This window comes from Triticum aestivum, chromosome 7A, assembly GCF_018294505.1.
Source record: "Triticum aestivum cultivar Chinese Spring chromosome 7A, IWGSC CS RefSeq v2.1, whole genome shotgun sequence".
Taxonomy (NCBI): Eukaryota; Viridiplantae; Streptophyta; class Magnoliopsida; order Poales; family Poaceae; genus Triticum; species Triticum aestivum.
In genome coordinates this window covers 27,466,126-27,538,214 of record NC_057812.1, presented here as the reverse complement: position 1 = coordinate 27,538,214, position 72,089 = coordinate 27,466,126, and the positions used below count along the sequence as shown (strand labels likewise).

The 72,089-nt window shown below is 47.2% G+C and overlaps 2 protein-coding genes and 1 long non-coding RNA gene across 3 annotated transcripts; all 3 read left to right on the top strand.

Annotated features, from left to right (window-relative positions):
• The first annotated feature begins 18,731 nt into the window (after positions 1-18,731).
• LOC123152882 (aspartic proteinase nepenthesin-1-like) lies at positions 18,732-20,102 on the top strand. The gene has a single exon (XM_044572275.1). It carries the CDS (start codon positions 18,732-18,734, stop codon positions 20,100-20,102), a length of 1,371 nt encoding a protein of 456 aa, XP_044428210.1.
• A 6,742-nt stretch (positions 20,103-26,844) lies between these two features.
• Positions 26,845-27,617, top strand: LOC123149247 (uncharacterized). Its single transcript, XM_044568866.1, has 2 exons — positions 26,845-27,492; positions 27,580-27,617. Exons 1-2 carry the CDS (start codon positions 26,936-26,938, stop codon positions 27,590-27,592), a joined length of 570 nt encoding a protein of 189 aa, XP_044424801.1. The 5' UTR covers positions 26,845-26,935; the 3' UTR covers positions 27,593-27,617.
• Positions 27,618-43,061: 15,444 nt separating this feature from the next.
• On the top strand, positions 43,062-44,752 carry LOC123152310 (uncharacterized). Its single transcript, XR_006476106.1, has 4 exons — positions 43,062-43,368; positions 43,514-43,583; positions 43,899-43,963; positions 44,094-44,752. It is a non-coding gene; the product is annotated as an uncharacterized lncRNA (long non-coding RNA).
• Positions 44,753-72,089: the final 27,337 nt, after the last annotated feature.

Below are 72,089 nucleotides of genomic sequence, written 5' to 3'. Positions count from 1 at the left end.
ACCTAGGCCAAAGTTTTTATAAGTGCAGGAAGCTTTTTTGAATTCATGGATATTTGTTTTAAATCATGAACATTTCCCAAGTACACGAAGCGTTTTTAAAAAATAACAAATATTTTTTGACTCCACAAACATTATTTAGTTTGTGTATTTTCAAATTTGCGATTACTCTATAAATCTGCAAATATTTTTTAGATTTGTGCACATTTTTTTTGAATTTGCGAACATTTTCTAAATTCATGCACACTTTTTTTATTCTTTAAACATTTGTATAAAAACTTTTCAAACATTCTTTGAGTTCACGAACATTTTTCAAATTTGTAAACTTTTTTCAAATTAGTGAACATTTTTCAAGTTCATAAACATTTTTTGAATTTTCCTACATTTTTACATTTATTAACATTTTTAATTAAAAGAAAACCGACTAGAAGAAAACCTCCTTTCTTGTTCCCATGTACACACCTCAGTCCCATTTTGTTTTGAGACATTTTTTTTTCTAGAACAGAGCCGACCGAGCAGTGCAACGGTGGATGCGAGCAGGATGAACTGATGCCCCGACCCACAGGGGCTAGACGTGAGTGAAGCCTGTGTACGTACACAACGGGAATGCTATATCTTGCTTAGAGCCAGAATAGCATCCATGTGTGCGCGCATATAGTGCCGGCCTGTTAGCTCAGGTTGTTTGCTCGCTGGGTTCCACGTATTGGTTTGAACCGTTTTTTCTTTGTTTCTTCACTGGTGTTTTGGTTTTGTATTTTTTAATTATTTCTCTTTGTTTCTTTCTTGATATTTACTGGTTTGTTCTTGTTTTTCTTTGTTTCTTTCTGAGTTTTTTGCTTTTCTTTATTTTGATGTCAAATATTTTACATACACATTCAACATTTTTTCCATGCATTAGGAACCTTTTTGGTATACACGTTAACATTTTCCAAATACTTGACTAATTTTTGGTATACATGGATCATTTTTTATATAGACGTTTAACATTTTCCAAATGATTAAAAGTTTTTAAAACTTATTTTTTTGGTGTCTGCTTTTTAATACATCAGGAAACATTATATATACGCATGTTTAACATACACTTTTTACGTCTACTTTTTCCATACACATTGGAGATGTTTTGTTTATTTTATGAAAAAAATGTTTATATATGTTTAACATTTTCCGAACACATGATTAACATTTCTTAAAACATATACTTTTTATGTCTACATTTTCCATACACATTGAACATTTTTGGTATACAGTGGGAACATTTTCTATATACACGTTTATCATATCCAAATGTAAGATTAATACTCTTTTTAAACATATATGCTTTTGATGTCTACTTTTCCCATAAACATTCTACAATTTTTTTATACATAGGAAACATTTTTATATACATGTTTAACTTCTTTGAAATATATGATTAGCATTTATTTATATATATGTTTTGATGTCTGTTTTTTCATAAACATTATACCATTTTCGTATGCATTAGAAATATTTTTCTATAGACATTTAACGTTCCTCTAATTCCTGATTAACATTTTTCAAAAAATTTATATACAGTGATTTTTATAATAGATATAATCAGAATATTCTGAAATACAAGCAAACGGGAAAAAGGAAATAAAACAAAATAAGAATGCAAAAAACTAATAAAGAAAAAGAAAGAAACACTAAAGGCCTGAGACCGCGCTATGCCAGTTCAAGGTTGAAGAGATTGTATAACAGTCATGTAGACATGAGGATTACACCTACATTATTCATAATTAACAAGCTTGGATCCGCAGTGCGGTCGATCGTGAACCTTTCCCTTCCACTTGCATTGCTAACACACATGGACACGCCACAACCAGGGTGGGCTTTTATTTACTTATTAGGAGCATCAAGAACAAGTGAGGAGCAGGGCTAGTATCTAAGCGTGGAGTTGGTGACGGAGGACAACGGCACCACCTTCCATCGTCTCACCCATGGCGCCAACCTCGACGGCTGCCGGGGCCTTGACCCCTCCGGCGCTTACAGGGGCCGGCGCCGGCGCCGGGACACCGACCCCGTGTACAAGGGGCTGGCCGACCCTCAGAGCGTCGAACGAGATGTACCTCGCCTTGGCGGACTCGCCCGCCGTGACCAAGCACAGCACCACGGCCAGCGCCAGCAGGCGGCCGGCGGAGAGGCGAACGGTGGCCGTCGCCATGTCACTCTGAGTCTGATCTCTCTTCCGGTGCGTACGGCCGGCCGGGTGGGGATCGTGTGCGCTGTTTACTGTGAGGAGATGCGTGCCCTTCTGATTCGGGCATCCCTTTCCTCTCCCTCTATTTGTAGGAGGCGAAGAAACCATTGAAGATGTGATGCTGCAGCTTTGGCCGCCGGTCATTGAAGGATGGCACATGGTTGTGATTGGCGATCATAGTGCATGGGATTGATTGGCCGGCTGCGGGATGGCTGTTGGTTGCTCGTCGTCGTAGGCTCGGCACGCCGGGCTCCTAGCTAGCTAGGTTCGGCGGCCAGCGGTCTGAAAAATCACAAAACTGGCCCTTTGGCCAAAGTTCAGCACAAAATGGCCCTATTTTGAAAATATTTTATAAAATGGCCCTACACGCATGACGCCCGCACCCGGGGCGCCATGCTAAATAACATAATGTCTCGGTCAACGGCGCCATACTGGTCAGCGGTAGGGCATGGCACCATGGCGCCCCAGGCCAGGGCATCGTGCTGATGGTCATGACGCCCCTGCTCAGGGGGCCATGCCCCTTGCGTCCACAAAACAGAGTTTCCCCTGTTTTCCCCTCCACAAACCCTCACTTTCCCCCTTCTCCACCCCGGCTGCCCCACTCAAGCCCCTACCTAATGCCCACAAAATTTCGTGGATCGGAGCTCCAAATCGATGATTTATCCTTCCCTTCGACCCCTCAAGGTATTCTCCATCATTCCTCCCCCTTTTGTTGGTTGAAATCACCATATTGTGGGGATTTGGGGAAACCCTAGGTCATCCATTTTTGCTATTTTTGTTGATGCATTTTGGTGTTTATGATTCTAGATGGCGAATATCATCAATGTGCATCATGTGGACTTTGTCTCCTTTGAGAAGGGAGACGCGGAGTATGGTGACCCAAAGAAGAAGCCGGTAGTGATGGTGTATCCCACAAGTCCTAGCCTTGAGGAGGTTTTGGTTGAGCTTCAAAGAAGGTTGAATTGGATGGAAGAAAGCGATGGAGTAGACTTAATCGGAAGGTATAATGTTGGGTATGGGCAACATATTCGTTGGAAGATAATGCCTCTTGACTCCGAGTTTCATTGGGAAGCATATAAAGAGAGTGTGTTGGCCTCACAAGATAAATCATTTGAGTTATTTGCCACAAAGGTTGTTCGTGCTCGGTTGCACATTGATTTGAATCGGTGTGCATCTTCATGTGATGTTAGAAGCCCGGTTCGAGATTCAACACATGTCACTCCGGATGTGCATGACACAACAATGAGCCAACCTCCAATGACCCAATGTTTGAGCCCCGGCGGGAATGACCAAGTTGATAATGAAGACTTGCACATGGATGGTGGTGAGTTTGAGGGTGATGAATCGGAGGCTTATCTTCATGACGATTATGTTGGTGATGTTGAGGCAAATTGCATGGAAGAGGACATGGACCATGAGATTCCATACAATAGGTCCTATGCGTGGGACTCGGAGGATGAAGGCCCGGATGAAGAAATAGATGAGGATGGTTTGACGGCTAAAGAAGCCAATGCTTTCAAGAAGGTAATAGGCCGTAGTCACAAAACATCATTGTTTCGTGATCTAAGCCTAGCCGATAAGGCGATTGTTGATGGTGGCACAAGTAAAATTCTCGCACCAAGGTTAACTTCAAAGCGAGATACCAAAGCACGTGTGTATGGTGTTAGTGAAGGAACAATCTTTGAAAGCTTGACAGAACTTCAAATATGGGCCAAGGACTACGCGGTTAAGTTTCATCGACCATTCATTGTGGAGAAGTCAAACTCGAAAGTGCGTTATGTGGTCAAATGTGAGGAACACAAGAATCATTGCCCTTGGGTTATCCATGCAAGATGTGTCAAAGGAGGTCCACAATGGAAGATTACAAGTTCCGTGTTTCACCATCGATGTAGTGGCAAGGATATTGATGATGCTAATGTAAAGGATGATCACCGTCAATTGACCTCCAAATTCATTGCATATCGATTTTCAGCCTCCATAAAGATACTCCCGACATATCCCATTCGGGCTTTGATGGAGATGGTGAAGGAGGTTTTATGGTACGAGGTGAAGTATGGGAAGGCATGGAAGGCCAAGCAAGCTGCCTTTGAGATATTGTATGGTGGTTGGGAAGAATCATACAACCGCCTCGCGATGGTGTTGAAAGCGATGGCGGCAGAAAATCCTGGCATGTACTATATGGTGGAGCCAGATGGCGTGAGAACAAGGATATACAACGATGCAAACGTTTGTATATTTGGACGTGCATTCTGGACTTTTGAGCCATGCATTAGGGCCTTCAAGCATGGTAGGTCGGTTATGTCCGTGGATGGCACATTTCGGACCGGCCAGTTCAAGGGCACATTGTTGATCGCCGTGGCTAATGATGGTGGTGACAAATTGGTTTCATTGGCGTTTGCTTTGGTGTCGGCGGAGAACAATGACAACTGGGAGTGGTTTCTTAGTCTAGTGAGGACCAAGGTAATTGGACCTGAAAGAGAGGTTTGCATCATCTCGAACCGCCACCCAGAGATACTCAATGCAGTGGAGATTGACATTCCAGGACATCCTCGCGTGCACCATAGATGGTGCATGAGGCATTTTGTTTCTAACTTTTACCGAGCATGTGGAGACAAGGAATTGTTTGACCTTCTTCATGATTGTTGTCTCGCATTCACCACTAGACATTTTGAGAAATTGTGGGACAAAGTGTATGCCAAAGCAAACAATGGTGGCAAAGATTTCCTAAATAGGAATCTTGCCGATAAAGGAAAGTGGGCACGGGCTTTTGACAACAATGGAGTGAGGTACAGTGACATGACAAACAATATGGCTGAATGTCTCAACATGGTGCTAAAGGGTGTACGTGCATTGCCGGTGACAGCAATAGTAGAGTATACATTCCAGAAGTTGAATGTCTATTTTCAAAAGTATAGTGAAGAAACATCCAACTTGATGTCCGGGAAAAACAAGGCAAAAAAGGTGTACAAGTATCCACCAAAGGTCGACGATTGGATGGAATACCAAGCAAGGAAGGCGGATTCACACAAAATCCAGTGCTTTGATAACATAGAATTGATTTACCAAGTTGATGAGCACGATGGAATGTCGCGTGACGGCGTGCCATATGGAGGTGGCTCTTTCAAGGTTTATCTTAAGATGGGCGCGTGTTCATGCGAGCGGCCTACATTGTATCATCTCCCGTGCTCTCACTTGATGGCTGCATCTCGCGCTAGAAATGTGAGTGTCAGCATGACCAACAATGTAAGATTGGAGGAGTATTCGATCGATGCAGTCAAAAATACATGGGCTGCGAGGTTTTATCCCTATCTAGACCAATCTAAATGGCCGGAATACCATGGACCCCCACTATACCCTGATTTGGAAATGAAGGTGGCGACACGTGGAAGACGGAAGACAAAGCGTTTCTTGGGTGACATGGATGATTGGGGTGGTGGATTCCGTAAGGAATGGGGGAGCCAACATTTCGCAGAGCCCCGTGATATCAGCCGTTGCGGTGAATGTAACAATGAGGGACACAATAATAGAGGTTGTAGCTCAAGGGGCAAAATAAAGAGATCAAAACGAGATGGTGATGGTGGTGTCAGCCACAGTGATGGTGGAGCTCAAGGACATGGCCGTGGTGATGATGGAGCTCGAGGACGTGGCCGTGGTGACGGTGGAGCTTGAGGACGTGGCCATGGTGACGGTGGTGCTCGAGGATGTGGCCGTGGTGATGATAGAGCTCGAGGACGTGGCCGTGGTGACGGTGGTGCTCGAGGACGTGGCCGTGGTGATGATGGAGCTCGAGGACGTGGCCGTGGTGACGGTGGTGGTCGAGGCTTCGCTTATTGGCTTGGGGTGTGAAACTAATGATGTGTCGAACTTATGTATGTCGTGAATCTTTTGGGTGGTCGAACTATGTCGTGAACCTTTTGGGTGGTTGAACTATGTAAGTCATGAAAGTAATGTATGTGTGGAATGAATGTATGTGGTTGAACTTATGTATGTCAGGAAGTAATGTTAGTAAGTATGGCGAAAAAACAGAGAAGTCGTGAAAGTAATGTAAGTCATGGCGCCCTAGCTTAAGGCACCATGTTAGTAAGTATGGCGCCCTGGGTCAGGACGTCATACATGGCGCCCAGAAAAATTGCATGGCGCCCCCAACATCATAAGCGTGCATGGGTAAGTGGGTTGGGGCGCCATGCTGGCGAGGACCATGGCGCCTTGGGCTGGGGCGCCATGCTGTCAACAGGCATGGCGCCCTGGCCCAGGGCGCCGTGCTGTCAACTGTTGTGCTGCTGATTCTATTCAGTTGTTGCTGCTGGAGTTTTGCTGATGCTTCAAGTACATTAAGTAGAAGAGAATCATCACAAATGCATCAAGTTCATACATAGTTCACCACAAATGCATCAAGGTCATACATAGTTCACCACAAAGGCGTCAAGGTCATACATAGTTTCCTACATAGTTGAAGACAAATGCATCATTTCCTTCCTTTCCCCCTCTTAGCCGGTGCAGCATCCTTCCCCTTCACTAAGCGCCTTCTCCTCTGCAGCGGCACCTCCACCTCCTCTTCCTCCTCCTCTGATGCGGCCTCGATCACCGGGTCCTTACGTGCCTTCCTTGCGTATTTGCCCGGAGTATACTTTCCACGCCTTTGACTAGGCTGAGGCGCATCGGGCATCTGCGAGGTGTTAATCTCATCATGCGTCTGTTCATCCCCCTCCTCCTCCTCCATGTCATGAACCGATTCTTCGCCTTGCTGCTGGGTGCCACTTGATGATGATCTCGACCTCGAAGCTGTAGGGACGGCGACATCGATGGAGCGACATCCTAGTAGAGCACCAAGGCCACGTGCCCAAGACTTGCTCCGCTATGAAATTGACATATCATGAAGTAAGGAGATATACCTCAAAAATGTGTATGAAAAACAAATTATCAAATGTCATACCTCAACGAAAGCTTTAAGCTTACTGTACGACTCTTCACCTGGAGGGTACTTGAGTGCCTCACCGGCGTCGTTGACATGCTTCGAGAGCTCGTTTTGCTGTTGGACACAATAGGACAAATCATTTTGGCACAATGTAGGTAACCATATAGATATAACGGTAACTTACCACAAAGCGGATAGTTGGCACCAATTCATACCGTCTACCATCTCTAATAAGCATGTTGTACTCCATATTGGCCATCCGATCAAAACCTGGATTGGGTTCATGTAATATGTCCCCTGGCTGAAATGCGGGTGCGTTAAGTTGAGTACGGGAAACGGAACGAAACCACACAAGATAATTGTTGAATGCTTCTGTATCGAAAGGCCGTGTGGGAGGCTTAGAAGTTGGTTGACGCAATGAAAGCTCAATCTTATTGAGCTTGTGCTTGAACTCCTGGATATACATGTCATGCTCTCGATCCCATTTTTTTATACTCTTCTGCTTCATCTTGTCAAGATTGCATAGCATTTGACAATTGCATTTTTGTTAGTATTTTGAAAATAATAGAGAAAGCATTAATCGCCGCTAAGCACTTACCTATGCAAATGTAGCGAAGTGTCCTTGTACTTCAGCGAGGTCTCTTGAAATAAGCCAAACTGTGTCATAACTCGTTGTGGCTGATAAAACACAACAGCATAATAACAAATCAATGGGCAACGCATCCGCCATAAGTGTGCTTCCTGTAGACACTTTGGGTTAAGTTGAAAGTAATAAAACAAGCTCCCCTACCAATATTGCCCTCCGTTCCGTATGGTTCCCAGGTAACCTATAAACAAAGATTAAGAAAAAACTACATTGTTAGTATGAATTTTGGAAAACCGAACAAACCGAAGAGGCAAAGCAAGAGGCTACTAAGATACTTGCTCCGGGGTCATGATGTCAAGCTCGTTGCAGTAGTGCAAATACATGGTCTTTGAACTGCCAACAAAACCTTTAATCTTGTCCCACTTATACGCCCATGTAGGCATACGGTCCGGGTCATGATGATCATCCCACCGGTCGTAACCCTTTGGTGTCGGCCGCCTCACTGACAAGTGCTCCCAACTCCATATCGATAATAGAAGCATCGGACCACCGATGTTGGCTTTCTTTGACTCTACGATGTTTCTTGGAGTCGCGCCCCTACGGCACGCCTCGTCCAGCTACACACAAACAAGAAATATGTCATTACAAACTAGAGAAAATTTCTACATGGTGAACACAATATTATAAGCAAAACTACTTACCTGACAATACAAATAAGCCAACGTTGTTGTACCCCAACTGAGTCCATGCTCCCACCCAGCAAACAGCTTAAGCCACATAAAGGAAGTGTTCACCCCAGTGCCGTCAAAGAAAAGAGTCCGGCTGACTACATACCACAAGTATGCCCTGGTATACTGTTGCACTGTTTCATCGTCCGCATCAGCCGGGCGTTCCCCAAAGTGTTCAGCAATCCAATGATAACTTGCACCGGCGGACTTCCCTTGTACCCCTGGCTCTCTCCTTATGAGTCCAACCATAATCTCACGACATCCATCTGAATCTGTGCCAAAACAAATAGGCTCTCCTTTGATGGGAACTGCAGTGATCAGAGAAACAACCTGCAAAGTGACAGTCATCTCCCCAGCATAGAAGTGAAAAGTATGTGTCTCAGGGCGCCATCGGTCAACGAGTGCCGTGATCGCACAAGGGTTCATCTTCGGCATCGAACGAGACATGAGTGAGGTGAAAGGGAGAAGCCCGGTCTTCCGGATATACTCCATGTATCGCTCGTCATACTTCATCTTGTCATGAACCGAACCAGACCTCAGGTGAAGCTGATCAAAAACCCTTCCTTCATCTGCCATGAACCGTTCACGATGCAATTGATCATATGATGGATGGATAAGAGAAGCCATCCTGCAAATTACAAATGTATATGGCAAGCCCCTTTGTCATTTGCAAATATCCGCAGTAGTGCAAAAACATACATACATGTGCAAAATTTCTACACTAATTCTTCTTCCATACACCATATATGTGCATATAATTTTCTACAACATAATACACCATATATTTGCACTAATTCTTCCATACACCATATATATGTGCGTACATATCCTAACCAAATTCATATCACTTTCATAATAATCCTATATCATACATATTGTAAGCCATATATATCCTAAATCACACTAATCCCTACATTATCACACCAAAATCCACTATACATTTCAACAAAAAGATGAACTAGGGTTTCACCCAAATCAATCAAATGGAGAGATTTCAACCAATAGAAAGAAGGGAAAGGGAGGAGAATACCTTCAGGATTCGAAGGGCAACCGGATCCACTGATCTTCGGCTCAGATCCGCAGCTCTAGAGTGGGGAGAGGGAGGGGCGATTTGAGGGGCGCCATGGAGTGGGGAAAGAACAGAGAGATGAAAGACAGAACGAATAGAGAGGAGAGGGGCTTGGGCGGCGATGTAGTGAAGGGGTATGGCGCCCTGGGCCGGGGCGTCGTGGTACAGCCCATGGCGCCCTGGGCCAAGGCATCATGGGCCCAAGGCCAAGCCGACGTGGCCGTCAGCGCTGACCAGTATGGCGCCCTTGACCGAGGCATTATGCTGTCTAGCATGGCGCCCCGGGTGCGGGCGTCATGCGTGTAGGGCCATTTTGTGAAATATTTTCAAAAGAGGTCTATTTTGTGCTGAACTTCGGTCAAAGGGCCAGTTTTGTGATTTTTCACGCCAGCGGTCACTCCGGCCGCTCTCTAGCCTCAGTTCTTTAGGCGGTCGTTATGTGCACCTCCAAATTAATTAGCTGAATATATCCATGCATACGCTTGCTATGGAAACATAAAATCGGGATAGATGCTCCGTTCAGTGCAGCTTTTTTTTCGAGAAAACTTTCAATCTATTCATTCTCAATCACAACAATACAAAAACGTCAGAGATAATAAAAATTACAACCAGATCTATGGATCATCTAGCAATGACTACAAATATGGCTGGAAAAAAGCTCGAAGCTCGCGAGCTAAACGAGTAGCTCGTGACTCGGCTCGAATCGACTCGAACTCGAACAATAATGAGTCGAGTCGAGCTTTAGTTTAAGATGGTTTACAGACCAAGTTAAATGAGCCGATCTCACGAATACTCGTGTAATTCGTTAGACTCGGTAAAAAAATCGGTGTTTTTTTAGGGTAGTAAAAAACAGCAACTAACCACCTTGCGTCCCAGCACAAGGCCCAGCCTCTCATGAGACTCTCAGGTACATGTCCATATATGTATATGTTAAGTTCCCAATTAATTTTTTATCATATTTATAAGGTTTTGTCTTATATCTTTAATGATCTTAACAAGCTAGATGAGTCAGCTCGCAAGTTATATGAGTCAAGCTAATCTTGAATTTGAGCTCATTATAGTAACAAGTCGAGTCGAGCTAGCTCGTTAATAAAACGAGTTTTAGCGAGTCGAGTCGACTCGACTCGACTCGAATTCCACCCCTAACTACAAGAACTGGAGCAAGCCGAAGGCTCGTCACCATCATCGCCCCTCCTTCACCGGAGCCGGGCAAACCTTGTTATAGTAGACAGTCGGGAAGTCGTCACGCTAAGGTCCCATAGGACCAGCGCACCAGAGCAGCAACCATCGCCGATGAAAAAAGTCGTAGATTGGAAGGACCAAACTTGCAAGCACCCAAACGAAGAACGAAGACCGGATTCAAATAGATCCACTGAAGAACAACACTGACCGAATCCCATGAGATCTAATGAAGACAAACCTCAACACACCCTCCAACGAAGCTAGACGTACCATCGAGACGGGGATAGAATGTGGGAGACATTATTCCTACTAAGAGACATCACGACCGCCACACAGCCCCAACCAAGACGTTGAAACTAACAAAAATGAGAACGAGAACGGGGTTGGGGGGGGGGGGGGGGGTCCTCTCCACCGTCATGGCCCATAGGCCATCGGAGATGAGATGGACCGGCGACAACGCCGACGGGAGGAGGAAAGGCTTTTCTTGTGATGGAGAAAAGAGAAGTTTTTTCACTCAGTGCAGCTTCACTTGGCATCACTTCGTCATTGGTAGTGCATCATTCCTACAGTCCTGCTCCTCTTCAATAACAAGACAGATGCCACGAATTGACGAGTAGGACTCACTCTGTAATTTTTGAGATAGAAAGAATACATATAATAGTTGTGTGCATCAATGGATTTTAGGGGCTGGGAATTGACCCCCTTTTCAAAAAAACTAACAAATGGTACTTAGGATAGTCACGACAAGTACAACCTCCAGATTCAGATCTGGGCGTATTCACTACCAACAGCAGAGAGCGAGCGTGAGCTACCGACCGCTACACGCCACCCAGACGACCAAGAGGCATAGCCACAACTGCAGCTATGATGCCCACCAGAGAGCCAACCATGCGGACCACCATCCGAGATCATCGACCCGGCATCCATGTCCCAAGACATCGCCAACCGTCCACATCACAATGCACTAACCCAGATAGGAAGAGCGGAACACACCCCTTGCACTCCTAGCCCAACATCAGCCACCGGATTCGAGTCAACGCCTCCACCATACGAGGCGCTCACGCCTGGGTCCCCAGCCCGTCTCGTTGGATGCGAAAGGGAGGGCGCGTGAGTGGGAGGAGGGGGCGGCGGGGGGGGGGGGGGGGGCGCTTGTCGAGCAGGCTCCAACCCAAGTCCTCTAGTCTTATCCTAGGTGAGCTCGAATGCCACCACATCCATGGTTATCAGTACCGATCAACCGAGGATACACCAACACCAAGGGAGGCCGACTCGGACCAACACCACCAATGAGGAGCAGGCAAGCATAAATATGTATGAAAAAAATGTAGACTTCAAAACATATATTTGAGAAAATTGCCCATCCTATACTTCCAAAATATTAAAACAGTAAAAAAAAGGTTTCCAATTTATATGAAAAATGTACAATCTGATGAAATAAAGTAGACATCAAAACATATATCTAAAAAAATGTTAAACATATATTTGAAAAATGTCAAACGTGTATAAGAAAAATGGTTCTTAAGCGCACCAAAATTTTACAATATATTTTAAGTATATCTGATTGAAAAAGTTAATTTTGTCTTCCAAAAATGTTAAATGAGACTAAAACAATATTTCTACTGTATAATAAAATGTATGTTAGAGTTGTGTCGAATATTGTGTACAAGGTAGGTTACAGTTAGACTTGTAGTTGTATTGTGTTTACATAGAATGTGGAGTCGTGTCCTAGTAGGACACTTGTATCCTAGGCCTTTAATATACAGCGGGGGTAGTCACACGATGTAACCTATACCAACATAATAGCACCGGAACGCAGGGGAAGCCGGCGGCATGTGCCGGTGTCCAGGGCGACCCGGTGCGGTATTGTGACGGTGTCACGGGGAGGAGCGCCCGTAGTCAAGCCCCGAGGATGTAGCCATATCGATGAACCTCGTTAACAAATCTCGGTGTCGTGCTCGTGTGATTGCTTGGTCCTCGGAAGATCGGCGGTGGCCTCGAATTTATTTTGACAAATGGTATCATAGCAAGGTTTGAGATCGAGGCTAATTGTATTGATCTAGAGGCAAAATTATCGTGGAAGAATCAGCAGTCGGCGAGATCAGAAAAATCGGCGTGCGGCACAATCGCGTGGGCGCCGAGCTGACGTACTGTCTCGAAGTCGGCAAGGTTCGGACGTGGCTTGTGGCAACGCAGATGCGGTCCAGCGGGCACACAGACAGCAACCCAAGAAGGACGCGTGCAGGCTGAGGACAGCAGCCCAAGTTTCTAGCGATATATGGTGCAATAGGAAACAGCAAGTCACGAGATTTGTTTGGAGACCAAAAGGGGACCGAGTCTTTTGTGGAGACGTACTCTCCTGTCGTGCTTGAGGCGGAGACTTGAGGCGCTAATGAGCAGCCTGGTTGGGTCACCATAGGACGACGGGACAGAGGCACAAACAGATCGATTTGAGCAGAGGGGAAAAGACCATCACGTTGTGCATCCATTGAAAAGCAGAGACTTGGCAAGGCAACGCTAGCATCATATATTGAGCCAGGAGCATATCACGATTTTTGCTATTAGTATGCAGGGGTGTACCTCATCAGGTTTTGTTTGTGTACTTGGGGCATTCCGGTGGAGCTCGGTTAATTTTTTGCAAGGTCAACCATACGAAGAACCATGGCGTCAACGGGTACCAGGTTTGAGGTGGAGAAATTCACGGAACCGAAAATCTTGAGTTATGGCAGAGAAAGGTGAAACATTTGTTGGCACAACAGGGATGCTTGAAGGCGTTGCGGAAAGTCATGTCAGCTGAGTTGGAATTATCATGTGATGGTTGAGAATTCGCAGAAGACGATTTGGGAGCCTCGAGCGTGTCATGCAGCCGGACAAGTTCGGCTGGGTCGGACTAGATAGTCTGACGGATCGACGCAAGTCGGTTGGTACAGAAAACGGTGGTGGGATCGGTGACAACGACATAGGAGCGTGATGCTGATGGTGACCGACTTCTGGGTGTGGAAACACGTGTCGCAGGCCCGGAGGGCTTGTGTGGCTCCGACAAGACTATGGCGCGGAATTGATTTAAGGTGGTGTATACACAGAGCTTGAAGTCGATGAGGCGCATGGGTGGACTGCTCATCTACCATGGAGTCATGTTGAAGGTGGAGCTGGATTGAGGGGCTACGGCCACCTGGCTACGGCATAAGTCGACGGAGTCGAAGCCTATTCAGCAGGCGGAAAAAGCGTGGGACACGTAGTTCGGACAGGAGCCCAGTGGCCTGATGGAAGCATGAAACTCGTCATCGGTCGGTGATGATCGGTGGTACTCTGCAATGGGGGTTGAGTGGTGTGTGTTCGCGACCCTTGAGACTCAGCCGGGACAGTGGAGGCTCGACGCGGTAATAGCGGCAAGGCGTGCGGTACGCATGGTGCATGGAGACGGGCCAGGGCTCTGGTGGTCATACATGTGGTGAGATAACTGCGAATTTGACTCGGGATGACTACAAACAATGGTAAAATTCCTTCAAGTTTCAGACAGGCGGTCAAAAAAAAAGCGGTGATGTTGAGTTCAGATAAATCTTATGTGTTACACCCAATATATGAGTTGTTCATTTTCACACAGGTCGGTAATCAGTGTGTGATTGCGTTGGACGGATACTCTGGAAGTTGGGAGCGCAAACTAGAGTAACGTGGAACTTAATTTTGCTCGAGTGTTGACTGTGGTCAAGAAAAGGAGGGACTACAAGTTGCAGGTGGAGTCATATGGAGTCTTTGGAGTAGCAGCGATACTCATGGGATAAACTCAAGTCCAATGTACATGAAAATTTGACGCATTGACGAATTCAGGGTGGTGGAGAATATTCGCCAAGGTGGAGTTTGTTAGAGTTGTGTCGAATATTATGTACAAGGTAGGTTACAGTTGGACTTGTAGTTGTATTGTGTTTACATAGGATGTGAAGTCGTGTCCTAGTAGAACACTTGTATCCTAGGCTTTTAATATATAGCGGGGATAGACACACGATGTAATATATACCAACATAATAGCACCGGAACGCAGGGGAAGCCGGTGGCATGTGCCAGTGTTCAGGGCGACTGGGTGCGGTATTGTGACGGTGTCACGGGGAGGAGCGCCCGTAGTCAAGCCCCGGAGATGTAGCCATATCAGTGAACCTCGTTAACAAATCTCGGTATCGTGCTTGTGTGATTGCTTGGTCCTCGGAAGATCGACGGCGGCCTCGAATTTATTTTAACAATGTACAATTTATATGAAAAAAGTAGACGCCAAAACATATATATATATATATATATATATATATATATATATATATATATTTCAAACTGTATTAATCATGTATTTCAAAACTATTAATGTGTATAACATAATGTTTCCCTCTATATACAAAAAATATACAATATGAAAGAAAAGGTAAAAATACCAAAGAAAACAAGAAAGAAACAAAGAAAACGGAAGAGAAAAAACAAAATAAAACTAAAAGAGAAAGAAACAAAGAAACCAATTTAAAATAGTGCAACATAGGAAAAATGAAAACCCCGAAGAAAACCATAAAATGAAGCAAATAAACTGAAGAGTAAAAGAAAGAAAATAAAAATCAAAGAAACCATTGCAAAACAGTGAACCAATGAGAAAACATATAAAAATGAATAAAAAAAGATAAGAAATCCATAGGAAAAAAGAGAGAGGAAAAGCCCGAAAAAAGGAAGCAAAACAATGAATTGTGAAATAAATGATACTACAGTACGGGGCCAAGACAGTGCTGTAGCGTCCAGAAAGTTCCTCGGGCGAGAGAATCATATATCTCGCTGTAAGAGATTCTAAAAAAAAATCGCTGTAAGCTAGTCCTAAAAAAAACTAGATATTGATCTCGTGGTCCGTGTGGATTTTTTTTTCTATTTTTAAGGAGCGGGTTGGGGGAGTGTTGTTTGTTTTTCTTTTTCTTTTCATTTTTTCACCTTCGTTTCGTTTCTTCTTGATTCCTTTTCAGTTTTCTATTGTGTGTCTTGTTTCACTTTTGTCGGTTCTTTTTTTTGTTCATCTTGTATTTCAAAAGTGTCATAGTGTATTTTTCAAAAATGTTTGTAATATACTTAATGTATTTAATCAAATTTATTTTTTGTTAAAAATATAGATCTTGTATTTCAAATTGTTTATTGTAACCCTGCAAAAACATGGTTCATTGTATTCTAAAAATAATTTTATCTTGTTTTTAAATAATTGTTCATCCTGTATTAAAATATGGTCATATTGTATTTCAAAAATATCCACCTTGTATTAAAAATATGCATCACATATTAGAGATTATTCAGTGCATACTAAAAATATATATCATCATGTATTAAAAGTTACTCATCGTATACCGGAAAAATATTGTTTTTATATAGAAAAATATACACCATGTATTCAAAAACCATTCTCCATCTACATGTATTACAAAAATATTCATCGTGTAATATAAATAATTATCATGTATTAACGTGTTGTTTGTCGTGTATTTATATAATGTTCATGCATTTTCAAAGACAACATTGGAGTAAAACCGCAAACAGAAGGTTCAACGATCATCTCTAGAGAAGGAGTGAGAGAAAGGGCAATAGACTAATGTAACACAACATACGGGTGAGGGCCTTTTATAGCATGAGGATGGCTGAAGGAAAGGGTGGAGATAAAGAACATGAAAGAAGGGGGGGGGGGGGGGGGGGGGGGATGTGACGGGAGAGGCAAAGAGGGGGAAATGTGGTCAGAGAGAACGGGTGAGGAAAAAGTGACGGGAGAGAAATGGTGGAAAAGAGAGAAAATAAAATAAAAGAAAGAAAAGAAGAAGAACAAAAAAAATACATAATGAAACAAAAAAAAATTATTTGGCACTCGACAAACATTATACTATAGGGGAAAATGAAAATATAAAACGTCTGTCGAGTGCGGCCTAAGAGCATCTCTAACAGCCTTTTTCTTTGCACTCAATTGCTATTTTAGCAATCTTGGCCAAAATAATATCGTCGAACAACCTTTGTATAAGTGGTCCCCATCAAATTTTTACAAAGCTTGCTACCTAGCATCCCATTTTGCCTATTTGCAAATCCAAAGACCAGTTGCTAACTTTTTAGCAAGCCTATGTAAAAGTGCCCCTTTCATATTTTTGTCTCAATGACAATGGGCCAGTGTGTGATGTTATGTGTCTGCGTGCTGCGTGCGTGCGTGTGTGCCGCATGTGTGCGTGTATATGTGTACACGAATTGTGCTAGTATACGTATAGATGTACGTATGCTAGTGTGTGATGTGTCTATGACGAACTGTACCCACATGTCATTGTGTGCTTTGTGCAAATATAGCAATCCAATATACAAAGGCTATCAAAGCAAAGAACATGTTGGCTTTTTTAAACCCTTTCTCTCTTTTTTCTATCACCAGTTTTTAGCAATCCAATATACAAAGGTTGTTAGAGATGCTCGAAAGATGAACAGAGTCGTGGGAACGATTCCGACAATAGAAAGGGGTAGGGTAAAGGAGCATGATCTACCGAGATGCATATGGGTGACACCGTGTTTTAGCGAGTTCGGGCCTCTCATGGTGGAGATAACAACCCTACGTCTCGTGCTCCGAAGAGTCTTTCTTTTATCTGAGTATGTATCCGGAGATTACAATGTGGGTGTGTGAGAGAGAAGAATGGATCTCCATGCCTGAGCTAAGTCCTGAAACTAATGGCGTGAGACCATGGGAGAAGAATGAGGGCTTGCCCTAAGTCTAGTGGTGGGGGTGGCTTATATAGAGTACGCCACCCCTCACCTCTTATGCTACAAGGTGGAGCATCAATGCTATAATATCAGCCCACTACGAAACCGCCACGTTGACTATTGGTCTTCATACGCCCGAGTGAGTCGATGGTCTCCCGAGTGGATGGTATGTTGATTGTCCAAGTGATGTTGGCATAGACGTCATCCGAGTAATGTTGAGTTGTTGACATACATATCATCTGAGTAGCTTCATGTATGACATGGAATTGATCTGGAACCATCTGTCGCATGAGCCCCATGCTTTATGACACTTTGACCCTTCGTGGGCCTACCTGCTATGTGTATCCCAACAAACAACGCTAACAAGGGCACTATTTGCTGAGGCTGCCTGTAATGGGAGTATCATAGGTAGTATCATGCATGCCAACTAAGCAAGTTTGATGAGGTGGCATAGAATTAAATGAAGAAAGAGAGGCTTGAGTATCATATCATGATACCGTATCATATTAAATGATGTGTTACTTTGTGTCATGCATGATAATAAATGTAGTCCTCTATGATACCAACTTATGATACTATGCATTAGGGATGTAGTATTATAGACTAGTATTATATGCATGATATTAGTATATGATACTCCCCATTACAACAAGCCTGACTGTCATCAGGTGATACTCCGCAAACGATGCAGTGTCGTCACTCCTCCGTCAAGTGCGGCGTGCCGGGACACATGTTCTCGCCTTTTCAAGAGTCAGGCTCATTGGTTAACGTGGTACCAGATTTTAGGTTTTTAGACGATATGGTAGTCTGGTTCCATTCATCTAGCTAGTGCATGCAGTCATGGAAGCTACCAAGAAACTCTACAAGATAATAAGCAACTGAATACGACCATCTCAAATTCGGGTGCAGCGTTTAGATATAGTAGGTCTCTAATACTGACCACGTTCTTAATTGTCACACCAAACCTGCAGCTAAATTGTCATATTCTTTCCTATACGACCAATGATGGGAATTAGCAGCGTGTTTAGGTACGCACCTTCACATGGTTTTGTCCATGGTCTCAAACCTCTGGCTGCTAGGGTTTGGATCCTAGCGCTTAATTTTGGGTTTCTGCGGTTTGGGCTGCTGGATTAAGTTGATCTGACTTGGTCTTATATGAAGCGATTCCAGACGCGGCCGTAGGTGGTATTGATGGCCTTGACCTTGAGATGGCGATCGACGCCGGCGACCGGTATACATAGTATATATAGAGACATGCAGTCGGGCTGGAGGTACACAAATATATCTTCACATCACAGCAGAAAAATATGGCGCCAAGAAGGAGCAGCGCAGTGGCCGTCACGCTGGTAGCTTGGCTACTTGTGCTCCAGGTACTAGTCCTGTCGCCGGTGCCTGCTGCGGCGGCGCCGGCGAGGATCTCTCCGGGGGCCTTCAAGCAGGTGTACACCTTCTTGTTCAAAAAGGCGGCCAAGTCGGGCACGACTGCGCTGATCAAGAAGCGACGCGGCAGCCGCAACGGCGACCAGCTGGGTAGCGCGGCCGCCGACAACGCCGGCTACGTCGTCCTCTACAACGTCTCCATCGGGGCGACGGCGACGGCGACGCAGCAGAACAACGTCTCCGGCGTTGTGGACGTCCTCAATGACTTCGTCTGGACCACGCAGTGCCCGGCAGCGCCGCTCAGCGTCCCATGCGGCAGCCAGACGTGCCGGAGCGTGACCAACACCACCGATGCCTGCGATGGCGGCAACACCAGCGTCAATGCCAGCTGCGGGTACGTCTACATGTACGGGCAGGGGATCAACACCACCGGCTTCCTCGCCAACGAGACGGTCGGCGTGGGGAGCATCGCCGGCCGCGCGTTGTTGGGGTGCAGCGCCGCTAACAGCACGGTGCCCCTCGACGGCGAGTCCGCCGGCATCGGGTTCAACAGGGGGCCACTCTCCCTCGTGTCGCAGCTCGGCATCTCCCGCTTCTCCTACTTCCTGGCAACCGACGAACCTGGGAGTTCCGACTCCGAGAGCGTCGTGCTCCTCGGCGACGCCGCCGTGCCGCAGACCAAAACCAGCCGCTCCATGCCGATGCTCCGGAGCACCGTGTTCCCTAACTTCTACTACGTCAAGCTCACCTCCATACAGATCGACGGCGTGGCCCTGAGCGGCATTCCCGCGGGGGCGTTCGACCTCGCAGCCGACGGCAGCTCCGGCGGGGTGGTGATCAGCACGCTCTCCCCCGTCACGCTCCTCCAGGCGGCAGCCTACGATGCGGTGAGGCAGGCCTTGGTGAGGAAGGTCAAGTCGGAGCCCGTGAACGGCTCCGCGCTCGCCGGCGGCGCCTTTGACCTATGCTACAACGCGCAGTCCGTGGCGGCGCTGACGTTCCCGAAGATTAAGCTGGTGTTCGGCGGCGGGGATGCGCCGGCCATTGAGCTCACGACGGTGCACTACTTCTACAAGGACAACGTCACCGGGCTGCAGTGCCTCACCATGCTGCCGACGCCGGCAGGTGTACCATTCGGCTCTGTCCTGGGAAGCATGGTGCAGGCGGGCACCAACATGATCTACGACGTCGGCGGTGAGACGCTGACGCTAGAGGAGGGCACGGCGGCGCCGGCGCCCTCCCAGTTATCGCTCATGGCGATAGCCTCTGTGCTCTTTGCTTGGGTACTCCTCTTCTAAACGGTCATCTCATATTTACTGTTCCAGATTCTTGCATTGTTTTACCAATGTGGTGTATTTTTTATTTTTTATAGATTGTACAATTAATGTTGTTTTATGGCTAAATAAATATGTCATGTAATTGTGTTTATAAGATGCTTGTGTCCTGATTAAAATGAAAATTAAACATTATCGAGTGAAGTCTGAAATAAATCCTAAGGTTGTAGAGGCCGACGCAAATGAACCCTCACCTTCAAATCCCTGAAGTCTGTACCCTGACTTCTTTGATCCCGGCCTACTCGAACCCTAGATACGTTTGGCACACCGGGAAAAGCACAATCCTACCCGGGAACGTGCTTCTTTCACTGTTGGCGCTGATGAACGCATCATAGACATTCTTCCTCGTTCCCATCTATATCCTGCTATTCCGTTTCCTCAGATCCATCAATGGCAATAGCACAGAGCACAACATGCCTGTAGCATAGAGCATAGCAAAGACGAGAGTGTCACCTTGTGTGAGCTTAGGGCATCTTCAGCCGTTGGCCCCCTAGGGGGCGTCAAAAAGCGTCGCCTGGGGGTGAGCCGGCACAAAAAATGGCCCTGGGGCGAGTCGGTTCCCAGCCGTCGGCCCCCAGGCCGCCCCCAGGCGCGTATTAAAAAAAAAAGAAGGACCGTTCGGCGAAGTTATGATAAAAACTAGTTAAATTTCGGCCAAACATGGCAAAATTCGGCGAAATTCGCGCATTTTCATTACATTAACCTAATCTAAAAAAAAGAAAGGGGCTGAAGTCGTCGCCACCATCGTCGTCGTCGGCCTTCTCCTCCTTGACGCGGGCGCCCCTGCTGGACCCCTGCCCGGCGTCGCCATGGCGGACTGGCGGCGGCGCGTCGTCGTCGTCGTCGCTGTCGCATAAGACGACGACCCCGCCTTCATCGCGGCCGCGTCGGCGCTCCTCGAAGCGGCGTAGGGCGGCGCACTGGCGCTCCTTCTCCTTCTCCCGGTGCGCCTTCTCCATCGCAATGGAGTCCTGACGCGCCCATTCTAGGGCCGCGTCGTCGTCCTCGAACTCCGCCTTCACCGGTGCCAGCCCCGGCTCCGTCTTCACCGGCGCCAGCCCCGGCTCTGTTTTTGGCTTGACGAAGCGCGGAGGAGCCGACGAGGGGGAGGCGCACCGGCCGCCCTCGTTGATGACGATGCCGGCGCTGCGAGTGCGCCGGCCGAGCGGCGTCTCCGCCGCGGGCTCGGCCTTGACGCCGAGCAGGGCCGGAGTGCCGGAGGAGTGCGACGAGGATCGGGAGGAGGAAGAGGAGGAGGAGGACCCGAACCTCCTTGGCGCCCACGGCCCGGCGCGTCGGTGCTGCGCCGGGGCGGCCACCCTCGCCGGGGGGTACGCCAACGGCGGGTCATTGTCGCCCTCGAGGTACGTGAGCACGCCCTCGAGTGTGCGGCCGGGGACGCCCCACCACAGATGGCGCCCCTCGTTGTTCTGCCGGCCGCCGACCACCGGCGCGCCGTTGGTGGACGACAAGCGCTGCTGCTGGCGGCGCTCGAAATACGCCGCCCATGCCGCGTGGTTGTCGGCGGCGTACTGGGGGAGGGAGAGTTGCGCGTCGGTGAGGGAGGCGCGCACGACCTCGACTTCCTCGGCGAAGTACTTCGGCTTCGCCGCGGCGTCGGGCAACGGGGGAATGGGCACTCCCCCGGCGCTGAGTCTCCACCCCGTCGGCCCGGCGCGCATGTCTGGCGGCGTCGGGATGTTCGCCTGGAACAGGAGCCAGGACTCCTGTTCGCGGAGCGAACGGCGGCCGAAGCCGTTGGCCGCCGCCTCGTCTCCGGGGAAGCGTTCTGCCATGGCGACGGCGGAGCTGGGCGGGCTCGGGAGAGGTAGAGGGAGGGGCTGGGCGGCGGCGCTCGGGAGAGGTAGGGAGAGGGAGGGGCTGGACGGCGGCAAGGGGCGGGGCTGGTGTGGGCACAGGCGAGTGGAGGCCACCGACTTTTATAGCCGCGCCGCGCCCTTGTGTACGCGTGCAAGGGAGGGGAGGCGTCGGCGCGCCGTCCCGTGATGCACCGCCCGTGAGGAATCAATGGCAAGGCTGACCGGCGGCAGCCTTGCCATTGATTCCCCGCGGGAACCGAGGCCGTTGGGGGAAGACGAGGCGCCGAGTCGCTGACGCGGCTAGCCCGCGGCTTTTTCGCGCCAAAACAGCTCGCCCCGGCGCCCCCGGGCGCCCCCCAGTGCGCCAGGTTCGGCCTGGGTCCGCCGGCGCTGTTTTCGGCCCAAGTCGGCGAAAATCGGGCTCCTGGAGGCGCGACTGGGCCGTTTTTTCGGCGCCGGCACGAAAAAATCGCCTGGGAAGGCCTCAGCACCAGCCACAGTAGTACGCTGCACTGGCGAGCGGCACCAACAGTACCACGACCTTGGTGAGATGGGCCGACTTCGTCAACCAGGGCACCAACAGTACCTCGCCGTCCTCGCCTGCTTCAAGCAGGCTAGACTCACCGCGCGCCTCACGAAGTTCAAGGAAGAACAAGACTTCTTCGGCCGCCGCCGGCGTTACCCTCGTCACCACCGTCGTCCGCGGGCTGGACGGGCCGGGCGAGGAGCTTGAGAGACGCCTGGATGGCGTGCCCAAGCAGCTGCTCCGCTCTCCCCGCCACCCTTCTCCCCCCTTTCGATCTTTCTCGTCAGCGTTACCCTTGTCACCACTGTCGTCCGCGGGCTGGACGGGCCGGGCGAGGAGCTCGAGAGACGCCTGGATGGCGTGCCCAAGCAGCTGCTCCGCTCTCTGAGGCTGCCATAGCAAGGTTCTTCCGACAGCTATTGATGGACTGACGCTGCCGCACGGGCACCACAAGTCAGAGGGGGCGGCGCAGCTCCAGACAAACGAGGCGTCAATGGCCGAGGACGAGCTAAGCCTTCTACACTACACCACGTTCGTTTGTTTGTTTGGTGTACTTGCACACACCAATTAGCCGGCGGCTAGAATCGATCCACCGGCCATGCACTTGTGAGGAAGAGATTGGGGAAGAAGATGCGTATGAAATATGGGCCTACATAGTAAGTGACAGTAGAAATGATCCCGGCTGGGATCGCGCCTTTAGTACTACGCCAAACATGATTTCACTGATATAGGGTTAGGATTGACTGGGATCTGTAAATATAGGGTATCAACTTTAGGGATTTAAAGATGAAAGTTTGTTTATGTCGGCCTCTACAATCTCAAGATTTATTTGAGACTTCCATTTAGATATGACACCCTGTCTCTTCCGCTTCTACAAAATGACAACAAAACCCATAAAAATGGCCAAGAAAAATAAATAAAACAGAGACCGAAAAAATAAGCCTAACAAAAACGTCCTGACAACTGAAATCGCGACCCGGGATGCGCTCGACAAAAACGAAGCAGGGTCAAGTTTGTCTTGGAATGGACATGCAAATGGCTCACATTCCTCCCCGATTGCAGTAGCTGTAGGTCTATAAAAGTGCGCATGAAACTGTTGTGTGTGTTTTTTAAAGCCCTCTAGAAAAAAAAAGACAATTCCCTCGAGAATGGATTGTCTTAGTATAATGTTCTTATTCACGGAGACAACAAAAGAAAAGAAAAAAGTGCAATGCATACATGTATGTCATAGCAGACAAAAAAAAAGGGGCTTGCTTCGGTAGACCCCCCCCCAACAAAACGTAGAAGGGCAGAATTGGCATACGAAAGAAACGTATGCCCACCTCGTATTGTACAGCTCTGTCGGGCATACGTATACCGCGCGCATGAAAAAAAAAGTACCCATGATCTGGGCCCGCCCCCATCTTCTCGCCCGCCCATCTAGTCGCCCGCCCGCTAATCACGGTATTTCCAGAGTTGGCGATCGCCGCCGTCCGAACCCCGTGCGAGGCCACCCTCGCCGTCCCAACGTCGCCCGTCGCCGCCCTCGGCGTCTGGACGTCGCCCGCCGCCGCCCCCGTCGCCGCATCTCACCGTCCCAACTTCACCCGTCGCCGCATCTCACCGTCCCAACGTCGCCCGTCCCAACGTCGCCCGTCCCAACTTCGCCCGACGACGCGGACGTGAAGGGCCCGACGTCTGACGCTGCCCTCGCCGCCCGAACCCCGTCCGACACCGCCCTCGCCGTCGCAACGTCGTCCGTCGCCACATCTAACCGTCGTCGTTGTACGCCGGGGACGTGAAGGGCCCGACGTCTGACGCCGCCTCCGCAGCACTGTCGTCGAACGTCGTCGACGTCTACACCGCAGGCCAAGGTTTGTCATGCCCGTCATCTAAACCTAGCGGGATAGATACAGGTTTCGCGTGAGGAATACATGCATGCAAACCCATTTTTTTCTTTTTCTTTTTTTGCAAATAAGTTGCGTTGGGCACTAAATTCGTTTACAGTACATGAACGAGTAATTACACAGTTGATGCAGACTGGTCATTCATTTGTGCTGCCCGTAACTGCGCATGCGTGGTGTTGTGTGTTTTCTACTGGATAATAGATGTAGTAATGAGCTGGAATGAAAGTAGTAATAGCAGTACTAAAAAAATGTTTTTCTGGAGGGTAGGCTTGAGCCTGTTTAAGCCTGTCTAGTAGACTCGCCGCTGGATAGAAGTGAGGGCTAGTTCATGCATGTACGGATTTAGGGTTTAGGGTTCATCAAAACCTCCCGCCGCAGCGCCTCCTCTACGGACTAGGGCATGATTTACAGAAGTAGCGTTGCTTTGGGCATGATGCATTGTACTAAACCTAACACACGATGTTTTGCAGTTCTGTGAGTTAGGCGTGTTGACATGGACGAAGAATCTGCATTCGGGAGGGACGAGAATGGTACTGATAAGGTGACTAAGACCAATAACGATAACTTAAACGAAGATGATGACAACAGCGACAACGATTCCGTCTCGTCATATGATATCTTACCTCTGGAGGATTTTGATAATAATGAACATGGCGCAAATAGCGAAAACGTAAGTGCCGTATATTTTTTTATTTTCGAAATTGCAAAGTATGGCATGGCTAACTGTATATCTTTGTGTACAAATTTCCAGGAAGATGTGGATGTTGACAATGTGCAACATAGTTGGCAGGAATCATTTGCAGATAACTTGAGCCAGGTTAGTTGATAGATGTTGTACATGGATCAATAGTATGATTTAAATGATAATAATTTGACATATATATTTTGAAATGAATGTTGTAGGAGGAGTCAGATGGTCCGAGCGTTGATCACGATGAGGGAGAGATCGATATTGAGGAGGCTCAAAGGCAGCAGAAGATGCTTGAGACACATTGGAAGGTCATGGCTATGACCTTTCGGTCGCAAGGGGATGCATACATATTCTACAACAATCACGCCAGAGAACACGGGTTTAGCATAAGGAAACAGAAGGTGAAACGAGGTGCTTCGGGAATGATCCGGTACCGGCGGTTTCTTTGCTCCAGGGCTGGGAGAAGGCAGAGCAAGTTCATAACCATGGAGGGCCGCAAGCGCAGGCTTAGACCGGAGACTCGTTATGACTGCGGTGCACATATGGTGGTGAAGCTGGACAGAGAACGTGGCGTTTGGTTCGTCGCATCATTCGTGGATGATCACAACCACGCGATGGCTCGGCCCGACGAGGTTTGTTTTTTATGGTCACACAGACGGATTGGAGATGGGCAGAGGGCCGAGATATTGGCCATGGAAGCAGCCGGGATAAGAAAGCATATTATAATGGACAACTTCATCAGCAGATACGGTTCGTACGATAAGTGCGGGCTTATCCGGAGGGACATTTACAATCTTTGTTGCAGAGAAAAAATGAGGCTCATTGCAAAGGGTGATGCAGAGACGGCAGTTGGCATTATGAGGAGTAGGAAGGAGAAGGACCCTGAGTTTTTTTTTGAGTATGTGCGTGACAAGGAAGGGCGACTGAAGAGTATGTTCTGGTGCGATGCACAGTCGCGGAGGGACTATCAGGACTACGGAGATGTGGTCGTGTTTGATAGCACGTATAAGATGAACAGATACGGTATGCCGTTCGTCCCCTTTGTAGGAGTTAACAACCACCGTTGCACCACAGTGTTTGGTTGTGCCATCATTGCTGACGAGACGGAAGGGACATACGTGTGGCTGCTGCAGACATTTATGAAGGCAAACTGTCAGGTGAAGCCAAAGTCAATAATCACAGACGGTGACGCTGCAATGATCCGGGCTATTCGGACCGTCCTTTTAGATGTTTTCCATCATCTTTGTTCGTGGCATATCGAGAAAAATATGCAGAGGCACCTGCATTACAAGTCACTGGATGAGTTCAGATCGCTCCTGTACTATGCCACCTCTCAAGCGAACTTTGAGCAGAGATGGAAAGCTTTCTATGATAAGTGGAAGACGGATAGAACTGAAGAGTGGCTTGACAGGATGTACAGGAAGAGGAGACTGTGGGCAGCTTCATATCTTTCCGATGGTTTTTTTCTTGGTATGCGAAGTAACCAGAGGAGTGAAAGCCTCAACTCCTGCCTTCACCTTCACCTGGACTACGGTATGACAATTGTTGATTTGGCGGTGCATTATGAGAACTGTATAGTTCGCCTGCGTGAGAACGAGGCGTACGATGACTGCGAGGCATTCCAGAAGGAACCACCGTCTGTTACTGAATATAAAGTCCTTGAGGAGCATGCCGCCAAAGTATTCACACCTGCTAATTTCTACATCTTGCAAGATGATTTGCATAAGATGGGTCAGCTGGAGATATTTGAGACGCTCGTGGGAATTGGGCGTGAGACATTCATTGTGACATGGAAGGATAACCACAAGTTTAGGTATAATGTTGTTTATGAACCAGGTAACTCAGAAGAAACTATTACATGCAGTTGTCTTAGGATGGTTCGGAAAGGGCTGCCATGCAAACACATTCTGTTTGTTCTCCATCATCTGAATTTAACTGAAATACCAAAGTGTTGTGTCCTTCATCGGTTGTCCAAACATGCAAGAGATGGGTTGCCTGTGCAGAGGAAGAGTGATATGTTTGGATGGGGTTGGTCAGGGCCATTGGAGAGAGAACGGTATAGTGCAATATCCATTAAAACCGCACAAGCTGCTCATGTTGCAGCAAATGATCCCTTCTTGTTCGATGAGTTGATGAAGTGTCTAGACAACATAATAGCACAGAAAAAGATTTCAGAGGAGGAACTTATAGGAAGTAGAAGGTATGCTATGCTGAAGAAGGAGGCAAGTCAAGTGCAACAAGTTGAGCCTGGTATTGGTGATCCTCAGAAAGTTTCGACGAAGGGTGCACCTAAGAAGGGGCGGTCAAAGGGGGGCCCCGGCGTTACAAAGAATGGTAGGCCAAAAGATTTTACAGAGAAGAAAAGTGGTCCTTTGTGCAGTTTGTGTAGTCAAGCAGGTCATAATAAGGCTACATGTCATTTGAACGAGAAGTAAGATGTTATCTTCTTATTGTTGTTATGTTCCTACTTTGATTTTAGCAACTATATTTGCTCACCAATTCTTTATGTTTTGTTCAGGAACTGGGCGTAGGTACAGATGCAGGTTGGTTTGTACGGAGAATAAAAGTGGTCGCACGAACCTTTGTCGTTTTTTATTCGTACGTGTCCGCAAGAAAACTTGATAAGTTATTTGTTTGTGTTTTGATAAAAGATATATGTAATAAATTTGGAGATGACATTGCATATGTTATACTACCTGGGCATGATGATGATTTTGTTTGCTGTTTGCTACGTGGGCATATATGTTGTACTGTTGATGATTTTGTTTGATGTTGTTTCTGGCCGCTACTTTCTGCCAAAATAATTGATAAAGTGAAGTTTTTTTAAAAAAAATGCCCGACCACCGCTGCTGGGCCCATAGTAGCTTACGGAAGCTACCCAAATCAAGCCTAAAGGCGACTCGGGCGGCCGATCGAGCCCACTAGCGGGCCCAGCAGCGGGGTCCAACGGGGCGCACGGGGATAATAAGAGAGGAGTTCGAAAGGGGGGGGCGGCGGCAGCTATTTAAGCCGCTCCTGGCGCCCCCCCGCTTCCGAGGTGGGACTAAAACTTGGGCGCTGCCCCGCGCGGGCGAGGGGAGGGGGCGTGGGCCGGGGGAGGGGCGAGGGGAGGGGGGCTTGGGCCGGGGGAGGAGCCCCGCGCGGGCGAGGGGAGAGGCCGTGGGCCGGGGGAGGAGCCCCGTGCGGGCGAGGGAGGGCCAGCACGTTTTTTATATATTTTTTCTTTTTCTTTTTCTTTACTTATTTCAATTTGCTGAACTTTTTATAAAATACGTGAACTATATTTGAAAAAACTATTTTTATTTTTCTTGAACTATTTTGTATTTCCTGAACTAGTTATAAAATTTCATTAACTTATTCAAATTCGTGAACTTTCAATGAAAGAAAAAGAAAAAGAAAAAGAAAAAACGAACCAGAAAAAATATTAAAAAAACGTGCTGGCCCTCCCTCGCCCGCGCGGGGCTCCTCCCCCGGCCCACGGCCTCTCCCCTCGCCCGCGCGGGGCTCCTCCCCCGGCCCAAGCCCCCCTCCCCTCGCCCCTCCCTCGGCCCACGCCCCCTCCCCTCGCCCGCGCGGGGCAGCGCCCAAGTTTTAGTCCCACCTCGGAAGCGGGGGGGGCGCCAGGAGCGGCTTAAATAGCTGCCGCCGCCCCCCCTTTCGAACTCCTCTCTTATTATCCCTGTGCGCCCCGTTGGACCCCGCTGCTGGGCCCGCTAGTGGGCTCGATCGGCCGCCCGAGTCGCCTTTAGGCTTGATTTGGGTAGCTTCCGTAAGCTACTATGGGCCTAGCAGCGGTGGTCGGGCATTTTTTTAAAAAAAACTTCACTTTATTTTGGCAGAAAATAGCGGCTGCAAACAACAGCCCGCACTGACCACATCATATTTATTTAGTTGCGATAAATGGCAAACAGTGCATAATACAAAGTGCGTACATAACATGTTCAAAAATCATCACCCACGATGCTGCAAGTAAGAGTGATATTGTAGCAGACCACATCACATTTATTTAGTTGCGAAACATGCTAAACCATGCCGCAGATAAGAGTAATATTGTAGCAAATACCAAGCACTGCAAATATATAGATGTCTTAATATGTAAATTGTATCAAGATACCGACAACGGCACATTTATTTAGTGGAGATAATAGCCAACACCCCATCCTCCTACTCATTTGGTCTCCATGATCTTGAGGATCTTCTCTTTCACTACTTCCTTCGTGTTGCACTCTGAAAAAAGTATTTCAGCTAGAATGCGTCCCCTTGAAGAATTAACCTCATCTTGATCGAATTCAAATGCCCAACCATCTCCGTCCCAGTGTTGAACGCATTTCACCACGAAAAGACCACAAGAGACTCTGCAAGAAACCACAAGTCAGTTATTGATGGATCATACAAGTACATACTAATTCAACATTTGCAACATACCCGTCTTTTTGTGACGGCATATTGTACTCCCTTATTGGCCAGGAAGATACATCATGATGATCCGTTTCAATAAGAGCATTCACCTCCTTTGTATCAATAGCTATCTCTGCCCTCTGAAATAAAATTGACAAATCCGTATGAAGTACTTTTCGAAGAAATATATATTGTTTTATGTAACGTTGTAAGCTTACCAGCTTAGCAATCTTTGCAAGAACTCTTTTGCTGCATTTACCAGTAGAGTTTAATACTTGAAACTCTTTTTTCTTGTTGTGCATAAGAACTGTTATTCAATGATTTTCTTCCACAAGAAAAGGAAAGTATGCCTACAACAAAGTTTATTCATTCGTGGCTACCGTCTCAAGAGATGGGTCGGGTGAATTACCGTTGTCATAAATAACGAAGGGGTCGCCTTCATCTCCTGTACCAGGTGTGTTGTGATGCACACCTTTATCACGCGCCAATTTCTTCCCGTTCCCGGTGGTGAAGGATGCATCCACCCTGTTGTCCATGTCTTCTTTTGCGGGAGTTGATTTTACATCTGTCCAATATTTTGATTTATATTTTGATGGACCATACTTCCCCATCCACGCTTCACTATGCTCCACAAACTCAATGTCATCACGAAACCCCCTGAAGGCAAGACCTTCCTTCTCTAGCTTCTGCACTACAATCTGCAATGACACATCGAAATTATTTATTACATGCATAAATTATCAATAATCCCATGCAAACTGAAATACACATCAGTATTTACCTCAGCACATTTTTCAGGGAGCAGTCTAATTTCTTTTTGCATATCTTTGATGCATTTCATCACTTGATCTAATGTAGTATCCCTGCTGGAAGAAGCCTCGTCTCTATTATCTTTCATTCTTTGGGCACGATCTGTTCCATCTTCTTGCTCTAATTCTTCCTCTGCCTTTCTTCCTTGCTGAGCAATTAATGTCTGTCTGTACTTCTCACTTATCACGTCATCAATCTGTTACATATTAAATCAATATAAATTTCTCAACACATAAATAGCAACATAATTGCATGCAGTTGGAACCATTAAAACTTACCGTCCCATTACCACGGCCGTATGCCGTGTCGTACGCGTCACGCTTCATAGCCTCATCTTCTGACCAATTGACCATCAACGGATACTCATGAGCTAGTGGATCAAATGCCTCTTCATCCAGTGGCTGCACTTTCTCCCAAAACATGTACTGCACAAACATGAAGTATATCAGCAAATTCTTTTCACAAACTTTAGTTTCAAATAAACAAATATAACATAAGGTTTACCTGTATGAGGGCAAGGTTTCCGATCGGCCAAGTAAATTTTTCAAGATCTGACAAGGTCTTTGTGATGCCTTCCACGCAAACGCGTAAAGTAAATGCGTTCCAATTATATGATTTGATGGCCTCCACATCGTGCACTAACTTGTAGTAAGCATTAGGAACTTCTCTGGTGGACTGCGGTGCAAGAACCGTGCCCAGAAGAACTAGAACAATTCTACGGAGGAAATCATCATCGTACGTGCCACTGGCAACGATGTTGTCAATCAGATCGTCTATCATCATTTGCCCCATTTTCGAATCTACAAAACGACTAGGCACCTTCACCTTCGCCTTTAACCCCCCTTTACCTAGGGCTTTAATGGCATCTTTGCCCTTGTTCTGTAGCCCAAAAATGTCATACACATCTTCGGTGCGCAATGAAATCGCACCGTTTTTTGATGGCATGATGAACCTTTTTCTGTCCATTGCATACGATTTAATAATAAACTTGAGCAAACATTTTCGCATCAGCACACTAGGAATCATCAACATTTTTTCAAGACTAGTGCTCGCAAACCGCGTTTTCTGCCTAGAGTTTAGTTTGCTGACCAAGAGACACCACTTCTCAACCGAACAAAAAATCTCTCCGTACTCCTCCATCGCTAGGAATAGGAGCAAAAATAATGTTAGCTACTATGTATGCGTACATGATAAAGATGATGAATGGATAGTACCTCGTGCCATGAGATCGGTGCCGGCCCTTGGGGACGATGGCGCGCTGGCGTTGCTAACTACAAACAAAATTCATACATATATAAGCTATCATGCATGCATAATTATTACTCTAAAAATATTAGGCCTACTCTAAAAATATTTTCTAATTACTCTAGGAAGTTGGCGTCGGCGTTAGAACGCGTCTACGGCGGCGACGGGGGGCAGGTTTCGGGAGTTACCTCGAAGGTGGCGTCGAGGTCGTAGGGGGCGTCGGGCGTCGGCGTGAAGGTGGCGTCAGGGGCGTCGGCGTGAGGTCGCGTCGGCGGCAAATGGCATCGGTGGCGTAGGGGGCGTCGGCGTCGAGGGCGTCGGCTAGAAGGTGGCGTCGGGGGCGTAGGGGGCGTCGGCATCGGGGGCGTAGGGGGCGTCGGTGTGAAGGCGCGTCGGTGGCAGATGGCGTCGGGGCCGTCGGCGTTAGGCAGCTAGGGTTAGGCGGCGACTAGTGGCGATCGTGGAGGCGGCGTGGACTCGCGATCGTGGACGCGGCGTGGCTTTGACCCCCGATCGAGGCGAGGTCCACTAGGGCTTTGACCTCCTCGGATCGGCTGGAGTCGGCTATAGCCGGGACACCTTCGAGGGCCCGCGTCTCCTGTGTCTCTACTGCCGTCCGCAATGATTAGGCCGGGCCCCAGACGACACGGCGATTCGCGTCGGCGTGCTGCACTTCAAATTTAGTCCCACCTCGGCCGTCGAAGGATGTCCCGACCAGTTTACATAGCCGTCTCCGATAGTCCATGCATGGTCATATATTATATTATGATATGGCTCTACATAACTGCCAGGTAGTACACTGTCTCGCAGTGAACTGCCGCGCAGTTAGGTAAAGTCACATCACAATATTAAATATGATTTATTTTATTTTTTTTAAATACAAACAGAAAACAATTTTTTTTAAAATATGGTTCCCAAATAATTTATTTTTTGTACTCCGTCAAACCTCGCGACACTTTTTCCACAAGTTACCATCACCATCCACAGCACCCACGCCAACTCGTGTATTTTTCCGACGCTCCACGCATTTTCTAGGGTTTTCCAGGTCCAAAATCGCAAAAACACTGCCCGGACGTGACGCAACGTCCGTTTTGTGTCCGCTTTTGTTCCAACCTTGCGTGGGGGCCTACGTTGGCCGTGCCCACACGTACGCACACTTTGGTGCAGTTGCATGCATGCGATCACGTAGCCCCAGTGCAACCAGCTACTTGTCGGTCTGCCGGGGAGGAGGTTCCCAACTCCGGTTTTTTTCTACTCCGTCAAACCTCGCGACACTTTTTGCACAAGTTGCCATCACCATCCACAGCACCCACGCCAACTCGCGTATTTTTCCGACGCTCCACGCATTTTCTAGGGTTTTCCAGGTCCAAAATCGCAAAAACACTGCCCGGACGTGACGCAACGTCCGTTTTGTGTCCGCTTTCGTTCCAACCTTGCGTGGGGGCCTACGTTGGCCGTGCCCACACGTACGCACACTTTGGTGCAGTTGCATGCATGCGATCACGTAGCCCCAGTGCAACCAGCTACTTGTCGGTCTGCCGGGGAGGGGGTTCCCAACTCCGGTTTTTTTCTACTCCATCAAACCTCGCGACACTTTTTTCACAAGTTGCCATCACCATCCACAGCACCCACGCCAACTCGCGTATTTTTCCGACGCTCCACGCATTTTCTAGGGTTTTCCAGGTCCAAAATCGCAAAAACACTGCCCGGACGTGACGCAACGTCCGTTTTGTGTCCGTTTTCGTTCCAACCTTGCGTGGGGGCCTACGTTGGCCGTGCCCACACGTACGCACACTTTGGTGTAGTTGCATGCATGCGATCACGTAGCCCCAGTGCAACCAGCTACTTGTCGGGGAGGGGGTTCCCAACTACGGTTTTTTTTATACTCCGTCAAACCTCGCGACACTTTTACCACAAGTTGCCATCACCATCCACAGCATCCACGCCAACTCGTGTATTTTTCCAACGCTCCACGCATTTTCTAGGGTTTTCCAGGTCCAAAATCGCAAAAACACTGCCCGGACGTGACGCAACGTCCGTTTTGTGTCCGTTTTCGTTCCAACCTTGCGTGGGGCCTACGTTGGCCGTGCCCACACGTACGCACACTTTGGTGCAGTTGCATGCATGCGATCACGTAGCCCCAATGCAACCAGCTACTTGTCGCTCTGCCGGGGAGGGGGTTCCCACCTCCGGTTTTTTTCTACTCCGTCAAACCTCGCGACACTTTTTCCACAAGTTGCCATCACCATCCACAGCACCCACGCCAACTCGCGTATTTTTCCGACGCTCCACGCATTTTTTAGGGTTTTCCAGGTCCAAAATCGCAAAAACACTGCCCGGACGTGACGCAACGTCCGTTTTGTGTCCGTTTTCGTTCCAACCTTACGTGGGGGCCTACGTTGGCCGTGCCCACACGTACGCACACTTTGGTGCAGTTGCATGCATGCGATCACGTAGCCCCAGTGCAACCAGCTACTTGTCGGTCTGCCGGGGAGGGGGTTCCCAACTACGGTTTTTTTATACTCCGTCTAACCTCGCGACACTTTTACCACAAGTTGCCATCACCATCCACAGCATCCACGCCAACTCGTGTATTTTTCCAACGCTCCACGCATTTTCTAGGGTTTTCCAGGTCCAAAATCGCAAAAACACTGCCCGGAAGTGACGCAACGTCCGTTTGTGTCCGTTTTCGTTCCAACCTTGCGTGGGGCCTACGTTGGCCGTGCCCACACGTACGCACGCTTTGGTGCAGTTGCATGCATGCGATCTCGTAGCCCCAGTGCAACCAGCTACTTGTCGGTCTGCCGGGGAGGGGGTTCCCAACTCCGGTTTTTTTCTACTCCGTCAAACCTCGCGACACTTTTTCCACAAGTTGCCATCACCATCCACAGCATCCACGCCAACTCGTGTATTTTTCCGACGCTCCACGCATTTTCTAGGGTTTTCCAGGTCCAAAATCGCAAAAACACTGCCCGGACGTGATGCAACGTCCGTTTTGTGTCCGTTTTCGTTCCAACCTTGCGTGGGGCCTACGTTGGCCGTGCCCACACGTACGCACGCTTTGGTGCAGTTGCATGCATGCGATCACGTAGCCCCAGTGCAACCAGCTACTTGTCGGTCTGCCGGGGAGGGGGTTCCCAACTCCGGTTTTTTTCTACTCCGTCAAACCTCGCGACACTTTTTCCACAAGTTGCCATCACCATCCACAGCATCCACGCCAACTCGTGTATTTTTCCGATGCTCCACGCATTTTCTAGGGTTTTCCGGGTCCAAAATCGCAAAAACACTGCCCGGACGTGACGCAACGTCCGTTTTGTGTCCGTTTTCGTTCCAACCTTGCGTGGGGGCCTACGTTGGCCGTGCCCACACGTACGCACGCTTTGGTGCAGTTGCATGCATGCGATCACGTAGCCCCAGTGCAACCAGCTACTTGTCGGTCTGCCGGGGAGGGGGTTCTCAACTACGTAGCCCCAGTTGCATGCATGCGTATTTTTTCGACGCTCCACGCATTTTCTGGAGTTTTTAAGGAAAAAGTACCCTACACCGATGTCCGAACGTGACGCGACGTGTCTTTCCTCTCTGTTTTTGTCCATATCGTGCGTGTAGGACGTACTCTCATACTAAGCGTTTTTAGCAAGTATTTATGTACAAACGCATCATCAAATCAAAACTCTCGAATGAAATGGACAAAATTAAATTCACTCAAATTTCATTCAACATAGATAAAATATTTTACATACTCGGGCTAACTCAACGATTAAAAGTTCACCCCATAAAGTCTACTACTTAGGCTTACAACGACATAACCAAATTAAATAAAAAACACAAAAAAACTACTCGTCGTCGCTATTGACGAGGTCAATGACGGCCGGGCCGTCGCCGCCGTCATCGTCGCTGCTGGATCGGTTCGCGAGGTCGTCCCAGTCTATCGGATCGTCGTCGGAATCCTCCTCCTCCGCCGCCGCCGGCGCTTGCTGCCACTCCTGCTGCCACTCCGGCGGCACCTGCTGCCACTCCGGCGCCACCATCGCCGCCTGCTGCGCCGCCTCGGCCGCCTGCTGCGCCGCCTCGGCCACCTGGATTGCGTCCGCAATCTCGGCGGCCTCCATCGCCTCCGCCGCCGCCGCTGCAGCCTCCGACGCCCGTAGGGCGACGTGGTACCCCGGCGTGTCATCCGGATCACCGTCCTCGCGGAGGATGACCTGCTCCGGCGGCAACTCGATACCCGGCGGCGAGGGAGGGGCGGCCGGCGCGGGCGCCCGTGCCGGGTACACACCGTGGCCGCCGCCACGTCTGCGGCGATATTGCGGTGGAGGCGGTGCGCGAAGACGGCCGCTGCGGCCCGTCAGATCGGGGGTCTCGCCGGCCGCGGCAAGGCGGAAGGCCGCCATCACCTCCCAATAGTCCTTCCCGCGCCAAAACCGCTTTCGGCCTTCGATGTTGTGCCGGCCGCCGCTGTGGTTGCGGAGCTCCTCCTCCGTCGCGCCGGGACCCAACGTCGCAAAGCCCTCCGCGTCGATCTTCCAGTTGCGCGGTAGACGGCAGCCCGGCGGCACGGGGAGGCAGTAGTGGTGGAGCTCCTCCGTCTCCGGCCCTCCGATGCTCGTCGGCCATGCGCCGGGGGCGTCGTCGGCGGCGCCGCCACCGGTGCTGCTGCTGCCGCCGAAGAAAGCCATCGGGTGCGGGAGGTGGCGTGGAGGTGGAGGGTGCGGGAGGTGCGGGAGGTGGCGGAAGAAAGCCATCGGGCCGGTGCCGTTTTATAGCGGGGGGAGGGAGGGAGGCGGGCAGGCGGCGCCGTGGTTATTAACGCCGGCGCGTTAATGCGCTTGGCAGGCGAGGCGGCGTTTGACCGTCGGGCGGGGGCAGGCCAGGCGGCGGGCCGGTCGGGTGGCAGCATCGGCGTGGCAGCCGAGGAGCCGACAGCGACGGCAGGCGTCAGCGGTCGCGCGGCAGGCGAGGAGGCGGCACCGGTGGCGTCCGGCAGGCGGCGCGGCAGGCGAGGAGGCGGCAGCGGTGGCGTCCGGCAGGCGCGGCACGCAAGGAGGCACGCGCGTCGAACCGCCTGCGTGCATGCGCGCCTCGGGCGCCGTGATTGGCGGCCGACACGCCACACGACGGGTGTGGGATTGCGTGGGGCCGGCGGGCGTGGGGGTGGGGCCGGCGCGGCGCCACCGACAACGCGTTGACTGCGAGCGGCCGCTTTAATTTTTTTCCCTCCCGGGCGGGCGGCCGGCCTGTATTCATATACGTATACCTCCGTCTGTTTTTTTTTTTTGCGGGCGGGCGGGCCGGCGGGGCAATCTTATGCCCATCCTACCCTTTGTTATGAAGGGGTATTGGGCAATCTCAGCCCTCCTTGTGTTTACAGGGGGTCTACCGAAGCGGAAGTGAAAAATAAATCCCTGGCCATGCATAGATACAAACAGGCAGTCCACATACACAAATACTCCCTTCGTTCCTAAATATAAGTCATTTTAGAAATTTCACTACAAACTACATACGGACGTATATAGATATGTTTTAGAGTGTAGATTCACTTATTTTTCTCCGTATGTAGTCCGTAGTGGAATCTCTAAAAAGACTTATATTTAAGAATGGAGGGACTATAAGTGATGAAAATGTAAAAGGAGAACAGGCCAAAACCTGTCCCATGCAAGCGAAATTAACATCACAAGCCCAAACACAAAACCGTAGGAAAGAATCACGGTGCCTATAGCAACGTATAAAAGAGAGCAACTAATTAGAGGTTATCTTCTACGGGGACCTCCAGGTCACCTTTGGTTTCATTGGAGAAGTAGTGTGTCTAGCCGCCGCCTCATGACACGTGTTGTGTACTTCCTCTGGATTTCGTTTTTATCATTTTTCTGTACTCAATTTTTTAGCTTTAAATGTTTTTTTTTGTTTTCTCCCTGTTTTCCCAAGGTTTTGGAGAAAAAACCAAGGATATTTTTTCACGTGGAATTGATTTTTGTGCTTTCACGAGAAGCACAAATTTGTGTCTTGTGAAGCCACAAATTTGTTTCAACGAAAAGCACAACACAGATTTGCTTTCGCAAGAAGGACAATTGTTTAGAGATGGAAAAAAATATGCTTGTATGAAAAGCACAAATTTGCTTCTCGTGAAGGCACAGATTGCTTCGGCGAGAAGCACAACTGGGCTTGTCGGAAAAAATGTGCTTCCACAAGAAGCACATATTATCTGCTCGCGGAGGCACGTATTTGCTTCCAAGAGAAACATAGTTGTACTTCTCGAAAAGGAAAAAAATGTTGCTTCCACAAGAAGCACAAATTTGCTTCTCGCAACTAATTAGACATTATCTTCCATGGGAAAAAACATTCCGAATTGAAGAAAATAAAACCACGCTTCAGGCTTCGGGTTTTTCTTCCATTTCTTCATCATTCATTTTTTTTTGGTTGCCTATTTTTTTCAGTTTTTGTATTTTATTTTGTAGTTTTTGGGTTTTGTCATGTTTCTAACTTTTTCATGAAAAAAGTTCATCGAAACCTATTAACATGAAATCTAGTTTCGAAGATCTCAATGCAAGAGATCCAACGGTGAACAGTTTGGGACTTGGATGCATGGTTCAAGAGATAAACCATTTTGAATAAATGAATCTATGATAAAAGGGAAAACCCATTATGCGACAAATGACGCACATATAGTGTGTCATTTCTCAGCAACTGAGAAGGTGGGAGTGACATTTCTTACCTAGTGATTTTGTTTGTACAGACTAGAAAATAAAAAAGAAAATGCAGCCTACATAACAAAAGACACATGCACATATTTGTTGTTGCGAAAGTTGCCATTTGCTATTAATAACAACTTTGCAAGTTTGGTACATTTGGATTCTGTTTACATGCATTCTTTATATGTTGATGATTATGTTGGACTATTAATGGTGTGGTAAGGTCTTATTACAAGTACATTGTTGTGATCAACATTGGATAACTTGGTGCTTGTTGATTTTCTAAAATATTTCAGATTTCTTACGTGCACACAAGGTGTTTGTTGAAATGCCTATGAAGAATAGGCTTGTTGTTTTGCTCATTTTTGCTGCCCCTTTACGCTTACAATGCAAAATATGTAGAAAAATACATCTAATAAATTTAGACTAACGGATATGTTGGTTGACCAATTGCTTGGGAAGCGACAAGCATCACTTGCATGACAGTTGGCTTACAAGCTTTGATGCGGAGTGGGGTAGTTGCGCAAACATCACGAACACACTAGATACAACCAGGGTTGGATTTTATTTATGTATAGCAGTATCAACCATTATGCTGAAGGAGGCTAACTGATCATGCGAGAAGGAGAAGAGGAGGGTGAGCGCGTCAATCGACCAGAGGTGATTTATCGTATGCTAATTTTTTTTCTTGCTAACACACCGCGTATCAAACAAGAAGTTGAGCATGTTGCATGTACCATGAATTGATCTTTGATTATTTGTTGCGCATTTTATCTTTTTGTGTCATTGAAAGTTCACCATTACCCCTAGTGGGTTTTGATGACATATGACAACTTGATCAATGGGGATAATACCCTTGCTCTAAGTTCTTTTTATATCAGGTCCCAAAACATGCAAGTTAGGAAGATGACTACTAACCCTAATTTTCAAGGATCAAGTGTTGGCAAGTTGAAGAACTATCTCATGGCATATCGCGATACAACATTAGTTTGAGTCAGGTTATGGAATAGCTCCTAATATTGCTGGTGGCGGCTGCGGGGAAATAGAGACATGTGCTTGGCTAAAATCATTTCCAAAGGTGATGGTACCTACCACGTGGGTCTCATCACCTTTTTTGTGAGTGAGAGAGTGCATAGCTCTACCATTCTCTCTCCTCTATCTCTCATACAAAAGCCTAGCATTTTATTTCTCAGAGATATTTTTTATGCTTCATATCTTTCAAATCAAAAATTTAATTTCATTTTTTTAATATAATTGAATCATGATGACAAGACCTTTCAAACAAGACCAATATTGACATATTTATAACTCATTTGAATATCATTGTTTCGACTGAGATAATCAAAATAAATTTCACAAGTAATTCAATTGTTTCCATTATTTCAAAACAATTGTTCCAATTATTTCAGAATAGTTATTTCAATTATTTCACTATTTCAAAAAACCTTTTCTTTTTTTTGTAAAACATATTTCAGTTATTTCAAAGTAGTAATTTCTACAAATTTTAAAAAATGATTTTAGCTATTGAAAAATACTGGATTTCAATTATTTCAAAACTATTAATTCAATTATTTCATCACTTCGTAAAAATATTTTATTTTTTCACAACAAATAATCATATTATTTCAAAACCTTTGATTTAAAATTTCCATAAAGATTTGCATTTCATAAAAGAATGTTCAGTTATTTCCAAAAGAGCGAATTTTAATAATTTCAAAAGATAAGTATTAAATTATTTCAAAGAATATTTCCTTTTTCACATAAGTGCTTTCAGTTAGTCAGAAAAGTTGGATTCAAGTTTTTGTTTAGGGCGAGCTAGAACGCAGCCTGGACACATAGGACTTACTCCTTCTTTCGTAGGCAGAATTGATATGTATCGTGGCCATTACTTGTGGGCCGGCCCATTATTCAGTAGAGAAGCAAAGGGAGCATTTCCATTACAGTTCTATTGTGCTTCCCGCGAAATCAAATCGGTGCCTACACAAGAAGCAAATCTGTGCCTGCATGAGAAGCAAATTTGTACTTCCCATGAAAGGGCACAAAAAAAAATCTTGAATTCCTGTTTCATCCAAAACCTAGGAAATACCGGATGAAAACCAAAAAGCTGGAAAAAAAACCAATCTAAAATGTGAAAACACGTACAGAAAAATAAAATAGATAAATTCCAAAGGCGCCCAGCAGCAAAAGGCGCATTTTCTTTTGCTCTTTTTGCCATACTAGGCCACGCCTTGCTGAATACGAAAGCGGAGGACACATATAAGGAATTGAGGATTGCACTGCACCTGCCCTACGTTATTCGTGATTAACAAGCTTCAATCCACAATGGGGTCGGTCGGGATCCTTTCCCCTTCAGCTGCATCTCTAACTATACAGACAGACATGCCACAACCAGGGTTGAATTTTATTTTCTTAGGAAGTAGTACGAGACGGACTTTCAAAAAAAAAAGAGCTGGTGACGGAGGATGACGGCACCAGCTACCATCGGCCGGCCGGCTGCCGCGGCAGCAGTTTCACCCATGGCGCCAACCTCTGGGACGACAGGGGCCTTGAACCCTCCGGCGGTTAGCTAGTTTAGTTAGCTAGGACTCCCTCCTCCCCCCGCGTCGCCTCCTCTGGCGGCTCGGGGGCAGCCCCGTCGCGCCGCCGCCGGCCCACTCCCACTCACCCCCATCCGCTTCGGCGCCGCCGGAGAGGACTCCGGCGAAGCCGCGCGTGCCCCAGGGATGGTGGCGGCGGGGCTCCTTTCTGCCGGCTCTCGCCAGCTAGCGGGGGATCCATCAGACGGCGTTGCAAGATCCGGTGCGGTGGGCCTCTTCACCGGCGTCGGGGGGTGGATCCGGGGCTGCTCAGCCCGGATCTGGCGCGTGGTGGTGCGGTGCTGGTGGTGCGGGGTTGATGGCGGCGGGGTCGAGCGCGCGAGGTCCTGCTAGTCCGGTGTCTCGGTGGTCGACTCGTCATGGCTCGGTGGTGACAGCGTGTCGCTGCGGAGCGCGCAGGCCGGTGGCGCCTTGGTGCTCCTCGCCGCGGAGGCGCTCGAGCCAAGCCAGATCTGCGCTGGCTGGAGGTGAGGGCTCATGGCCGGCGCACGGCAGGTGAGGTGGTGATGCGGAGGGCCTGATGGGGTCTGGCAGAGGAGATGTGACTCGATCTAGTGGGGGTGGCGCCGGCGGGACGCAGTGCTGGGTTCTCATGGGCAGGTTGGTGGCGGCGCTGCGATGGCTCGGTCAAGATGGAGTCTTGCGAGCAGCGAGCGGTCGGTCATCCCTGTGCGGCGTGGCGAGCAGCGGTGCTTTCCTGGTGATGCCAGCCTGGGATTTCTCCATGGAGAGGCGGGTCTGACTGTCGCAAGGCTGTTCCTTGGAGTGGGCGACGGCCGTTGTGGGCAGTCCTGGACCTGGCCAGAGGTGCTGGTTGGCTGCGGACCCTCGTGCAGGCTGGGAGTGGATGGTGTGGCCGCGGTTTCCCTGCCGGGTGGTCGGTCGTTGGTCCTCGACTATGCAGCTACTTCGGCAAGTGCTGCGGCGGCGGCAGTGTGAGGCTTCTTGGCAGTGCTGCCAATCCCATGGAGGTGTGGTGATGGGCGAAGCGCGGATGAAAATTTTGCACGGCTTCTGCCGGGCCGGTGGTGATGGCACCTGTGGATGTCATTCCCCTCCTTGAAGGCATCGTCGAGCGTGTTCGCCTCATCCCTCGCGCTCTTGGTGTTGGTGGATGTCTCCGGGCGAAAGCCTAGATTCGATGTTCGGATCGGCACGATGGCGGTGTCCTCGACGCCGCTCCTCTGTTGGGAGCATTGTGTTTGGAGACATGACTGATTCCTTGTTGCTCTCCTCCGATGTTCGCCGCTATCCTTTTCTGATCTTCAGTGGCGCTATGTACGTTGGTCGTCAGTGAATCCAAGGCGGTGTCTTCCCGGATTGGATCGAGTCCTGCCATTCATTTGCCACTTCTCTTAGGCGCTCAGGGTGGATGGTGCATCGACAAGAGAAGTTCTACGAAAGTGTGGTCTTCGGAGGTGTCCGGCGTCGGTCGAGACGCGGTGCTGTGTATCAGTTTAGGATAGGCTTTTTGCATTGAGCTTGCCTAGTGGTGGTGTTTGTTTATGGTCTTACCGGTGTGGTGTTCGTGCTACACTTGTTGTTCACATCGAGCGATAGCTTTCTTGCAACTAAATTCTGCATTCTATAAAGCTATGGTACGTCTAGACGTACTCTCGAAAAAAAGATCCCTTCGACATTTACAGGAGCCGGCGCCGGGACACCGGCCCCTTGTACGAGGGGCTCGTCGGCCCTCAGAGCGTCCTTCAAGATGTACCTCGCCTTGGCGGACTCGCCCGCCGTGACCGCGCACAGCACCACGGCCAGCGCCAACAGGCGGCCGGCGGAGAGGCGAACGGCGGCCGTCGCCATGTCACTCAGAGTCAGATCTCTCCTCCGGTGCGCACGGCCGGTCGGGCTGGGGCTGGGATCGTATGCTCTGTTCACTCGCGGCAAGATGCGTGTGGTTCTGATTCGGGTGCATCCCCTATTCCCCTTCCTCTCCCTCTATTTGTAGGAGGCGAAGAAACCACTGAAGATGCGATGCTGCATGCAGCTTCCGGCGCCGGCCATTGAAGGATGGCACATGGCTTTGGTTGGCGATCATCCCATGCGATTAATTGGCCGGCTAGCTGCGATGGCCCATCGTCATGCGAAAACATATTTTAGAGCACCTGCACCCCGGCCCGCTTATCCTGGGCGTCCATGTACATAGGGATTGGGGCCAGCCGTTCCCGTAAGTGTCTCACGGCACGATTAGCGGGCAGCTGTTATCAGCGGGACGCGACTGTTACCCGAGGGCACTGTTTCAGCCGGGTCACATGCACACAGATAACACAGAATCCTGCCGAGCCCCCCGTGACTCTGTTCCACCTCCGTCCGACGTTGGAGTGGAGTAGCTGTACCTGAGAATGCTAGGCGGCGGGGGAGACGGATTCATTTGAGATGGGCATGGAGAGATCACGGATCTGAGTGGAGGTCCGCTTGCTGGAAGCCTGGAACAAGAGGAGCCAGGGAATCAGCCGCAGGTCCGGGCGGGCGGCACCGGAATCGCCGCCGGCGCTATCCCGCGCCGGGGCACCGCCGCTGGTGAGATCCCGCGCCGGGAGGCATTGTTCAACTAGATCCCAGGTGAATATGTGGTTTTTTTATTGTGTATTCCCCTTTTTGCTCTCTCTGGATGTAGATTATTTGGGAGCAATACACCCATATCAGGGTTTGGTTTTGGGCGCCGGATAGAAATTGACGATTTGTCCATTCTTCTGTGTTTTTGCAGCTCAAAATAGGCAGGCAGGAGGCTTCGCTAAATCTGTACCTGCGTCCATGATTTGGCCGTCAGCATGCAGGTATGTGTTTCTTTCATGCAGAGTTATGTTCCACATTTATTTCGTCTCCGCGGATGCAAATGTAATGGGTAGTAAAACCAACTGTCGATTAGGACATACCTTTCGTATTGTTACTAAATCAAGGATGTCATGGGTTTGGCTGAATCGAACGATTTCAGGGTCGTTACAGTGTGCATGACTCAAATGGTACATTAATTTAAGTTCAGATGATGGCATGCACTGAAATATAAGTTTGCAATCTGTAATAGTATCAAACACAACATCTGGATGGTTTTCAAAGGAGTTATACATATAATCATTGCTTTGTTTGTGCAGAATCACAGCAAGCTCAATAAGCTGCCCACAATTCTGGAAGAAGATGAGTCAGACAGGGGTGACTGGTATGGACTTATCCAAGCAAGCATTTTTTCCAAGGCGCATATTTGTCTCATGCTGTTGATGCGTCTTTGTGCTTAATAAATGTTTAATCCATGTTACTGACTAATGTATTACACCTTGAAATATCTCCAGGTGTTCTATCTAGACAGCATCAACCTAGGCGATATAAGCATGGCACATGATGTTTTCCCAAGAATAAAAGTGTTCACAGCAGAAAAAATTAGATCCATGATTAATGCGGAGAAAAGGCCGGTGGATTCAACCAAAAACGAAGATTCCATTTATTGAAGTTTTTTTTACAAATTCTACTCTACTTATGACTAAGACGCACCATTTGAACCAAGGGGATTGTGCATACCTTGAATCCGGGCGAAAGCAGCGTATCGGAATCCGCCCAGCCGCCGTCGGTAGAGGAGGATAAGTTCTTGGGGGATATGAACGAGCAGACGCTCGGCTTCCCACCATTACTGCTCGGGCGCTGGTGTGCTCCCGATTCTTCCAGTAAAAGATGGAGTAGTACACACACCAGATAAGATTGGACTGCCGGCGACGATGTTGGATCTGTGGTCCGGTACAAAATCCAAACGAAAAGGGGATTCAGAAACTCATACGGAAACATAGTTCGATTAGAACAGTAATGGAAGCAGCTGAATGAGTGCGTACCTTTCGCTGGCCGCTGCCGCCGGATTGATGTTGCGGCCGAGCGCCGGCGCCATCGAATCACCGCCCCGCGGCCCATCCATCTAGCTATAAGTCAAAGAGCCAGAGGAGAGAGTCAGATGTGTTCGGAGGCGGATCCTCTAACCTAGAGAAGCAAAGTCACGGTGCTACAGTCACTGGTGGAAAAACAGGCTTCCGTCCAGCCCCATAAGTCGCGAAGCTGTAGGAACCGCGACTAATGGGACCTTTAGTCGCGGTTCTGGAGGTGAACCGCGACCAAAGGCCTGGGCCCAGGGCGCTCGGTGGCCAGCTGGCGCACGTGAGGGTCTTTAGTCGCGGTTGGCCAGGACAACCGCGACTAAAGGCCTTCGGGCACCTTTAGTCACGGTTTGATAGGCCAACCGCAACTAAAGCCCCTCCCCTATTTTTCTGAATTTTTTGATATATTATTTGTATTTTTAACATATTGAATTGAATTGAATTAGTTTTATTTTTCTGAATTTTTTGATATATTATTTGTATTTTTAACATATTGAATTGAATTAGTTATATTTTTCTTAATTTTTTGATATATTATTTGTATTTTTAGAATTTTGAATTGAATTAGTTTTTTTTTCTTTAGTCGCGGTTGGCCTGCCCAACCGCGACTAAAGGTGGTTGCGCGCGGGAACGAAAAACCCGCCAAAAAAGTCCTTTAGTCGCGGGTCGCCTCCCCAACCGCGACTAAAGGTTACCCTTTAGTCGCGGGTCGCCTCCCCAACCGCGACTAAAGGTTTCCCTTTAGTTGCGGGTCGCCTCCCCAACCGCGACTAAAGGCCCTTTAGTCGCGGGTCGCCTCCCCAACCGCGACTAAAGGGGGGGGGCTATAAATACAACCGCCCGACCCGTCGCCTCCATTTCTCTGCTCATTCTTTGCCGCGCCGAAGGCCTGCCGCCCTCGCCCTCGACGCCGCCCGCCGTCGACCTCGCCCTCGACGCCGCCCGCCGTCGCCCGCGCCCTCGACGCCGCCCGCCGTCGCCCGCCGCCCCCTCTCGCCCACGTACGGCGCCCGTCGCCCCCTTTCGCCCTAGTACGCCGCCCGCCGGCCTCCCTCGCCCACCGCGCCGCCTCGCTGCCCTCAACGCCGGCGGCCGGCCTCGCCGCCCTCAACGCCGCCCCCCAATCCATCCTCGGGCCGCCGGCCTCGCCGCCCTCAACTGCTCTACAGAGCGATGATCGAGAGAGAGAGAGGGAGAGCAGAGAGAGAGAGAGAGCAGAGAGCAGAGAGAGAGAGAGAGAGAGCAGAGAGAGAGAGAGAGAGGGAGAGAATTTTTTAACTAGTTAATTAACAAAAAAAACGGTAAAATTTGATAATTAACAAAAACGATAAAATTTGATAATTAACCCTAAACCTGTGGCGGCCTTTAGTCGCGGTTGGCCAGAAGAACCGCGACTAAAGGTCCTCCGCCCCGACGGCCGCCTGGCGCCCACGTGGACGGGCCGTTAGTCGCGGTTCTTAAGCAGCCGCGACTAAAGGTGGGGGGCTTTAGTCGCGCTTATTTGGTCGCGGTTGCGCAACCGCGACTAATGGCAGTTGCGAACCGCGACCAAAGGCCTTTTTTCCACCAGTGAGTGTAATCATAGTGTAAAATGAAGAAGAAATATTAGAGACGTTTAGCGAATTATTTACTATTGATATTTACTGTAGATATAAATAATCTATAATTAATTTTATTTCACCATCAAGTTGTTTGTATGTAATGATTATGAATATAAACATTAAATCTGCAATTTGCATATTAATTTAAATTATTTTAGCCTTAATCATATGGATTGCAAGAAGGAAAGTTAGAGGATTGTAGTTTCTCTAACTTTTCTTTTTAATGTTAGAAGATCTGGTTCCGATGTGTTCACGGGCTTGGAGCGGTGGAAGACAAAGCTACCCTGAGCCAAAGATGGAGCAGTACCCATGTGACCACAACGACCGTAATAGCCTGCTGCCACGATGACAGTTTCAATAAATCTGGCTTACTTGTCAAGCATCTCGAGGTACAGTGGAAAGATTCTACCGTTGGGATAACACGGCCCGGCGCAGATGTTTTAAAAATCCGCATCCCATCGTCATAGGTTCGGCACCGGATTCGTAGTTAGTTTGGCGGCCAAAATCCTCAAAAAATGTGGAATGAAATATATTTTACATGACAGGTTAAATATAATTAGTTGTTTATCAGTTTTTCGTCAATCAAGTTTGGTACAACCAAGAAATAATAATTGATTAGTAATTTCATTTAGGTTATACTGACAACTATTATTTTCCTACAAATTAGTAGATCGAACGTAGAGCAGTGCAGATGTATCAAATGCTTGAGCAACCAACACAAATCACACAATAAATTCTTTGAAAAACAAAGGTTGCTAAATCAAAATCGAATGGTGTCTTGGCTAGGCCTAATTTAATCACATGCTCCACGAGTCAGATGTAGCCAAATCCATCTCACCGCTGATATGTGTAACCCACGCAACCTCATAATATTTTACATATGAGCAATAGGTTTTCCAATTTGAGAAACAAAACACGCAAAAGAAAAGGAACACACATTCAAAAATTCAATGACTAGAGTTTAACACAACAAATTAAGCAAGTGAAATAGGAAAATAAGAAAAGGTACCGCTTGGTTATTCCATCATGAAGATTGTTGATGATATGACAATCAAACTGAGATAGATTGGGGGTGCAGAGAGCAGAAGGGTCGTGATTTTTATATACGAATATAGAAAATATGCATTGTAGTTGGCACAGTCTTTCTTGATGGGTAGACAACAGATGCGCCAACTATAAAAAAATTAACTTATATATAGTAGAACATTTATCACACTACAAACTCGATCCATTCATGCTACGCTATCAGTCCTAAGCCTCCATTCGAACTATAAATAAATATGAAAACAAATATGCACTTTGTATAACAATGGAATTAAAGTACCATATATATTGCTATAACTAAATTAGTGATATTATATTTCTATAATCAATAGATTTATACTTTACTAAATTTTTTATATCCATTTATACTTTACTAAGTTAACAACACAAGGCACCTCTAATGCATATGTAGCATCAATATAGCATCCTTAGATCATATGTTTGAATTTTAAAGGAGTTTATTTTCATGATCCGTAACTAAACTTCTTATTACTGTTGCACAGAAACAAATTTAGTAATGTTTTATCACGCCTTACAAATGAGTTCAAATTTAATATTAGTATACTCAATTAAGAAAATTTAAGTAACACAGAGAGTATAACTTTAAAGTATTAGAATAAAAAATGAAAATCTAGCCGCGCAGATGCGCGGGTAACCCTGCTAGTTTCAATTATTTCAAAAGAGCAAAATTCAAATATTTCAAAATAATGGGTATAAATTAGTTCAAAGAATATTTCATTTTTTCACATAAGTGCTTTCAATTATTCGGAAAAGTTGGATTCAACTTTCTTGTTTATCTGGGCCAGCTAGAAAGCAATCCGGACACAGAGGGCTTACTCCTTCACAAGGAAGCCCGAATCTGTATAGAAAAATAAAATAAATAAAATCAAGAGGAAGCGTCCTGCAGCGGCGACCGGCTGGACGTACCACTTGGAGTGTTTTGTTTAGAATACCACTTGGAGTGTTCTAAGAGCATCTCTAGTAGACCCCGTATAATGCCAATCCGCAAAATGCGTACAGATCGCAGAAAATGGGTTTACGGGCAGACAAGGGCGGTGGTCAAGCAGACCCCGCAAAGTGGACCCGTAAAAAAAGATATTCACAAAAAATGACACCAAAACTGTTCTAAGGACATCAAAAGTGATCCCTGATCAGGTACCAACAAGGGTAACTTTCAGTTAGTTACTCTGATGGTACGTCGCATCGCCCAACAGCAAAAGGCGCATTTTCTTTTGCTCCTGTTGCCATACTAGGCCACGGCTTGGTGAAGACTCAAGATGGCAACGGGGACAAAACCCATCAGGTTTTGTCTTTTCAAACCTATCCCCACGAGAAAATCGCAAGCCCGTCCCCTTTCCCGTCATCGTGCACGGGGCTAGCTTTCTACCCGTCCCCTGAACCCATCAGGTTTTCTAAACCCACGGGGAAATCGTCATATTTAAGTAAACATAAGGGCTGGACCTCTACCACTTACAAATAGAACTCTATCACTTGTGCTACATGTTGATTCTGAGCCAACCGTGCTCGGGTTGTAAGATGGCTGTCCATGATCATCGTCACTCTCAAGATTGTATTCCTCGAATACGCTTATTGTAGTATTTTGACGGGGATGTCGGGTTTCGGGTTCAGGTATTGTTGAAACGGGTTCGAACCCGTGAAGCGTGTCGGGTTTTATACTTTACCCAACAACAGCCCCACGGGGTTGAAAAGATGTCCATCCCCGTCCCTTAGTAGGGTAAAAATCAGCAGAGACGCGAGTTTCATGGTCCCATTGCCATCTTGAGTGAAGACACAAGCGGAGGAGTTCTTCTTCTTAAATAAAAAACCTGACCCTGCAGCTGTATTCCATTTGAAACATTCGAAGCAGCTGCTGCAGCTTACCGAATGCTATCTGAACATCTGAAACCTACCCTGCACTCTCTCTGTTTCCCTTTCTGTTCGGCGTGACAGTTCAACCCTGAAGAGATTGTATAATTGCCGACGTATGTACACATGAGTAATTGAGGATTACACCTACGTCATTCGTAATTAACAAGCTTCCATCCACAATGGACATGCTACAACAAGGGTGGAATTTTATTTACTTGACTTGAGAGTACGTACATACAGCGAAGTAGTAGTAGTAGTAGTATCAAGAACAAGTGAAGGGCAGGGCATGCCGCTAAGCGTGGAGCTGCTGACGGAGGACAGTGGCACTGGCACCGCCTTCCATCGGCTGGCCCGCTGCCGCGGCAGCCGTCTCACCCATGGCGCCAACGTTGACGACGGCTGGGGCCTTGATCCCTCCGGCGGTTACAGGGGCCGGCGCCGGCGCCAGGACACCGCCCCCATGTACGAGGGGCTGGCCGGCCCTCAGAGCGTCGAGCGAGATGTACTTCGCCTTGGCGGACTCGCCCGCCGTGACCGCGCACAGCACGACGGCCAGCGCCAGCAGGCGGCCGGTGGAGAGGCGAGCGGCGGCCTTCGCCATGTCACTCTTAAGTATGATCTCTCCTCCGGTGCGCACGGCCGGCCGGGCTGGGATCGTATGCGCTGTTCACTGGTGACGAAATGCGTGTGGTTCTGATTCGGGTGCATCCCCTATTCCCCTTCCTCTCCCTCTATTTGTAGGAGGCGAAGAAACCATTGAAGATGCGACGCTGCAGCTACGGGCGCCGGCCATTGAACGATGGCACATGGCTTTGGTTGGCGATCATCAAGTGCATGCGATTAATTGGCCGGCGGCAACGGTCACTCGTCGTCTTGGGTTTGGCACGCCGGCTCTTAGAGTATCTCGAGTCCGTTGGCCCTTACAAGAGGCATAAATATCGCCGTCTGAGGGCGTGGCGGCGGTAGAATCGGCTCTCGGGGTGGATGGACATTTAGCCATCGCCCCAGGTCGTCCTCAGGCGCCGATATCGGCCCGTTCCAGGCCGCCTTTCGACCCACTTTCGACAAAAAACAGCCCGATATCGGCACAAATCGGCCCATATTCGGCATGGTTCGGCGTGGTTTTTGTGTCACATATTTATAACAACAAATCAATAAAAACCAAATAGTTTAATACAAATTATATAGTTCAAGAAATAAAACCTCATATTTCATCACACTTCGAGCTAGGCGTCGTCCTTGATCCTCCATAAGTGCTCCACTAGATCCTGCTGCAGTTGATGATGCACCTGTGGGTCTTGGATCTCCTGACGCATATTGAGGTAGGCAGTCCAGGTTGCCGGTAGTTGGTGATCAACTTCGACTAGAGGACCCTGTCTGTAGTATGGTTTGGTGTCAAACACTGGCTCTTCCTGCTCGCTCTCGATGATCATGTTGTGCAAGATGACACAGCAAGTCATGATCTCCCACATTTGATCTTTCGACCAGGTCTGAGCTGGGTACCAGACAACAGCAAATCGAGATTGGAGCACACCAAATGCCCGTTCGATATCCTTCCTGCAAGCCTCCTGCACCTTGGCAAAGTGGGGCTTCTTGCCTCTTGGCATAGCGTTTGAAATAGTCTTCACAAATGTAGACCATCTCGGATAGATGCCATCAGCTAGGTAGTACCCCTTGTTGTAGTGCCGCCCATTAACATCGAAGTTCATCGAAGGAGAATGACCTTCAACAAGCTTGACAAAGACAGGGGAGCACTGCAGCACGTTGATGTCATTGTGAGTTTCTGGCATACCAAAGAAGGAGTGCCAAATCCAGAGGTCCTGTCTGGCCACCGCCTCAAGTACCACACTGCAACCGCCTTTAGCGCCTTTGTACATCCCATGCCAAGCAAATGGACAGTTCTTCCATTTTCAATGCATGCAGTTGATGCTTCCAAGCATCCCAAGAAATCGTCTTGCTGCATTCTGTGCTAGGATCCGAGCAGTGTCTTCCGCATTGGGTGTCCGCAAGTAATGCGGTCCAAACACTGCCACCACTGCCCTGCAGAACTTGTAGAAACACTCAATGGTCGTGGACTCGGGCATGCACCCATAGTCGCCGAGTGAATCACCGGGAGACCTGCAATGCAAGCATCCTCATCGCTGTCGTGCACTTCTGGATTGAGGTGAATCCAAGTTTGCCGGTGCAATCCTTCTTGCACTTGAAGTAGTTGTCGAACTCCCGGATGGAATTCACAAACCTGAGCAAAAGTTTTCGGCTCATCCGATAACGGCACCGAAATACTTTGTCGCTGAGCAGTGGAGCGTCGGTGAAGTAGTCAGAGTAGAGCATGCAGTAGCCTTCCAGACGATGCCGGTTCTTTGCTTTCATCCGCCCCGGGGCCGAGCCACCTCGCTGTGGCTTTTCATTGCTCGCGAGCAGGCCGGCGAGGGCGGCGAGGACCATGAGATGCTCCTCCTCCTGAACGTCGGCTTCGGCTTCCTCCTCCAGCAGTGCAGCGAGTGACTCCTCGTCCTCCGAGTCCATCGCCGAGCAGGCAAATCGCTGAACATGCCTTGCGGGCACGGTGGGCGCACATCACCGGTACACCGTCCTTTCCGGCCGGAAAGCCGGAAAAATCGCCCGGACGATGGTGGAAAGGCTGCCGCGGCGAAACCGCCTCTCTTTTCCGGCGGGAACGACCTATCTAGTGGTGGTGGGCGGTGGGCAGTGGGCGGCACCGGGATCGGCAGGGTGGCGGCCGAGAACGCAGGGGGTGGGGGCGAATCTAGCCGGTTGGCTTGACTTTTCACTTGACAATGTGTGTCAGGTGTGCTTTTCTCTTGCGCCGAAGCCCCTGAGCGCCCCTTAGTGCACCGGGTTCGGCCTGCGATAGCCGGGCCAAAAAACGGACCGAGCCGGCGAATTTCGGCGTCTTGAGGACGCGATCGGAACATTTTTTCGGCGTCTTAGCTAGGTTCGGCTGCCGGCCGTCACTCCGGCTACTCTCTAGACCTCTGTTACGTCCACCTCCAAATTAATTAGCTGAATATATCCATAAGTTGCAGTGGAACATAAAATTGAGATAGATACATTTTCGCGGGTATCAAGATAGATAAACTGATCAACAAAGCATGTGTCTCACTATCCGCTCATTGTACCTTCACTTGGCATAACTTTGTCCCATTAATTTATTTTCGACAACAAATATTCCTATTATTTCAAAAACCTTTGATTGAAATGTTTTTATAAAGATTCCATATTTCAGAAAAGTGATTTCAATTATTTCAAGAGAGCAAAATTCAATTATTTCAAAAGAGTGAGTATAAATTAGTTCAAGCAATATTTCATTTTTTTTTCACATAAGTGCTTTCAATTATTCGGAAAAGTTGGATTCAACTTTTTTGTTTAACTGGGCCAGCTAGAAAGCAATCCGGAGACACAGGGTTGTTTACTCCTTCGCGAGCCCATTGTGTTTGCATTCTGGTTTTAGTACCTTCCGCCTGTGTTTTACGAAGGTTTCATCATTTTATTTTATTTTTCATTTTTCTATGTTTTCGTTTATCCAGGTTTTCATTCAGTTTTTATTTGCGATTTTAATATTGGTTTCTTTTTTCTGTTACTATTCTATTTTTTTATTTTTTGTCCTTTTAAATTTAAATTTTCTAATTGTTTTTAAATTCATGAATATATTTTCAATTCGTGGACATTTATTTCAATCTGAGAACATTTTCTGTGTCCGCGAACATTTCTCTAATTAGACAACAATTTTGAAATTCAGGAACATTTTTCAGATTAAATAATATTAGCAAGATTTTATTAATTCACAAACATTTTTTAGACTTGTGAACCTTTGTAATTTGTAAGCTTTTTCGAATTCAATATATTTTTTAAAATCCGTGAAACATTTTTTAGTACATGAATATTTCTTAAATTTGAGAACATTTTTCAAATGCATGGATATTTTTTAATCGTATTTTTTTCAAAATGAATGAAGCTTTTTTTTCAAATTAATGATCATCACCCAGGGCGGCACCACCTTCCATCGGCAGGCCCGCTGCCGCAGCAGTAATCTCACCCATGGCGGCAACCTCGAGTGCGGTCGGGGCCTTGATCCCTGTGGCGGATACAGGGGCCGGCGCTGGGACGCCGCCCCCTAGCAGTGCGCAACCGATGTTGAACCTCAGACGGGTTGGCAAGGAGGGGGCTGCCACACCAGGATACATGTCCGCGAGCCCTGCTCCGGTGCTCCCCCCTAACCTAATTTTGGAGGGGTATTTTTGTTCTCGCGAGTTTGTTTTTTTCCTGTCCCGCCGTAGCCTAGATCCAAGCCCTGTCTAGCCCTGTATAAACCAGTCCGTATACGTACAGTATTCTGGTCCGAAAAAAACCATAACACGTTCTCTACAACCGGACATTAACAAATTCCCGTCTGCCCATAACCGTGGGCACGACTTCACTAGTAGAAAAAGGGTCAAACGTGAAGCACATTAGTGCCGGTTTGAATTAGAGCCGGCACTAATGTGTACATTAGTGCCGGTTCGTGGCGGCGATCAATAGTACCCCTTCGTGGCGAACCTTTAGTACCGGTTCATACCACGAACCGGTACTAAAGAGGCTGTGTTAGCCTACGGTCAGGCTATGGCCCCACCATCACCATTTAGTGCCAGTTCGTACCATGAACCGGTACTAATGAGGTTATGGCAAGCTGTTTTTAGTCCCACCTCGCGAAGAGAGAGGGACTAGGAGCGGTTTATAAGCCCTGAGTGAAGAGACGATGAAGAAGAGGCTCAATGCTCACGTTGCTTAGCTTCAAGCCTTCGGGAATATGGTAGACTGCACGGAGCTATGCGCAGTGCAGTTTACACTATTCCGAAAGGCTTGAAGCAAATTAACGAGCATTGCACCTCTTTTTTATTTTTAATAACTTATTACAACTCCGGACTTCTTCTGTTATGAAAAACTAATTGCACGTCGGCATTTTTTTTTAACTTTGGTTATAACTCCAGACTTTGACCATCAAGTTTTGCAGAAAAGAAAAAATAGCAGAAAAGAAAAAAAACTATAGCTGAAAAGAAAAAAACTATATAAAAAAAACTATTCAAAAATAAATAGAACAAAATAAATATAGCAGAAAAGAAAAAACTACTTAGAAATAAATAGAAGAAAAAATAAAGCAGACTAGATGAAAAACTACTCACGAAAAAATAGAAGAAAATAAATATAACAGAAAAGAAAATACTATACAAAAAACTACGCAGAAATAAATAGAAGAAAATAAAGCAGAAAAGAAAAAAACTATAAAAAAAATTGGGGCGCTGCCCTGTGGGTCTGCTAGGCCATGGGAGTGCAATTACAGGCCTTAAAGGCCCAGCAGACTCACAGGGCAGCGCGCAGAATTTAGGCCCACAAGCCTGCTATATAGAGGAGTTCAAACAGGTAGCCGCGGCTGGGTTTATAAACCAGTGCGGCTGCCCTTCGCCCGGCGAGGTGGGACTAAACTTTGGGGTGCCAGCGTGAGGCCTTTAGTACCGGTTGGTGGCTCCAACCGGTACTAAAGACCACCCTTTAGTACCGGTTGGAGCCACCAACCGGTACTAAAGGCCTGCTCTTCCCGCCTCTTGGCCTGGCCAAAGTTGGCCTTTAGTACCGGTTGGTGGCTCCAACCGGTACTAAAGGCCTCTCCTATATATACAACACTTACGAAAATTCAGTTAGATCTCCCCACTTCTTTCGTCTCCAACCTCTCGCGCGCCGTTCGAACCCGTCGTCGTCGCCCGTCGTTGTCGTCGCCGCCCGTCGCCCGTCGTCGTCGCCGCCCGTCGCCCGTCGTCGCCGCCGCCCCGAACGCCGCGCGCCGCCGTCCGTCGTCGTCCCGCCGCGGTCCCGTACGTCTCTCGCTCTCGCGTACCCGCCGCGCCGCCGTCCGTCATCGTCGCACTCGGCCCGTACGCCGGCGCCCCCGCCCGTACGTACGCCGCCGCCCCCGTCCCGTACGCCGCCGCCCCCACTCGTACATACGGGGCGGCGTACGGGGCCGCACACATACACACATACACACACATATATATATACGCACACACACATACACACACATTAGTCGAACTAGTTTATTTTTAGTAAGAAAATTATCGAACTAGAGATTTGAACTAGTTGAATAATTAATATAACTAGTTTATTTTTAGTAAGAAAATTGTCGAACTAGTTTATTTAGGTATATGAGATTTGAACTAGTTCAATAATTAATATAACTAGTTTATTTTTAGTAAAAAAATTTAGGTACCTGAGATTTGATGATCTAATTAAAATATTATTTGTTAATGAGTTTTTCTGTTTATTTAATTTTTTATATATTTTGAGTTTATATAAATGTTAGATTAATGTCGAATGTTAGATGAATTAGATAGAAAAGTTAAATATTTAGTAATGTCAATTGTTAGAGATGAATATAGTTAGATATATTAATGTCAAATGTTAGATGAATATATATTTGGCTAGATATTAATTAATGTTAGATAGTAATAGGTGTTTAATGTTTCACCTATATGAACATAGGAAATGTCATCTGACGACGAAAAAGATTTTATTATGTGCGAACACTGTGAAGACCAGCGCGGCCTGTGCGACAGAAATTTCCTTGTTGATGGTAGGCGCTTCAGCATCAAGCTGGATGAGACATTCGAAGTTGATACAGTAAGTCACTTTGACAATAATTATTATTTGAATGCAAAACTTATGCTTCATTTGCTTTAACTTATAACTTTAAATTTTCACTATTCTACTAGCGCATCCCCTGCCATGCAAGAATCTTTGTCTTGGATAAGATAAGTTTTAGTGCTATAGATGATATGGAGGTAAAAAGAGTTTACTTGAAGACGGAGCATGGGTATACTTTCAACGTCAAATTATATAATGGAGACACATACACCCATTTTGAATGCAAAACTTGGCAAACACTATGCAAGGCTTATGCATTTGAGCCTGATATGGTTATCACTTTTGATATTCGTCCGGAAGATGATATTGAAGGTAATATAGACATCTGGGTCGATGTGCAAACGCCTCCAGTTCTACCATTATGTGAGTTTTTCTCAACCATGCATGCATATGTTTATGTTTTTGATACAGTTTATTCCAAAATAGTTGACAACTAATTTATATTGTCAGCTTATTTCGGTTCAAGCAAACATGTCCGGCGCTTGGTAGAGAGGACCTACTACTGCCCCGGGGCTCAACTAAACTGCGAGGAGATAAGTCATTATGTTTCATGGCTTGAGAATCTTAATACCGTCAAGACAAATTTTTTTCCTGAACTTAGAAATGTTAGTACTCAAAACGTGCGACCAATGGTGATCGTATTGAACTACGGTCACATCTATAATCGAAAGATGGTAAGATTTTAACTATTTGTCCTTAATTAGTGCATCTTTTGCATACATTATTTTTGAAGCTAAACTTTCATTGCTTAGTATATTAATTACTATATACGATGTTCTTCAACAGGGACTTCCGATGACAGTTGTGCCTCAGTGGATCGAGACTAAAGGTGACATGTCAATGGTTAGCTTACAGCCAAGATATCCTACATTGCACATGAGTGCATTCAGGATTTCTGAAAGCGAAGAATGCTTAATAGTGAAAGATTGGAGCAAAATTGTTAACGATCACATAGAAGTACTAGGAGGCAGCAAGGAGAAGCGCAACCCAAGATTAGAAGACAGATTTATCTGCATGCTCCAGTATGATGAATCAGGAGAGCTATACATGTTCTATGCTATTCTACCTGAGAGGGAGCAGCAGGAGTAGCTACTAGTTCATGCTCTTAATTAGTACTTGTCTCATGTTCGTGTCCTGAACTTCAATGTTGGTGATGATTATGTTGAAATTGATGATATCTTTGCTTCTGTCACAAAGTGAATGTTTTCTCTTTAAGCTAGCCAGTGTTGGTGATGATTAGATAGCCAGCGGTAATGACTATAATGATTAAATAGTGGTAATTAGACGACTACGATGATTTTTAGCTAGCTAGAGTTTATTTATTTATTAATATGCGATGATGATGATGATGATGATGATGATGATGATGATGATGACGACTACAACTCATTATATCGTAAAACAATCCTAAATTAAATTGATAACACAAATTTAATTGAAAAATAAAAAATAAAACAAAAACCCACAAACATTTTAGTACCGGTTGGTGTTACCAACCGGTACTAAAGGGCTCCCGGCCCCCGGAGCTGGCTCGTGCCACGTGGTTTCCCTTTAGCACCGGTTCGTGCTGAACCGGTACTAAAGGGGGGGCCTTTAGTGCCCACACTTTAGTGCCGGTTACTAAACCGGCACTAAAGGGCCTTACAAACCGGTGCTATTGCCCGGTTCTGCACTAGTGTAATCACAGATCAAGCTAGGTTTTGAGATCGTGCAGTTCCTCGCGATTGAAAGTGATCACGACGGGTGCCGTGGCCATCTTCCTTACTAAGTTTGGCAGATCTGAACGGCCTCGGTTGCGGTTGTTTACATAACATCCTTGATCGTGTGCTATGTGTTGCATATTTCATCATTGATAATGTTTGCACATGTGATGATACATATTATTGGTTGTAGGAAATGGCGGACGAGGAGTTAACTGATATCATGGTAGACATGGAGTTTGGAGAACTGACAAAAGACTGGATAGAAGATTGGTCAGATGATGAAAATTCAGATCGTGAAGATCGGTCAGAGAATGGGAACGAATGGGACGATCTTAATGTGAGTGGCATTGTCATTTTGAAATTTTTTGGTGGCATCCGACAACATTAAATCTTTGTGTTGAGAATTTATAGATCGATGAGCTTGATGATGATCAGGATAACAACTCGGAGCTCTCGAATGAAGATTACATTAGTCAGGTACGTAAGTGAAATTTTTTGTTGGCATGCAAATTGAATTTGTTCTGGAATATTATATGATAAGTATTTTTGTATTTGTGTTGTATTTTTCAGTTCATTTCCGAATGTCATAATGCGTACGACTATTATGGTGAATCTGACGCGGAGACAGGCCTTAACGATGAATCATTAGATGCACCTGATTCCGGAGAGTCCCAGTCGTCGGTCATCATGAGTGAGGTATGTGTGTAATCAATGTTCTATGGAAGTAAGTAATGTTAAACCATAGAAAACTATTTTCATGGTTGTGGTTTGATTGTGTAGGTGACACAAGATGATGGGGCAAAGAATGTCCAAGATACTGCCAGTGCAGATGATAATAGGGATATGTTCATGCAGATAATAGAAATGACCTTTACGTCTCACGATGCTTCTTATGATTTCTACAACAGCTATGCTAGAGTTAATGGTTTCAGCATTAGAAAGAATAAGTTCAGGTATAGCAAAACGGAGTCACGTCATACGCGTTATAGGCGGTTTGTTTGTTTCAAACAAGGGAAACGTGACAGCAAGTTGCTAACCGAGGAAGGACACAGCCGTAGGCTCAGAGCCGAGACATGCTGCTTTTGGAAGCGCACCTGACCGTCAAGCTTGACCAAAAGCGTGGGGTTTGGTATGTTGAAAGTTTTGAGGACAAGCATAGCCATATGTTGGCAGGACCGGACGAGGTACCTTTTCTTTGGTCCCACAGAAAAATCAGAGTACCAGAAGCATGAGATAATGTCCATGGGAGCTACAGGGATTAGAATTCACGACATGATGGATTGCTTCATCAGCAAACATGTATGGTACGGCGGTGTTGGTTTTACCAGGCGTGAAATATACAACCTTTGCGCCAAGGAGAAGAGGAAGCTGCTTTCAAAAGGTGATGCTACCACAGCCTTAGGCATCATGGCCAGTAGGAAATAGAGGGATCCTAGCTTCTTTTTCGAGTACAAGCTAGATAAGGAAGGACGTTTGAATAGGATGTTCTGGTGCAACTCCCAGTCTCGTCATGACTATGAGGACTTCGGCGACGTGCTTGTATTTGACAGCACATACAAGATGAACCGCTATGGTATGCCATTCATACCTTTTGTTGGTCTTAACAATCACCGGAAGACCACTGTTTTTGGTTGTGCCATAGTTTCAGACGAGACCGAGGAGACATACGTGTGGCTTCTGCAGACTTTTTTGAGGTCCATGTGTCAAAAGATGCCTAAGAGTGTTATCACAGACGCCAACGCTGCGATGATCAAGGCAATTCGCGAAGTCTTGCCAGACGTGTGGCACCGTATATGTACGTGGCACATAGAGAAAAATATGAAGATTCACCTCAGTCACAAGTCCTTGGAGGAGTTCCGAACTCTTCTGTACTACAACACGTCCACGACCACGTTTGAGGAGAGATGGCACGCATTTTCCAAAAGATGGCAGTCGAAAAAGAACTGTAACATGGTTGAGATGGATGTATAAGAAGAGGAGACTGTGGGCCGCGGCTTATCTGACAGAGGGGTTTTGTCTTGGCATGAAAAGCAACGAGTGGAGTGAAAGCCTGAACTCATGCCTTCACCTCCACCTAGACGGTGAAATGACCCTGGTGGATATGATTTTGCACTATGAGAACTGAAGGAAATATGCCCTAGAGACAATAATAAAGTTATTATTTATTTCCTTATATCATGGTAAATGTTTATTATTCATGCTAGAATTGTATTAACCGGAAACATAATACATGTGTGAATACATAGACAAACAGTATGTCACTAGTATACCTCTACTTGACTGGCTCCTTGAATCAAAGATGGTTAAGTTTCCTAGCCATAGACATGAGTTGTCATTTGATTAACGGGGTCACATCATTAGAGAATCATGTGATTGACTTGACCCATTCCGTTAGCATAGCACTTGATCGTTTAGTTTGTTGCTATTGCTTTCTTCATGACTTATACATGTTCCTATGACTATGAGATTATGCAACTTCCGTTTACCGGAGGAACACTTTGTGTGCTACCAAACGTCACAACATAACTGGGTGATTATAAAGGTGCTCTACAGGTGTCTCCGAAGGTACTTGTTGGATTGGCATATTTCGAGATTAGGATTTGTCACTCTGATTGTCGGAGAGGTATCTCTGGGCCCACTCGGTAATGCACATCACTATAAGCCTTGCAAGCATTGCAACTAATGAGTTAGTTGCGGAATGATGTGTTACAGAACAAGTAAAGAGACTTGCCGGCAACAAGATTGAACTAGGTATTGAGATACCGACGGTCGAATCTCGGGCAAGTAACATACCGATGACAAGGGAACAACGTATGTTGTTATGCGGTTTGACCGATAAAGATCTTCGTAGAATATGTAGGAGACAATATGAGCATCCAGGTTCCGCTATTGGTTATTAACCGGAGACGTGTCTCGGTCATGTCTACGTAGTTCTCGAACCCGTAGGGTCCGCACGCTTAAAGTTCGATGACGATTGTATTATGAGTTTATGTGATTTGATGTACCGAAGGTAGTTCGGAGTCCCGGATGAGATCGGGGACATGACGAGGAGTCTCGAAATGGTCGAGATGTAAAAATCGATATATTCGAACATCGGAAAGGTTCCGAGTGATTCGGGTATTTTCGGGGGTACCGGGGAGTTATGGTAATACGCGGAAGAAGTAATGGGCCTCATGGGCCAAGTGGTGGAAGAGAGGAGGCAGGGTGATGAAGCTATGTACCTAGGGTAGGGTCATGGACCTGTCCAAACTGACCTACCCAAGGACATCTCCAGAAGAAATCACCTTTCAATCGACTTGGAGGTGTTCCACTCGACATACTCGAAGATACTCGACCAACAAGCAATCACTCGACCAAGAAGCAACCACTCGACGGTCAGGAGAACTAAGGGCACTCTGCATGCTAACTGTCGGTTATTAAGTAGCTTTTATGGTCATCATAGCACTTTATTAGGGGCGTTACCAGTAACGCCCGATATTAATGTATTTAAACCCTTTGTAACTGAGGGCGGGAGGGGTCTGGCGAACTCTATATAAGCCACCCCCCTCCTCAGGGACAAGGGTTCGCACCCCTGTAATTCATACACGCATAATCCAGTCGACCGCCTCCGGGCTCCGAGACGTAGGGCTATTACTTCCTCCGAGAAGGGCCTGAACTCGTAAACCTTGCGTGCTTACAACTTCTCCATAGCTAAGATCTCGCCTCTCCATACTTACCCCCCTACACTACTATCAGACTTAGAACCACGACACAGGGCGCGCGACCCCCCTAGCCCAAACCGAATTGGACTAGGGGGCCGGTCCTCCTTTCCTCCTTTTCCTCCTTCTCCTTCCTTATCCTTCTCCTCCTTCCTTTCCTCCTCCTAGTAGGAGTAGGAAAGGGGAGTCCTACTCCTACTAGGAGGAGGACTCCTCCTCCTGGCCCACTCATAGAGGGCCGTCCGGCCTCCCCCTTGCTCCTTTATATACAGGGGCAGGGGGGCACCTCTAGACACACAAGTTGATCTATTGATCTCTCCCAGCCGTGTGCGGTGCCCCCCTCCACCATATTCCACCTCGGTCATATCGTAGCAGTGCTTAGGTGAAGCCCTGCGTCGGTAGCAACATCATCACCGTCACCACGCCGTCGTGCTGATGGAACTCTCCCATGAAGCTCTGCTGGATCAGAGTTCGCGGGACGTCATCGAGCTGAACGTGTGCTGAACTCGGAGGTGCCGTACGTTAGGTACTTGGATCGGTCGGATCGTGAAGACGTACGACTACATCAACCGCGTTGTGCTAACGCTTCCGCTTTCGGTCTACGAGGGTACGTGGACAACACTCTCCCCTCTCCTTGATATGCATCACCATGATCTTGCGTGTGCGTAGGAATTTTTTTGAAATTGCTACGTTCCCCAACAGTGGCATCCGAGCCTGGTTTTATGCGTTGATGTTATATGCACGAGTAGAACACAAGTGAGTTGTGGGCGATATAAGTCATATTGCTTACCAACATGTCATACTTTGGTTCGGCGGTATTGTTGGATGAAGCGGCCCAGACCGACATTACGCGTACGCTTACGCGAGACTGGTTTTACCGCCGTGCTATGCACACAGGTGACTAGCGGGTGTCAGTTTCTCCAACTTTAGTTGAACCGAGTGTGGCTACGCTCGGTCCTTGAGAAGGTTAAAACAGCACCAACTTGACAAACTATCGTTGTGGTTTTGATGCGTAGGTAAGAACGGTTCTTGCTCATCCCGTAGCAGCCACGTAAAACTTGCAACAACAAAGTAGAGGACGTCTAACTTGTTTTTGCAGGGCATGTTGTGATGTGATATGGTCAAGACGTGATGAGATATAAGTTGTTGTATGAGATGATCATGTTTTGTTGAAGTTATCGGCAATTGGCAGAAGCCTTTAGGTTGTCTCTTTATTGCATAAGATGCAAGTGCCAAATAATTGCTTTACTTTATCGCTATGCGATAGCAATAGTTGCAAGAGCAATAGTTGGCGAGACGACCATGTGACGACACATTGATATAGATCAAGATGATGGAGATCATGGTGTCATGCCGGTGATGATGGAGATCATGACGATGCTTTGGAGATAGAGATCAAAGGCACAAGATGATGATGGCCATATCATGTCACATATTTTGATTGCATGTGATGTTTATCTTTTATACATCTTACTTTGCTTAGTTATGACGGTAGCATTATAAGATGATCTCTCACTAAATTTCAAGATAAAAGTGTTCTCCCTGAGTATGCACCGTTGCTAAAGTTCGTCGTGCCCAGAAACCACGTGATGATCGGGTGTGATAAGCTCTACGTCCATCTACAACGGGTGCAAGCCAGTTTTGCACATGCAGAAATACTCGGGTTAAACTTGACGAGCCTAGCATATGTAGATATGGCCTCGAAACACTGGAGACCGAAAGGTCGAGCATGAATCATATAGTAGATATGATCAACATAATGATGTTCACCATTGAAAACTACTCCATTTCACGTGATGATCGGTTATGGTTTAGTTGATTTGGATCACGTGATCACTTAGAAGATTAGAGGGATGTCTTTCTAAGTGGGAGTTCCTAAGTAATATGATTAATTGAACTTAAATTTATCATGAACTTAGTCCTGGTAGTATTTGCATATCTATGTTGTAGATCAATAGCTCGCGTTATTGCTTCCCTATATTTTAGATATGTTCCTAGAGAAAACTAAGTTGAAAGATGATAGTAGCAATGATGCGGACTGGGTCCGTGATCTGAGGCTTATCCTCATTGCTGCATAGAAGAATTATGTCCTTAATGCATCGCTAGGTGACTGACCTATTGCAGGAGCAGATGCAGACGTTATGAATGTTTGGCTAGCTCAATATGATGACTACTTGATAGTTTAGTGCACCATGCTTAACGGCTTAGAATCGGGGCTTCAAAGACGTTTTGAACGCCATGGAGCATATAAGATGTTCCAAGAGTTGAAATTGGTATTTCATATTCATGCCCGTGTCGAGAGGTATGAGACCTCTGACAGTACTTTGCCTACAAGATGGAGGAGAATAGCTCAACCAGTGAGCATGTGCTCAGATTGTCTGACTACTACAATTGCTTGAATCAAGTGGGAGTTAATCTTCCAAATAAGAGAGTAATTGACAAAGTTCTCTAGTCACCATCACCGAGTTACTAGAACTTCGTGATGAACTATAGTATGCAAGGGATGACATAAATGATTCCCGAGCTTTTCATGATGATGAAATTGCTGGGGAACGTTGCAGAAAACAAAAATTTTCCTACGGTTTCACCAAGATCCATCTAGGAATTCATCTAGCAACGAGTGATCGGATTGCATCTACATACCTTTGTAGATCACGCGCGGAAGCTTTCAAAGAACGGGGATGAGGAAGGCGTACTCAACGTGATCCAAATCACCGGAGATCCTAGCGCCGAACGGACGACACCTCCGCGTTCAACACACGTACGGTAAGCGTAACGTCTCCTCCTTCTTGATCCAGCAAGGGGGAAGGAGAGGTTGAGGAAGATGGCTCCAGCAGCAGCACGACAGCGTGGTGGAGATGGAGCTGCAGTACTCCGGCAGGGCTTCGCCAAGCACTATGGAGGAGGAGGATGTGTTGGAGAGGGAGAGGGAGGCACCAAAGGCGTCGTTTGAGAGGCCCTCCTTCCCCCACTATATATAGGGAGTCCAAGGGGGGGCGCCGGCCCTAGGAGATCCAATCTCCTAGGGGGGGTGCGGCCAAGGGAGGAATCCCTCCTCCCCAAGGCACCTAGGAGGTGCCTTCCCCCTTTGGGACTCTTGCCTTCCTTGAACCCTAGGCGCATGGGCCTCTTGGGGCTGGTGCCCTTGGCCCATATAGGCCAAGGTGCACCCCCTACAGCCCATGTGGCCCCCCGGGGCAGGTGGCCCCACCCGGTGGACCCCCGGGACCCTTCCGGTGGTCCCGGTACAATACCGGTGACTCCGAAACTTGTCCCGATGCCCGAAATAGTACTTGCTATATATAATTCTTTACCTCCAGACCATCCGGAACTCCTCGTGACGTCCGGGATCTCATCCGGGACTCCGAACAACATTCGTTACTGCATATACATATCCCTACAACCCTAGCGTCACCGAACCTTAAGTGTGTAGAACCTACGGGTTCGGGAGACATGTAGACATGACCGAGACGACTCTCCGGTCAATAACCAATAGCGGGATCTGGATACCCATGTTGGCTCCCACATGCTCCTCGATGATCTCATCGGATGAACCACGATGTCAAGGATTCAAGCAACCCCGTATACAATTCCCTTTGTCAATCGGTATGTTACTTGCCCGAGATTCGATCGTCGGTATCCCAATACCTTGTTTAATCTCTGTTGATCAACGAGCTAGTCAACTAGAGGCTTACTAGGGACATGTTGGTGTCTATTATTCACACATGTATTACGATTTCCGGATAACACAATTATAGCATGAATAAAGACAATTATCATGAACAAGGAAATATAATAATAATGCTTTTATTATTGCCTCTAGGGCATATTTCCAACAGTCTCCCACTTGCACTAGAGTCAATAATCTAGTTACATTGTGATGAATCGAACTCCCATGGAATCCTGGTGTTGATCATGTTTTGCTCTAGGGAGAGGTTTAGTCAATGGATCTGCTACATTCAGGTCCGTATGTACTTTACAAATATCTATGTCTCCATTTTGAACATTTTCACGAATGGAGTTGAAGCAACACTTGATGTGCCTTGTCTTCTTGTGAAACCTGGGATCCTTGGCAAGAGCAATAGCTCCAGTGTTGTCACAGAAGAGCTTGATCGGCCTCGACGCATTGGGTATGACTCCTAGGTCGGTGATGAACTCCTTCACCCAAATTGCTTCATGTGCTGCCTCCGAGGCTGCCATGTACTCCGCTTCACATGTAGATCCCGCCATGACGCTCTGCTTGCAACTGCACCAGCTTACTGCCCCACCATTCAAAATATACACATATCCGGTTTGTGACTTAGAGTCATCCAGATCTGTGTCGAAGCTAGCGTCGACGTAACCCTTTACGACAAGCTCTTCGTCACCTCCATAAACGAGAAACATTTCCTTAGTCCTTTTCAGGTACTTCAGGATATTCTTGACCGCTGTCCAGTGTTCCTTGCCGGGATTACTTTGGTACCTTCCAACCAAACTCACGGCAAGGTTTACATCAGGTCTGGCACACATCATGGCATACATAATAGAACCTATGGCTGAGGCATAGGGGATGACACTCATCTCTTCTATATCTTCTGCTGTGGTCGGACATTGAGCTGAGCTCAATTTAACACCTTGTAACATAGGTAAGAACCCCTTCTTAGACTGATCCATATTGAACTTCTTCAATATCTTATCAAGGCATGTGCTTTGTGAAAGACCTATGAGGCGTCTTAATCTATCTCTATAGATCTTGATGCCTAATATATAAGCAACTTCTCCAAGGTCCTTCATTGAAAAACTCTTATTCAAGTAGGCCTTTATGCTATCCAAGAGTTCTATATCAATTCCCATCAAAAGTATGTCATCTACATATAATATGAGAAATGCTACAGAGCTCCCACTCACTTTCTTGTAAACACAGGCTTCTCCATAAGTCTGCGTAAACCCAAACGCTTTGATCATCTCATCAAAGCGAATGTTCCAACTCCGAGATGCTTGCACCAACCCATAAATCGAGCGTTGGAGCTTGCACACCTTGTCAGCATTCTTAGGATCGACAAAACCTTCCGGCTGCATCATATACAATTCTTCCTTAAGGAAACCATTAAGGAATGCCGTTTTGACGTCCATTTGCCATATTTCATAATCATAGAATGCGGCAATCGCTAACATGATTCGGACGGACTTCAGCTTCGCTACCGGTGAGAAAGTCTCATCGTAGTCAACCCCTTGAACTTGTCGATAACCCTTAGCGACAAGCCGAGCTTTATAGATGGTCACATTACCATCCGCGTCTGTCTTCTTCTTAAAGATCCATTTATTTTCTATGGCTCGCCGCTCAACGGGCAAGTCAGTCAAAGTCCATACTTCGTTTTCATGTCAGAATCCGGGTCCGCCATCGCTTCTTCATAGTTCGAAGGTTCACCGTTGTCTAACAACATGATTTCCAAGACAGGGTTGTCGTACCACTCTGGTGCGGAACGTGTCCTTGTGGACCTTCGAATTTCAGTAGGAGCTTCATCAGAAGTATCTTGATCATCATCATTAACTTCCTCTCTAGTTAGTGCAGGCACCTCAGGAACATTTTCTTGAGTTGCGCCATTTTCCGGTTCAAGAGGTAATACTTCATCAAGTTCTACTTTCCTCCCACTTACTTCTTTCGAGAGAAACTCTTTCTCCAGAAAGGATCCATTCTTGGCAACAAAGATCTTGCCTTCGGATCTGAGGTAGAAGGTATACCCAATAGTTTCTTTAGGGTATCCTATGAAGACGCATTTTTCCGATTTGGGTTCGAGCTTTTCAGGTTGAAGTTTCTTGACATAAGCATCGCATCCCCAAACTTTTAGAAATGACAGCTTAGGTTTCTTCCCAAACCATAATTCAAACGGTGTCGTCTCAAAGGATTTCGACGGAGCCCTATTTAAAGTGAATGCGGCAGTCTCTAAAGCATAGCCCCAAAAAGATAGCGGTAAATTAGCAAGAGACATCGTAGATCGCACCATATCTAATAGAGTGCAGTTACGACGTTCGGACACACCATTACGCTGAGGTGTTCCAGGCGGCGTGAGCTGTGAAACTATTCCACATTTTCTTAAGTGTGTGCCAAACTCGTGACTCAAGTATTCTCCTCCATGATCTGATCGTAGGAACTTGATTTTTCTGTCACGTTGATTCTCAACCTCACTCTGAAATTCCTTGAACTTTTCAAAGGTCTCGGACTTGTGTTTCATTAAGTAGACATACCCAAATCTACTTAAGTCATCAGTGAGGGTGAGAACATAACGATAGCCACCGCGAGCCTCAACACTCATTGGATCGCACACATCAGTATGTATGATTTCCAATAAGTTGGTTGCTCGCTCCATTGTTCCTGAGAACGGAATCTTGGTCATTTTACCCATGAGGCATGGTTCGCACGTGTCAAATGATTCGTAATCAAGAGACTCTAAAAGTCCATCAGCATGGAGCTTCTTCATGCGTTTGACACCTATGTGACCAAGGCGGCAGTGCCACAAGTATGTGGGACTATCATTATCAACCTTACATCTTTTGGTACTCACACTATGAATATGTGTAGCATTATGCTCGAGATTCATTAAGAATAAACCATTTACCATCGGAGCATGACCATAAAACATATCTCTCATATAAATAGAACAACCATTATTCTCGGATTTAAATGAGTAGCCATCTCGTATTAAACGAGATCCTGATACAATGTTCATGCTCAAACTTGGCACTAAATAACAATTATTGAGGTTCAAAACTAATCTCGTAGGTAAATGTAGAGGTAGCGTGCCGACGACGATCACATCGACCTTGGAACCATTCCCGACGCGCATCGTCACCTCGTCCTTCGCCAGTCTCCGCTTATTCTGCAGCTCCTGCTTTGAGTTACAAATGTGAGCAACTGCACCGGTATCAAATGCCCAGGAGCTACTACGAGTACTGGTAAGGTACACATCAATTACATGTATATCACATATACCTTTCGTTTTGCCAGCCTTCTTGTCCGCTAAGTATTTGGGGCAGTTCCGCTTCCAGTGACCACTTTCCTTGCAATAAAAGCACTCAGTCTCGGGCTTGGGTCCATTCTTTGGCTTCTTCTCGGCAGCTTGCTTGCCGGGCGCGGCAACTCCCTTGCCGTCTTTCTTGAAGGTTTTCTTACCCTTGCCTTTCTTGAACTTAGTGGTTTTATTCACCATCAACACTTGATGTTCCTTTTTGACTTCTACCTCTACTGATTTCAGCATTGCAAATACTTCAGGAATGGTTTTTTCCATCCCCTGCATATTGAAGTTCATCACAAAGCTCTTGTAGCTCGGTGGAAGCAACTGAAGGATTCTATCAATGACCGCGTCATCCGGGAGATTAACTCCCAGCTGAGTCAAGTGGTTATGCAACCCAGACATAGTGAGTATGTGCTCACTGACAGAACTGTTTTCCTCCATCTTACAGCTGAAGAACTTGTCGGAGACTTGATATCTCTCGACCCGGGCATGAGCTTGGAAAACCATTTTCAGCTCTTCGAACATCTCATATGCTCCGTGTCTCTCAAAACGTTTTTGGAGCCCTGGCTCTAAGCTGTAAAGCATGCCGCATTGAACAAGGGAGTATTCATCGGTACGTGCCTGCCAAGCATTCATAACGTCTTGTTCTGCAGGGAGAACAGGTGCGTCACCTAGCGGTGCTTGTAGGACATAATCTTTCTTGGCAGCTATGAGGATGATCCTCAGGTTCCGGACCCAGTCCGTGTAGTTGCTGCCATCGTCTTTCAGCTTGGTTTTCTCTAGGAACGCGTTGAAGTTGAGGACTACGTTGGCCATTTGATCTACAAGACATATTGTAAATATTTTAGACTAAGTTCATGATAATTAAGTTCATCTAATCAAATTATAATGAACTCCCACTCAGATAGACATCCCTCCAGTCATCTAAGTATAACATGATCCGAGTTAACTAGGCCGTGTCCGATCATCACGTGAGACGGACTAGTCAACGTCGGTGAACATCTTCATGTTGATCGTATCTTCTATACGACTCATGCTCGACCTTTCGGTCTTCTGTGTTCCGAGGCCATGTCTGTACATGCTAGGCTCGTCAAGTTAACCTAAGTGTTTTGCATGTGTAAATCTGTCTTACACCCGTTGTATGTGAACGTTAGAATCTATCACACCCGATCATCACGCGGTGCTTCAAAACAACGAACTGTCGCAACGGTGCACAGTTAGGGGGAATACTTTCTTGAAATTATTATGAGGGATCATCTTATTTACTACCGTCGTTCTAAGTAAACAAGATGCATAAATATGATAAACATCACATGCAATCAAATAATAATAGTGACATGATATGGCCAATATCACATAGCTCCTTTGATCTCCATCTTGGGGCTCCATGATCATCTTGTCACCGGCATGACACCATGATCTCCATCATCGTGTCTCCATGAAGTTGCTCGCCAACTATTACTTCTACTACTATGGCTAACGCGTTTAGCAATAAAGTAAAGTAATTTACATGGCGTTTCTCAATGACACGCAGGTCATACAAAAAATAAAGACAACTCCTATGGCTCCTGCCGGTTGTCATACTCATCGACATGCAAGTCGTGATTCCTATTACAATAGCATGAACATCTCATACATCACATATATATCATTCATTATTCATCACAACTTTGGCCATATCACATCACAAAGCACTTGCTGCAAAAACAAGTTAGACGTCCTCTAAATGTTGTTGCATGTTTTACGTGGCTGAAGTAGGGTTCTAGCAAGAACGTTTTCTTACCTACGTGAAAGCCACAACGTGATTTGTCAACTTCTATTTACCCTTCATAAGGACCCTTTTCATCGAATCCGCTCCAACTAAAGTGGGAGAGACAGACACCCGCCAGCCACCTTATGCAACTAGTGCATGTTAGTCGGTGGAACCGGTCTCACCTAAGCGTACGTGTAAGGTTGGTCCGGGCCGCTTCATCCCACAATACCGTTGAAGCAAGATAAGACTAGTAGCGGCAAGAAAGTTGACAACATCAACGCCCACAACAAATTGTGTTCTACTCGTGCAAAAAGAACTACGCATAGACCTAGCTCATGATGCCACTGTTGGGGAACGTTGCAGAAAACAAAAAATTTCCAACGGTTTCACCAAGATCCATCTAGGAGTTCATCTAGCAACGAGTGATCGGATTGCATCTACATACCTTTGTAGATCACGCGCGGAGCGTTCAAAGAACGGGGATGAGGAAGGCGTACTCGACGTGATCCAAATCACCGGAGATCCTAGCGCCGAACGGATGACACCTCCGCGTTCAACACACGTACGGTAAGCGTAATGTCTCCTCCTTCTTGATCCAGCAAGGGGGAAGGAGAGGTTGAGGAAGATGGCTCCAGCAGCAGCACGATGGCATGGTGGAGATGGAGCTGCAGTACTCCGGCAGGGCTTCGCCAAGCACTATGGAGGAGGAGGATGTGTTGGAGAGGGAGAGGGAGGCACCAAAGGCGTCGTTTGAGAGGCCCTCCTTCCCCCACTATATATAGGGAGTCCAAGGGGGGGCGCCGGCCCTAGAATATCCAATCTCCTAGGGGGGGTGCGGCCAAGGGAGGAATCCCTCCTCCCCAAGGCACCTAGGAGGTGCCTTCCCCCTTTGGGACTCTTCCCTTCCTTGAACCCTAGGCGCATGGGCCTCTTGGGACTGGTGCCCTTGGCCCATATAGGCCAAGGCGCACCCCCTACAGCCCATGTGGCCCCCCGGGGCAGGTGGCCCCACCCGGTGGACCCCCGGGACCCTTCCGGTGGTCCCGGTACAATACCGGTGACTCCGAAACTTGTCCCGATGCCCAAAATAGTACTTGCTATATATAATTCTTTACCTCCGGACCATTCCGGAACTCCTCGTGACGTTCGGGATCTCATCCGGGACTCCGAACAACATTCGGGTTACTGCATATACATATCCCTACAACCCTAGCGTCACCGAACCTTAAGTGTGTAGACCCTACGGGTTCGGGAGACATGTAGACATGACCGAGACGACTCTCCGGTCAATAACCAATAGCGGGATCTGGATACCCATGTTGGCTCCCACATGCTCCTCGATGATCTCATCGGATGAACCACGATGTCGAGGATTCAAGCAACCCCGTATACAATTCCCTTTGTCAATCGGTATGTTACTTGCCCGAGATTCGATCGTCGGTATCCCAATACCTCGTTCAATCTCGTTACCGGCAAGTCACTTTACTCGTACCGTAATGCATGATCCCATGACCAGACACTTGGTCACTTTGAGCTCATAATGATGATGCATTGCCGAGTGGGCCCAGTGATACCTCTCCGTCATACGGAGTGACAAATCCCAGTCTTGATCCATGTCAACCCAACAGACACTTTTGAAGATACCCGTAGTATACCTTTATAGTCACCCAGTTACGTTGTGACGTTTGGTACACCCAAAGCACTCCTACGGTATCCGGGAGTTACACGATCTCATGGTCTAAGGAAAAGATACTTGACATTGGAAAACTCTAGCAAACGAACTATACGATCTTGTGCTATGTTTAGGATTGGGTCTTGTCCATCACATCATTCTCCTAATGATGTGATCCCGTTATCAATGACATCCAATGTCCATAGTCAGGAAACCATGACTATCTGTTGATCAACGAGCTAGTCAACTAGAGGCTTACTAGGGACATGTTGGTGTCTATTATTCACACATGTATTACGATTTCCAGATAACACAATTATAGCATGAATAAAGACAATTATCTTGAACAAGGAAATATAATAATAATGCTTTTATTATTGCCTCTAGGGCATATTTCCAAC

Excerpts from the sequence above, each read along its gene's own strand:
- LOC123152882 (XM_044572275.1), top strand. The coding sequence starts at position 18,732 with ATGGCGCCAAGAAGGAGCAGCGCAGTGGCCGTCACGCTGGTAGCTTGG.
- LOC123149247 (XM_044568866.1), top strand. The coding sequence starts at position 26,936 with ATGGTTCGGAAAGGGCTGCCATGCAAACACATTCTGTTTGTTCTCCAT.